Consider the following 72,089-nt stretch of genomic DNA (forward strand, 5'->3'; position numbering starts at 1 on the left):
GTTGTACCAAAATAGTATAATCTCCTTCGCTTATAAAAGATCGATAGCCGAAGACTATCCACAACAATTAAAACAAAGCTAATTATGAAAAGAGATTAATTAAAACATTTATGATCCAAAGAATATTTATTTAAAGATTACTAGAATTTCTTACACGATTTATTGGCTTCCTCCTTAGCCCCAGCGGAGAGAACTAGCTTTCCATTACAAAATTGAGAACAAAAGAAATTATAATGGTGTCTGCTATTGACCCTCTGGACCACTTCTAGGGGTTCCCTTAACACTTTGCTGGGTGCTTTTAGTAGTTTCTCAAGCAGCCATCTCTTACCTCTCATATTCACTTTGTTTCTTTAATTTTATACATCAAGGTTGCCATGCTTTTCAGAAAAACTTGCATCACTAAAGCCGACATGCCTTTCAGATAGAGATGAAGAAATAAAAGTAAATAATGAGAAATAAGTCGCTTCCAACAGCAGTTGCACATGAACTGACACTTTACCCCTTTTAAGCGACGTTTCTTCTTCTTTTTCTCCAAAGTACCTAAAACTCAAAATCAAACATAAAATACATAATTTACAAGAAAACTTAGCAAAAAAGCATAAACAATAGATAAATATCAAGGTGTTTTAGACACCTATCAAAACCCGCTTCAGATTGTAGTTCAATATTTTTTGCAAGTTTTTCACCTGTAGTATTTATATATGTACCTGCTTTATATTCAATGATCATTCACATACACATGTTTTGAAGTTTAAATATAGTTCTTACCTAAATTATTAATTACTTAAAAAAAAACCCATAAACATAAGTCTTAACTGTTAAGCTTAAACAAGTACTAGCGTACTATGTACACTAGTACTTCCAATAAAAACAAGTCTAAAGAGTACTACTACTTCAAATTTAAGATTAAAACTTAAACAATAAAAGTTTGAAGACCGACAGTAAGTGACTCATGTCTCTTCTATCATCTTCAAGTCTCTCCTCCTAGCATCCTCGAGAATCAAAGACTTCTGATCCCGACGTTTTAAATAACTCTGCAACCAAATTGAAATTTATGTTACATTCCTTTAACATCTTTACTAACAAATACAGAAAAGAGAAAACAAAGAATAAGAATATTTTGAAGATTACCTTCCTCAATGCTAGAGGAATCATCTGGTACATACTCAATTAGAAAATCAAGATCGACAGGCTTTTGTAACCAACTTTGCGCACACAACAACGCCTCAACTGTCCTCGCAGACAAAGAGCTTCTCCATTGACTAAGAACACGCTACCCTGTACTAAATGCAGATTCATACACAACTGAAGAAACATGTATAGCTAATATAACCTTCGCCATATGTCAGAGTATTTTATACTTGGTACTATTTTCTTTCCACCAAGCCAATATATCAAATTGGGATCACTTAGAGCACAATCATCCATCAAATACCTATCTAACTCTGAGTTTGCATCAAAAACTAGGTTTTTTTTTATGCCTTTTCCTTCCTTGACTCAAGAATAGCCTCAATCAAATCCTTTACCATAACATCAGGAGTTACATCCACATCAGCAACACTAGATGACCCTTCCTCCACTGTTGAAAACATAGACTTATACTCTCTAAAGAGTCTCACAAGATCTTCTTTTACCTTTTTCATTATACTTTCAACCTTGTATTCATTGTTCTCATACAAACACTAAATCACAAACTCTAACCCACCTTCTTTCTCTCTTGGATCAAGAATTCGGGCAAAAAATAAAGCTGAATTCATATCTTCATACCTATCCCAGTACTTATTATACTTTTCAATAATAAGAGTTGTCATACTTGAAATATAAGAATATGGATTTCTGGTATCTCTAAAAGCAATTAATTGTTCATGGATGATTGCTGGTTTCCATAAGAATGTATATGATGTAACCTGTGTTGAAGCAGAAAACTTAACAGTACGGTCAAAGAATACCTTAAAACACTTCACAAGGCCTCTGGCATAATTCCAATCTTTAGCATAAGGAGCATGTTCCTTAGACTTTATCTTCTTTTTCTTTTTCACTAGTAGCTTCCTGCCTCTTGGATTAGCACTCACACTTTCACTGTCAGATTCAGAACTGGATGAAGAGTCGGAAGATAACTCTCCAAGGTCAGAATTATCAATATCAGAAAGTATGTCTTGAATATTAGGTAAAGAAAATTCATCTTCAGGAAAAATATACCTCTTTTGGAACTCTTTGTCATTCTTTGCTAACCTATTAAAAACTCTTTCATACTTTTCAGCAGCCTCTAACATCAAATATATGCTATTCCATCGGGTTTTAACATCTAATATCAACCTTTTCTTGGAGTCGATACTTTCTCTTGTACAATAATATTTAAATGTAGCCAACCTAGAAGGAGAACCAGTAACATACTTAACAACTGACCTGATCCTCTTAATCGACGAGTTATATTTAAGTATTGCATCTCTTATAACCAGAGCAAGTACATGTGCAGCACATCTGACCTGATAAGAACAAAAACAACAGAAACTTAGAAATTACATTGGTTGAATCAAAAATTAAATCATCATTTGTAATTAAAAAAAAATAAATTTCTTACATGTAAGTACTCAGTTCTTTCAACTGCACATGTCCAACCAATTACACTAGTCTTCAAGTAATTAATGGCCACAGTATTAGCATTAACATTGTCAAGAGTCACAGCAAAAACATCTTCGAGTCCCCAATCTACCAAAAAAATTTCTAGCATGATACCAATGGCTTTACCTGTATGACCTTTCACTAAGCAAAACATGATAATTCTCTTTTGCAACTTCCAATTATGATTTACATAATGAACAGTTACACATATATAATTAAAATTATTAGGTGATGTCCATGTATCTGTTACTAGAGATACTCTTTGTTTGTTCGCCTTGAAATATGCTTTCAATAGTTTCTTCTCATCAATATAGATTTTTAAAAGGTCTCCGCAAAATTTCATACGACTTGGGACCTGAAATCTAGGCTCAAACTCTTGAAGCAAAGACCTTAAACCCTATGATTCAACAATTCTAAATGACAACTCTACCTTAATTATAAACTCCACTAAACGCCCTTCGGCACCTCTAATAACTATAAGAGGAAGCAACTAGTTTAGCACTAACACCTGGTTTTGGGGGTAATAACACAATACTCTGTTGTTCCTTGTTCATATCAGGATTGTTAGGACATCTGACCGCATGATTCTTCAAACTAATTGTCCCATTCCTAACCTTTGCATCAAAAGTACTCTTACAATGATTGCATCTTGCTTGAAGAGGATTTAACCTAGTAAAGTCTTTCACCCATACATCAGAAAACTGTTTTGACTTTTTGTTACCTCCATCTCGGGTTGTAACTTCAGTTTCAGACACAACAGGTATAGATTGAGGTGTCCCACCAGGTTCAGATTGAGGTGCTGCTGAGGATGGTGCTGCACTTGACATTTGGCTGGAAGTAGCCATAGCCAAAGCCAAAGGTGGAGTTGATGAACCGTCCATTAGCCTCCCTGAAAAATATTGAAAAACCATTTATATTTCATACCAGATACTTGACAAATCATTTTCATTATAAGAGATAAAGCAACAATCAACTAAAATTACACCAAAACATCTAACCTAACTACCTAAGGATAAACAATCCGAGATTCGATACCTAGAACTACTTTCATCAAAATAAAAAAAGCAAATAACTTTAATCTCAAACCCATCAATCCAGTTAATAACTCCATAAACAAAATGAGGGGAAAATTATAAAATTCGAAATTTACTACCACAGAATAACAAATGAAATATAAACTGAAACCCATATTGAATCGATACTGCTATTAATCGATACTACCCATCAATCCAGGTAAGTCGACTCTTGATACGTTTATACGATGGTGTTTGCGAAAAAGGAATCGAATAATCTTAAATGATAAAAAAAAATAAAACCCCCAAATTTTCATACCTAGGCAGTTCACAGATTAAGATAATTGTTGTTCGATTGTTGTCGATTGTTAGTGATGAGTCGAAGCAGTTGTTGTTGTTGTCTTAGGTGAAGAGAACTGAGGAACTAGGAAGAAGAAGAACATAGGAGGCGCCGAACATAGAGGAAGAGTCGAAGAGACTAGAAAGTGTAGAGAAAGAGGGTTATCTATCTTATCTACAATCTACTAGTACCACTAGAGTTTTAATAACAGACGGCTAGGATTACTTTTATCAATGGTGTATATTTAACGAGTTTTTTGTTGGCGGGTTCAGGTGAGTTTTAGCTAATACCAACTACCAACCCAACTATAGCGGGTTTTTATTTTCATAACCAACCCCGCACCCATAACGGGCGGGTTCAGATTAAAAACCCACGGGTTTAGCGGGTACGGGTAAGTTGGGCGGGTCTTATGCAGCTCTAGGTTTCGTTGAGACGGACGATGATTCCTCCAATGAAGATTGACACCATGCTTGGTCGACATGTTGTTGAGCTATCAAGCATGACGACTTTTCATGACCTGAATTCTGAATCTCTGAATTCCTTTTGCATTCGAAGAATTAACCAACAAAATCACGTTCAATTCCATTTTCAAAGTGTTTGACTGGAGTAATTCGTTTACATTACAAAACTCTCAAAAACCGATTTCCAAAATTTTATTGTAACAAGATTAATTAATTAAATGCAACAAAATAAATAATCAAAATTTTTACTTAACTAACTCAATCTAACAATATTTACTTTACTAATTCAACTACAGAGCATATTTGCCATTAGATATATGGCTAAGGGCTTTTAGATTTTATATCGTAATGATTCTATTTTGTTTTATTACATAGCCCCAATTAGTTTTAGTATACCCTTAATTGAGTTTGTATTAATAGGCCGAACTTATATCTATTTATTATTGTTGGATAATTTATGCTTTTTGGATCTAGTCTTCGGCATCATAACTTTCTTAGAATTAGGGGTGAGCATGGGCCGTTGTGGACCGCTTTGCACCTCATCCGCGTCGAATCCAATATACTACGGATTTCAAATTTAGCATCCGCATCTAATCCAACATCCAACGGATTTGCATCTAATCGATGAACGGATGAACGGTTGGATGCGGATAATCCAATGAATTTGTGTTAGTTAAAATTTATAATAGAAAAATAATTCCTATATAGATGACTTCTTATATAACCTACACATTTTATATATGTATATAAATACAGAAGTGCCATGGACAACACTCAAAGCAAACACCTAAAAATTCTTAAACTATCCATATATTTTCTAAAAACTATATACATGCCCTTAATCTAACGGTTATGGATATCCAACGGATTTTCAAGGTTGCATCCGGGTCCAATCCGTAATCCGTTGGATTTCAAAAATTCCATTTGCGTCAAACCCACTGACGAGCGATCCGGGCATCCATCCGCACGAATACGGTTGGTCCCGATTAAATCGGCGGATTACTGATAAAATGCTCACCCCTACTAGTTATCCATGGCGGGGAAAAATTTCTTTCAATTAGCCCATTACCATGGAAACTGCCCATCTCGCCTTCTTCACCATAACTTATGTTATTATAAGAACCATTTTTTAGGGACCATAGTTTTTCTGGGGGGGACCATGGTCTTATTAGGACAACCTCCCTATACTTATAAAGGGTGTCCTAAAGTTAGGTAAATACACATTTACCCTTTACTTTAATTTAAATCAAAACTAACCTAATAACTATATAAATCTAATCATATGTATCTAATCTAAATGTCTCTATTAACCAAAATCAAAATTAAAAACAAAAATAGGAGGGAATCTAAATTTTTTAGTTTTGAAAAAAAAATTATTCTCTTCTTCTTCTTCTGCTTCTTCTTCTCTCTTTCCTTGACGTTCCTCGTTCGATTAAAAAATGAGTATTAACCATCAAAATGAGTTGAAAATGGAAGTTGCAGAGAGAAGTTCGGCTAGGAATTATGTGAAAAACCTTGTCGAACTAACCAAACCTAATGGAAATGATAAATATGAAAAACAATTTGGCTATTTCGCAAAAATAATTCCTAACCGAACCTTAGCTCGGTTACGTCGCAAAAAACATTTCCAGGGTTCGGTTAGTTGCAAAAAACATTTCCCAACCGAACCCTAATAGTTCGGTTAGTTGCAAAAAAACATTTCATAACCGAACCCTAATAGTTCGGTTACGTCACAAAAAACTTTTCCCAACTGAACCCTAAGTTCGGTTAGTTGCAAAAAACATTTCCCAACCGAACTAGTTAATTATGTTAAGGGGTAATTTTAGTTAACCTAATGATACAACTATTTTTTTGATTATTTAGTTTAATTTTTTTTTGATTTAATCTTGCACTAATCACTAATTATGTTAATCTAATGATACAAGTAATCATTACACTAACTTAATTAAAATAGGTAATTTTAGTATTAATATAAATATTTAGATAAAAGGTGACCTAGATTTACTTCTAATGTCTTACCCAAAATAAAACAATGATCCCAAAAAAAGGCTGGTCCCAAAAAACTGTTCTATTATAAGGCAATAGCACAAAAATCCGGGCCTTGCACTTTTATATACCCATGTCTTAAAAGCGTCAACAGTGGTGGATGACTGGATGCCTTAACCGGCGAGGATTTATATTGATTCCCAACAGGCTTAAACTTTAGTGTCAGTCCGGCCAAATTTGGCAAAAGCCCTATTCTACCGGCAGATTTGGCTTTTGCCGAACTTGCCTTGTCCCACTGTGCTTGAAATAAAATCCACATTTTAGCTATTATATTCTAATTCTATTCCACACTGTATGTTTGTTGAATGTTCTCAGTCAATATTATCTTGTTAGTTCGCGCATCCAACTGACTTCATCATATTAGACGGTTGTGTATCCAACTCATTGTCCCATTCTTTTCATTTTTCTGATCGATAAAAAAAATCAGCACTTAGCCCTACGGGAACTTAAGGCTGCTACAAATACTTAAAAACTCAAAATAAAATCACAAACTGTGGTGTGGCAATGATCTTTATGGGTCTCAAGACTAGTAGTTGTCATGATCAACTAAGTTTCTTACAAACTTTTACAACATTTTCATGATTGCAGAGAAGATGGTAGTACTACTGCACACCTCTAAAAAGTTCATTTCTGATCAAATTTATATATTAAGCTATATCAGTTTATGCATTTGTTGCTTGCTTTGGCCGTTGGTTGTTCGATTAAAGGAGCTGGGCAGGCTCTAGAACATGATATATTTAACTAGATTGGTTCTGAGATTAGACGCTCAAGAATGTCTACGTTGTGTTTGCTCATATGCCTGCTGCAATGTGCCTCTACATTGTTTTCTTTTTCTTTTTTTTGGTATATGTTTAGGGTTCATCAGTGGATAATGAAGTCATGTGTTGGCTTCAGGTCTTACTTACATATAATGGATTAGTTAGTGACATATTTTTTTTACAGATTTCATTAGGATATGATTTTAGTCTGCACCTAAAAATATCATTGTTACATCACTATATTCCCTTTAAATTTTTCTACACTGCTTTATTGTCTTCTTTTTTTTGGCTGTCTGTCTTTTTTCTTTACTACCTACCTTTCTCCTGAATCAATGCAGCCTTTATGAAATTCTATTTTATTGTATACGATCACTTTAAAATATGACAGAAAGCTACACTCCATCCTTCTTTATATTTGGAAGCATATACACAACATCCATATTCCATACAGTCTCTCTTATGGAAAGCCTTTCTCAATTCTATCCAGTATGTCTATCTTCTTCTTAACTCCACTGTTAATGATTATTCTCATTACTGTTTCCAGTTTCGCTTCCGAAGAAGAAGATGCACTATTGGGTTTGAAATCTGGAATAGTTGACAGATCAAATAGTTTGCGGGATTGGACCAAAGTTAATCAGACTGACAATGGTTCTTCTTCAATTTGCATTTGGTCAGGTATCACTTGCCTTACTGATACTCACAATAATTCTGTTGTTATCGGTTTAGACCTGTCGCAGAGAAACCTGTCCGGTTCGATATCGGGAAAATACATAAATATCTTGAGTAATCTTGTTCTCCTCAATCTCAGCCACAATTCTTTTACTGGTGAGCTTCCAGCTGAAATATTCACTACTCTAGCCAATCTTACAGTCTTGGATATCAGTAGAAACAGCTTCGATGGCCATTTTCCCACGGTGCCGTCAAATGCACAGAAGAAGAACCAGCTGAGTATACTTGATGCATTTAGCAACAGTTTCTCAGGTCCACTGCCTGATCAACAACTGAGCAAGCTTGAATTCTTAAAAGTGTTGAATTTAGCTGGAAGTTATTTCGAAGGTCCGATTCCTGCTTCCTATGGGTCATTCAAGAACCTGGAGTTTCTTCATCTCGCCGGAAATTTACTTGACGGTGAAATACCACCAGAGTTGGGGAGTCTGAAAACTCTAACCCATATTGAGATTGGTTATAATTCTTATATGCAAGGAAGTATACCACCGGAATTCGGAAGTATGACTCAACTTCAGTATCTTGATATTGCTGGTGCAAATATCTCTGGTTCAATTCCAAGCACATTCTGCAATCTCAGGCATCTTGAGTCTTTATTCCTGTTCAGGAACCATCTGACTGGTTCAATTCCATCTTGTTTCGGAAATATCAGCTCTTTGAAAAACTTAGATCTTTCTGACAATTCAATTACAGGTCCTATACCAGATACTTTTGCCAAGTTGATTAATCTTCGGTTACTTAGTCTTATGTATAACCAAATGAACAGTTCAATTCCTCGCGGTATTGAAAATCTTCCTAACCTTGAAGCTCTTCTGATATGGAACAATCTCTTCACTGGGTCACTGCCACTCAATCTGGGTATGAATTCTAAGCTGAAATGGGTTGACGTTTCGAATAACAATCTCCATGGAAATATTCCAGCTGGTATCTGTTATAATCGTGCATTATCGAGGCTGATCCTGTTTTCGAATAGTTTTACGGGCGAGTTATCCACTCTGACAAACTGTTCTTCTCTAGTTCGTCTTAGGATTGAAAACAATTCATTCTCTGGTGATATCTTCGCGTTGAAACTCAGCTTGCGCTACGGTGCTACTTATGTTGATCTATCTCAAAACAATTTTACAGGAGGCATTCCTGAAAATTTGATGGCCGAAGCTCCGAAGATTGAATACTTTAATGTCTCTTACAATCCTGGTCTAGGAGGAATTATCCCAAGTCACATATGGTCTCTACCTTCGCTTGCGAATTTCTCAGCATCCTTTTGTAATATCTCTGGAGATCTGCCGCAACCTACACCAAATTTTCAATGCAGTTCATCAATTTCTACGGTGGAATTGAGCGGGAACAAATTGTCAGGTGACCTGCCAGAGAGTATTGCCAGTTGTGAAGCTCTTAATATACTGGACTTATCGCATAACAAACTTAGCGGATCTATACCTGATCAGTTTGGAAGTTCCTCAAGCTTGGCTCTTCTAAACATATCTTTCAATCAACTATCTGGATCCGTTCCTCGCTCGAATAATTTTATATTTACGGATGCAAGTGCTTTTATAGGAAATCCAGATTTATGTGGAGCTCCTTTGAAGCCTTGCAATGGAGCTTTAGCTGCATTGAGCTTATCAGCAAGAAGAAAGTCAGTGAAGCGAAGGATTTCGCTTATATGTTTCGGTGTGGTTTTGCTCGTTGCCGCGTCAATCTGTTTGTTGCTTTATCTTGTTTGGCATCAAAAAGTTCTGTGGAAAATGATTTCATTTACTGGACTTCCTGAATTTACAGCCAAAGATATTCTGAGGAGCATCAATAGTACTTATGTAAATGTAAATGATTTTTCAACCGCGACAGTTGAACCGCCATTACTATCATCATCGAGTTTAAATATCTGCAAGGTAGTTCTTCCAACTGGAATTACAGTTTCAGTAAAAAAGATCGGATGGGAATCGAGAAGAAGACGAGTCATCTCGGAATTTATAAACTTGTTGGGGAATGTCAGGCATAAGAACTTGGTTAGATTGTTAGGATTTTGCTCTAACAAGAGTTGTGGCTATCTTCTGTTCGATTATTACTTACCTAGCGAGAATCTATCCGCCAACATTGTCAGATTGTCGAAAGCAAGAGACACAGCAACCACAACAAGCACTACTAACAGTAGATGGGCGGTGAAGTATAAGATTATAATGGGAATAGCAAGGGGACTATGCTATCTTCACAATGACTGCCATCCACCAATTCCACACGGAGATCTGAAAGCAACCAACATATTGTTCGACGAGGGGAATATGGAGGAGCCTCATTTAGCTGATTTCGGGGTGAAAGCGATTTTAAGGATGTTGAACAATGGGACGACTAACTCCGTATCAAGCACAGGTATGTAAACTATCTTCTCTTTTCTATAGAAACTTTCAATTTGCTGCATCTGTTCTAATTTGTTTATTATGCAACAGTTGATGATTTAATCGAGAGCGCTTCAATTAAAGAAGAAATGTACAGAGACATATGCAGCTTTGGAGAAATAATTCTGGAGATTTTACGAAATGGAAAGCCTATAAATGCAGGAGGAAGCATTACGCCGAGCAATCCAACTGCTGGAGAGAGCTTTTTAAGAGAAGTTCTGGATGAAAATGATGAGGTAAAGGTAGGTACAAGTGAAGAGAGTGAGATCAAACTAGTTCTTGAAGTCGCTTTGCTCTGCACAAGTAGTAAACCTTCAAATAGGCCAACTATGGATGAAGCGTTAAAACTTCTTCTGTCAGGAGTTTAATTGGCAGGAAACTATCGACATCCCTTTACTTAACAAGTTGTCTTGTCAAAAAAAAAAAAAGAGAAAAAAAGATTGTTTGGTTGTAAATCATGTACTTATGTTTTGTCCAGAATTGAAATGCATGACATGTTGAATTAGTTCCTATTGTTGTGCTATAAAAACCGACACGAATTTGTTAAAAATGGACTCTACACCGCAGAATAGAAACCGAAAGAATATATCCAGCAGAGAGTAATTCTAAAGTTGCAGTCATGGCTGAAAGCTTGGTGGCACCAAGCTAAAGTGAAAGCCTTGATTTCAAGACTGACTAGTCAAGGAGACGTGCATTTTCCCTCCAAAGGTTCTTTTGTTTCTTTCAAACTAAAGGGCCGTGGCAGGAAGAACAAGGTACCAAATTCTTTTGTCAGGACCATCAACAACTTTAACTTGGATCCCTTCTCCACTGTACAATCCGATCGTCTTTACGAATCTGTCGACTTTGGTCTTCCATTCCGCAAAAATATAATCAACAACTTTAAATACACATCAAAAGACAATGAATGGATGAGTCGGTCTATGTTTGTTTAATGTAAGTTTTGAAAACACAAAAAAAGAAAAAGTGCAATCATCTTTAATCTCTTGTTGAACGAATCAAATGCTTTATTGAACTAAACAGTATGTGTTTCATCACAAAATCACATTAAATAAACTAAAGTATGTGTGGCTCATCATGAAGACAATCAAATCAATCAATCAAGGCAAATGAATTATGCACAAATTCAAAGTTCTTTTGTCTTTGCTTTTCAAGAGAGTGTAGGGCGTGCGCATAAATTTTCTTTCGGTCTTGCACAGTAGGTAGTATCGATAGTAATCTTGTCTTCTGCCACAAAAAGTTAGTAGAGTGAGTTTGTGGCGGATTCCTCCTCATCTGCCGCTTGCTTGTCTTAAGAAGTGAAAAAATCAGAAGTTGGCCGGAAAAGCATACAAGTTCAAAATGACTTTTAAAAGAAATATGTCACGTTTCGATACATATTCAGAAATAATTTTTTGATTTTCAGAAGTTAGTTTAAGTGTAAAATTTGAAAACCGACTTTTAAAAACAAGAAATTTAATTTTTTGTGAAACAAAATATTTTTATTTCTAACTCCTGTTTCTGTTATCCAAACGAGACCATAACTATTTATAAGCTAAGATATAATTTTATTAATCGGAAGAGGAAAAATTACAAGAATTAGATGGGAGCCTGGCAACAAGCTGGGCCTCAATTCCCTTTTGAATGACAACCCCAATCATATGGAAAAGAAAAATCCCTCACTATGACATTCGCATCATAACTAGCCATATAATTGCGTAGTCTTTTCAGAAACTCTATATTATCATTCCACAACTCACCTAAAAACCAAAGCCCTGAGCTGTACAGTTCACTAAATATTTAGTTATTTTTCGATCAACAACTTGACCAATTGCCTGGACAGAAGCAAAAGGACGCACTCCAACGCCTGTGAAAGGAGAAACACCCGTGATATCCATACACACATCGTGCCCATTATCCCAATTGTATACTAAGATATCTGCAGGTCTCAAAGCCAGGCCGATATCTGTGAGGAACCCTAAATCCACCTCTTTCCTAGCCGGGACACACGTACAACAGCAAATATCCGCAAAGGTATCCCGAACCAAATCATCTCTATACTTCAGACCCATTCCATGAAAGTGTCCCCTTATTCGAAAAGAGGGACTCCAAGCCCATAACACAAGATAGCTCTAAAATGCCGAGGCCCAAGTTTTTGATTAAGCTCATAAATCGAAGTGGCCAACAAATAATTTTGTGCATGCTTGATCCTATTACTCTGCCACAAGGCTGAATCACGCTCTGTCATAACAAACCGATCAGGTAAAACTTTCTTCACTGCATCGAAGTACTTGATTGCCAAAGAGCTCATAGAATGGGGGAAATATCATCAATACATAATGAAGAAAACTCAATACCACTGTCTGTATGGGATAAGTGCATGCTCAAAATTGGGACTCAAACAAGATGCCAAATAACAATATTAAACCACCTGTGCCTCTTCCAAATGTTCAGGCTTAGTTGTATGCATAACAAAGTATAACATAGACACCAGAACAGTTCCTCAACAAAAAAAAAGCTCACGCCGAGGATCTTTGAGCTTATGGTCCATATTCTTATAAAACTGGGGGTTCAAGTTAATTTTTGTAAAGCAATTTTTTGTTTTTGCTTTTTTCTTATTCTTTTGAGGATGACTTTTGTTTCGGGAGAAACGGAAATATTTGTGCGTTTGGCATCCAAAACGCCATGTTCCAGCTCCAAAGTTGCGCCACATTAGCAGCCTGAGAGCCGGCTAGCAACTATTATTGCGGATTCGGACTCGGCTCAAGTCCTAAATTAGCGGTCCATGGATTAGATACCCAAATAAGCCTTCTGTCTCACTCACTTTCTTTTCTCTCACTGGTCTCCTCCTCTCGGCTACTCTCCCACTCAGCAACATTTTCCCCGTTATTGCACCACCATTGTTGTCGCCACCGTCTACCCACAGCCATAACTAAGGTACATCTTCTTCTCCCTCCCTCTTTCTCCCTCGCTCATTGTTCTTCAGTAGTTCAATCTGTAATCCCCAATTCAAAATTGATTTCCTCTGTTAAAACCATTTCAATGGAGATAAACCCTAAGAAGTTTTATCTGGTGTTTAGTTATTTTTTTTCGAAGTTCTTTTTAATTTGGGAGAAATAACTTGATACGATCTTTGGGTTCCATTATAGCTTCCTTATTAGTTTAGAATTTGGGGAAAATGATGCATCGCTTTGTATGTGTTTGTGAAAATGTTTAGGAGAATTGGAAACAAATTTTACAGTTGTAACTGAGGGCCTGTTTGGTTTAGGGGTTTGCTAAGTTCTAATCGCTAGAGCAATGATTAAGATATAATTTGACTATGCTATGAAAATCTATTCAATTAGGGAGTATTTAGGGTTTGTAAAAGAGTGTTATGGCATTGTTAGTTAGGATTTTTAAAGTTAGTATTTTAATAAGAATTTGAAACAAGCTGGTGATTTCTACAATGTTATGTAACTTTTGCTATATGCATATAGATTATCTAGATTGGAGACTTGTTATGGGATGGCTTCTACACCAAGTGGTAATAATATGGCCATTAAGAAACATGATATCTGAATCTGTAGAGGCAAGTACAATATCGGTCTTGGGCAGTATTTTTGTTGGGCAATGTCTCTTTTCCTCGACAAATGCATCCCAAGACATATTATGTAAATTTAAACTCTAGTGTAGGAATAAGTGAAGTCACTGTTTAAAACATTTCTGCTTGGAGTGTGATTGACACTTCTGCGGGAAATTCCTGTTTAAAACTCTCCGTTATTTAAAGACATGATCTGGTGATCTGCTTTATGGACACCCAAAACCTTGTCACTGTGGTTTCAGTATTAGTCCTGTAAATGTTCAAGATGTTACAGAACCATTTTTATCATTATTGCATAACTGACTACAGTAGTTTATTACATATTCTTCTTTCCCTTGGATGCAAATGTTTTTCATAGGTTTTTATATTAGAACCTCCTCTACATTTTTCCGTGGTTGTATCAATGTGTTGTATATTGTATTTATCGATGTTGAGACAGATTTTGTGGGGGAGATTTGAGCATCAGAGTAGACAGACTAGATTGCAGTTTAAGGTTGAAGGTTGCTTTAGCAGGATGATTAATAGGTGCAGTGCTAGATCCTAAGATGAGGAAAAGGGACTGGTAAACACCCTGCCTGTAGGAAAGTCAATGCTTGGCCCTGGTGTTGCCAGGTAGAAATTACACAGATGGTTGGATCCATGATTGTGGGTTTAGGGTGCTGTAACCCTGCAAATGAATTTCTGGTATTCATTGTATGTTGTAAATTCCATAATCCAACTGATGATGGCAGCGACGGAGGCACATTGAGACAAGTGGGGTCTACGCACCCCACTTGTTTTCAAACATTAGTGTAAATAAGCATAGTTTTTTTTTTTGTGATTTCAGTCATTTGTGGGAGCAAATTAGGCAGGTGGAAATTAAAAATATATGTTTCTTTGATTTGACCCCGCAAGCGGTAAACCTTCGCTCTGTCACTGGATGATGGAGTCTAACAATATTTTTGTTTTTTGCTGACTCGGTGTCTGGATCTGACACGGCCCGAGTCAGATGTCAGACCGTTTGGTTTTTAGGAAGATATGCGTAAATCTTTTCATTTAATTTTCATGAAGTACTTCAAGTTTGTGGTTCCTTTATGTCTAGCATTTATATTTTGGTTGAAGTTATGATATTTTAGGTAATTGGTTACGTATAGACAAGAGTATTGGTAGCTGAAGATTGAGCTCTCTTGAGAGATATGAAATTCACTAGGCACTAGGTCACTTTTATCTTTCAAATTGGATATTACGAAATGTCTATACGCTCTATGTTGTCATGGGCGTAAGCCGCCGCGTGGCGTCGGATGTAAAATCCCAAGCTGCAGCGAGGCGCGGCGAAGCCCGGCGTAGAACAATAATTCCCACATAGGTTTATGTTGTTGACATAACTGATAATTAGCTTAGGATTTTCTATATTAGCTCGTAAATCTTAATGAAAAGATTTGCAAAAAATTTGGAAAGATTTTTTTACCTTCAATATTGTTAAAGTAATTAAACAAAAACAGCTAGTAATGATCTGTTTCTTAACATAATTAGATTAAGTTTTTAAAATATTAATGTATGACTTAATGAAAAAAAATTCAAAAGATTTTGGTAATATTTTTTTCCCTTTTTTGGCATAAAAATGCCACTTTGGCGCCCAACAAACTGGCGCCTTGGGCTGAGCGCCTAGAAAAGCGACGCCTGGGCGCCATTTTTTAAAGTGGCGTCTCCTTACCCACTGCGTGGCACCCAAGTTCAGAATAAGGCCACTTTGGCGCCTAGGCGATGCCTTTGACAACATAGTATACGCTAATGGTGCGGAGTAAGAAACTTCTTTGCTGTATCAGAAGTTAAATTCTAGTTATGGGTTTTTGTTCTGTTAAGTGTGCTTTGCTGTTTTAGTAGATCGTTTTTTGCTTCTCATATTGTAGCGAGTATATTTCACTGTGTATTTCTGACTGCTAATTTGACTATGAGCTGTTGTTTGGCTGCTGTCTTTGTTAATGAGCTTTTGTTAAACCAACTGAAGTATGTGATTTATATCCCACATGCTTCTTAAATAAATCTAGCTAAAACATTTGCTGTTTACACATTAGGTTTTATTTGAAGAAGTTGAAACTTGCAATTTCTGTTTATTTTGAAGAAGCTGAAATTTTCTGTGTCATGTGGGTCTAATTTATGTGCTGCGGGGTTGTTTTCTCCAGAAATTACAAATAGAATGTGACTTTTGGCTTTGAAAATATAATGACCCGTTAGCTGAATTCGAAACCTGAGCATCGTGATAAACGATGATAAGGAAGCATTTGCATAGGTCCAAGAATCTGTCGAGACCTGCAGATATAGTAGTTTTACCATTTGATAAGCTTTTCTCAATTTTTGGATTCTGACAGACTTTATTATACACGAGCAAAAGAGTCACGCCAAATTCAACACAAGCATTTTTGTTTCCCGACTTATTTTGAAAGTTTACGCATATTATGTTGGCATATTTGATTTATAGATTGGTCTACAGTACACTAGTAATTAGGTTCTGCATTCTGGGGATGTTTTTTTGCTCCCGCTGTATATCCCACATGCTTCTGAAATCTCCCTCCATCACTGGATGGTGATGCTTTCTCTTTTATCTCAATGATCACATGATAAAAAACAGCCTTCGGAGATGTGGAAAATAAATTTTATTTGCCATGTTTCTTATTCTAGTAATATATAGCCAAATTTCTTGTCTGCCATGTTTCAACTACCCTCGTCTTGTAATTGTTTTATCTTTATAAGAAATATATCTAGTATTCACAAGATTTAACTTTGGTTACTTTCTCAGATTCTGCCAAACACTACGCTTGAGAAAGAAGAAATAGAAGAACATCTTATATCTCTAATTGCATCATTAACTGGTAAGGCAAGCAAATTTTATAGCTTCCACTGATTTTTTCAAATGTTTTATTGTCTGTTGGTTAGTCTTTGAGTGCTTGGATTCCTGAGATATAGTTGTTTATCTTAAGGATTCTTGTTTTGGTCCATGGTTTCTTCCTTTCTGGATACCTTGTTGCTCATAAATAAAGATCATCTTCCTAATACAATTAGAAGATTAATTTCATGATATATGTGAAGGATTATCATGATACACAGTCGGCCCATCAAACCTGTCTTGGTTGAAGAATAGACAGCTATTCTTCAGCAAAACAAGAAGTTCGCTTCTTGTTCTGTTAATAATGATATTCTGTTGCTTCATGAGTAATTTCACGTATGTGCTAGTGGCTACTAGATTGCGAAGTTATTATGTTTTGTTGGGCGTAAATTCTGGAACTGAAACAATATTTTATATGCTTAATTGGGCATTTGGGGCTCGCGTGACTTACGGAGACGGAAATGTTTCTCTGGACCGATAGTGAATTTGTGGTTATGAATGTTTGCACTTTAAGATGGATTTTTGTGTTCAGCTTGTTGTATTTTCACGGAGACTGTTGTATCCTCTTGGCGTGTAATAATCATTTTGGATATTATACATTTATTCATGTATATACGTTGTAATTCTATCTGTAGCATAGAAACTTATTCTCTTCACTCGTAGGATCATACTTTTCCTCTTGGCGCTATGCCATTAGCCTTTTTGTATTAATGTTTCTGTCATGATCACCGTGCTATATATATGTCAACTTACTCGTGTATTGTTGGTTGAAAGAGTTAAGTGATTAACACGAAGTAAGATGATTAATTGTTATTGATCAAAAAAAAAAGAGGAAAAGATGATTAATTGTTTGTACTTGCTTGTCATTTATAATCAGTAACAAGAGGGAAAGAGGAGGGGTAACAAAGATGCCTCTTTATGATTGCATGCTCTTGCTGAAGCCCAAAGTAGGGAAAGAGCTTCTTATAGACTTGGTTGGTCGAGTAGGTAAACATGTTTATCGACGAAATGGTGTGCTTACTGAAGTTAGGTCTTTTGGGAAGGTTAATCTTGGTTATGGTATCAAAAAGCTTGATGGAAGGCACTATGAGGTATGTGTATACTTTTTATCGTGCTCTTTTTGATTTCCGCTTATGCATTTTAACTTCGCTAGTTTGCTTCTGTTTTGAAGGCTCTGTTTATGTATAATTAGCATCGACACAGTGTTCCCTTGCTTGTCAAATCTGTTATTCTATAATTAGCATCTTTGGACTGTCACGAGGTTGCTCTTGATATTATGAAAGATAGGATGCTAATAACTGCCAGGTCATACTTATATTACATTACTCTCATGTTATCCATCGTGTAGCAATGCTAGAATTTTCGATCAACGTCAGTAATCAGGTCTTTACAGTCATCTTTTTTTGTCTGCGTGGGGCAGTTTCTGGTTTAACATTTCACTTCTGGTGCCTTAGCACTGTCCATGGCAATATAGCCAGTAACTTGGAAATCTATCATGATTCTCTTGTATCTTAGAGTGCATCTAGACTTCTAACCTCTAGGATAACATTTTGAGTGGTTGATCTACTGTAGAAAAGGTTTCATTTTTGCTTAAGCTCATAACTCATATAAGTACTGTGTAAAAAGGCCAAACAATATATCTCTCTTATGAAACTATCTTAACGGCCTCTGAATAGACAAAAAACAGTCACCAAGAATTGTTAGGCCAACACCATGAAGGAGGTTTTATGGACAACCAATGCACATGGTTGGAATTCTTGGGAAGTTATAGACAAAGATCTTACCCTTACATTTCTCAACAAAAAAACAACTCTGCATCTTGTAGTTCAAACATCCTATTATGTAATTTTGATGCGTCGTGCAAGTTCATATCACAAGCAAACGTTGAGAATTCAAATGACTATCTTGAAGTTGAAGGACATGTTTACCTATATTCTAAGAGGTTTCTGAAAGTAGGATCTCAAAGAAAATTCCTTTCCTTTGTCTTGCTTGAAATATTGATTCTCATTCATCTCCTCCTCCCATGTTAGGGTTTTTCGAATTTGGTGGGGTTACTCTGGAGCTGCACTGATATCATGTGAATCTGACTGGAACTGTATTGTGCGGGTTTTAGTCTGGTCCAGTGTACTTTCTCTTTTTGCTGAGTCGATCGTGGAAAGGGACAAAAAAGATAGTGAAAAAGTCACTTGTTCATGAGATATTTGATATTAACACATCTTACTGTCTTCTACTTCTTGAAACAGGGTCAATTGATGCAGATGACAATGATGGTTACGCCCAACTTCAACAAAGAATTACAGTACTTGAACAAGGAAGACCGTCTGCTTCGTTGGCTTTTGGTGAAACACAGGGGAACAGATTATGGTGTTGATACTACATTTGACCACATGAAGGGTGATTACGGAGGGGAGTCTCTGGGAGGAAGAAGTTTGTTTAATGATAGATCCGACGAGGATGATGAAGATGATGAAGACGATGAGGATGAATCTGTGTAGCAAAAGTCGTTAGGAGGTTCCGAGGCTAGGTAGTAAGTACACTGTTAGATCTCTCAGAATCAGGCGTAATGAGAAGATTGCTTGATATGTCCTACGAGAAGTGTGAAAGCCTATAGTTCAGCAATACGAGCTCTTGAGGGAGTCATTATTAATAAGTCACAGAATATCCCTAGTAGGCAACAAGACCTTTGTTTTTTCCTTTACATTTTGAGGGAATTGTCACAGTAAATTTTTGATATTTGGTTATGGAATTGGATGTGTTTTTGCATTGTTATAAATAGAGTTGGCTTTGAATCTTACGTTTATTTTGGCATGTGAAAAAAATATGGAGGTATGAAAATTTTCAAACATCGATTGTTGCCCTCATCGAAATTACGTGCGCCTTTATCAATAAAAGTGCTCCGATCCGATTGAAGCCTCAACCGGGTCCAATAACCCATTCCAGCATTCCTATATCTTACAGAAAAGGAATTCTTTAATGGAGGTTTCTCTCTCAACACAGGAGATCAAATTTTGAAGAAGTAGTAGTGTGTAGAAGAAGATAATATGAGAAGAAGAAAAAACTGAATCAATGGGTAATAAGATAGCAAGAACGACACAAGTATCAGCATCAGAGTATTATCTACATGATTTACCATCTTCATATAATCTAGTACTTAAAGATGTATTAGGTCGTGGTCGTTTTCTCAAATCAATTCAATGTAAACACGATGAAGGTCTTGTTCTTGTTAAAGTTTACTTCAAACGTGGTGATTCTATTGATTTGAAGGAATATGAACGTCGTTTGTTTCAAATTAGAGATGTTTTTAGGTCTCTTCAACATCCTCATGTTTGGCCTTTCCAGGTTAGAATCAAATTTCCCTAATTTTGTTTTTATCTTTTTGGGGTTTTAAAAAGAAACCTAATTTGTGAATTTTTTTGTGTTGTGTAGTATTGGGTTGAAACTGATAAAGCTGCTTATTTGTTGAGGCAATATTTTTTCAATAATCTTCATGATCGATTGAGTACAAGGCCGTTTCTTAGTCTTGTGGAGAAGAAATGGTTAGCTTTTCAGGTTCAGTTTTCATCTCATTTCTCTGTTAATTTTGAGATTGACTTTGAGAGTTTTGTTAATTTTGACAATGATGGACTTATTTGGTTTTCGGTTTTTGTTTGTGTGAGCAGTTACTGTTTGCAGTGAAGCAGAGTCATGAAAATGGTGTTTGCCATGGTGAGGATTGATGGTAATATGTGAATAAAGATGAGATTTTGAACATTTTTGAATTTCGGTTGTTTATTTTGTAACTGAGGAATTGGTGTGGTTTGCTGTTTGTTGTTATAGGTGATATAAAATGTGAGAATGTATTGGTTACGTCTTGGAATTGGCTTTATCTTGCTGATTTTGCATCGTTTAAACCCACCTATATACCACATGATGACCCTTCGGATTTCTCCTTTTTCTTTGACACTGGTGGGCGAAGGAGATGCTATCTTGCTCCAGAGGTTAGTCGTGCTATTCACATTACCATTATTTGTTTTGTTACTCCTGTTGGTTAGTTGTAATATCTGGGGTAACAGTTTTAGACTTCTGTGTTTGGCCCGTCTCTATCTTAGTAACCGGTGTGTAAGCTTTAGAAAACCACATAGGTGTATTATCTTTTTCACATAGTTAGAGAGTTGTAGGATGCCTTGTGTTGTGAAACTTGAATAAAAGTAGAGACAGTTTCTAAGGTTGAAGTTCTGTCTCAATTATAACTCGTGCTTCACTGATCCGATAAATTTACCTACTCCTACGTCTAATATTCACAATGGTTCATGTATAAATGTGGTTTTGCATGTTCTGCTGATTGGAGTATAATTGTCCGCTCTGTTGATTGGATTAGTCTTGCATGTGTATAAGTAGTCTCGTTGTTCTGCTAATTGTATATTATAGGATGAAGTTCCCTATCCACTTCCACTAGAATTGTCTTCAGCAAGATGGTAAAGATCAATTTTAGAATGTAAATTTCATGTTCTAATTAAATGTTTTTGTCATAATCCTTATTCCTTCCCAGATGGAAAATGGCAACATGTGTTTCTGCTTACGTGTTTAACCATTTTGCTAGGTCTAGTCAACGGGTTCTTCTCAAGAATGGTTATAGTTGTATTTATTGAGCTATTTTCTCGACATGGATCTTTATTCAATTTTATATGCTTCCTCTGCATTATCTACTTACACTTATCATTTTGGCTTACCCTATGTTTGAACTGATTATAGGTTTTCTTGAGTGTTCTTAAGTAGTGAGGTGCAGAGTCTTGTTAATTATGAATCTTTGAATGACTATCCGTTTATGTATACTCTAATTCGTAATGCAGTTTAAACTCATGTCCGGTCACTAATTTGCTAAGCGCAAACAGAGAACAATAGTTTATGATCACCTCTGAATGGCTTCCTCCAACCTGATCCCGATCCGTTCCTAATACAAAAAGAAGGCCAGTCAGAAGTAAAGATTTAATATTCGTGGCGATCAATAGATTTTCTCATTCTTCCTTCAATACTATAGATACAAATATCTACTGAAGATGCGTGACATTTTTCTTAGTCCATGCATCTTTTTTCCCGCAGTCACTACATCTACAACATTATAATTTGGAAATAAGATTGTTACTTGAGAGAAATGTTTCACACACTAAATTTAAGTAGTTGTGCGTAAATAAGATGTAGTACAGCATAGGATCTTAAGACTTTCATTGCGTGGAAAATTGTATATCTAACGTGGTTTAGATGAAACTGTTGTCTGGTTATTTTGTAAAATTATAATATTTTTGTTGGAAAATAAATTTTTTCTTATGACATCTTTTCTTTACTCAAGACTCATATGGTATTGCTATATGTTGTTTTACTTAAAACTTTTTGTTGCTATGTTAAACAATGCAAGGATGAACTTTTCATCCTTTATTATTGTTGGATGATAATTTTATCGTTTCACCATCTTTCAGAGATTTTATGAGCATGGTGGTGAGGGGCAAGTCGCACCAGATGCACCTTTGAGTCACTCTATGGACATCTTTTCCGTAGGGTATGTATCATTTACCACTCCTGAAGTATATTGGTTTCTGTGTTCACATTTTTTTTTTTTGTTGTAATAGAGATGCAAATTAGGGTTATTTGGATTGTATGATGGCTGTACTTTATATTAGTTCAAACTTTTCATTGCTACCTTTTCAGATGTGTTATAGCAGAGCTATTCCTTGAGGGACAACCTTTGTTTGAGCTATCCCAGCTACTTGCTTACCGAAGAGGACAATATGATCCTAGCCAATCCCTTGAAAAGGTGGCTCACTTCTTTCCCCCTACATAAGTGTCCTTACCTTTTCCCATAAACTTCTAATTTGTGTTCTCATTCGCTTTCCTCACTTCTTTTAGAGGCCTATGTTATTTATTTTTAACGTTTCACAATATTAGCATTTATCTGCTTGGTAGCGTCATAATCCTATAGATTCAGTGTTTTCTATTTGCAGATCCCAGATTCTGGAATCCGCAAGATGATTCTTCATATGATTCAGTTGGATCCGAAATCACGGCTATCTGCTGACAGCTACCTGGAGAATTACACATCTGTTGTCTTTCCGTGTTACTTCTCTCCATTTCTTCATAATTTCTTTTCCTGCTTGATTCCCCTTGATTCTGATAGGAGGGTAAGGATCATCATGAACTCCTTAATATCTGAGATTGCTTTTGATTTATTTGGATCATGAAGATACATTCTGTATATTGTTTATAGGTTGCAGTGACACAGAGTGCTTTTCATGATATACATAAGCAAATGAAGAACAATAGATTAAATGGAGAGATAAGGGGCGGCGTATCGTGCACATGCTCTCTCTCAGAGAGTGAGGATTCTCCCCAAGTGATGGAGGGTGCAAACCTAATCTTGAATTCACCAAAGGAGTCCTCAAAAAAGAAGGGAGAGCTAGATGAAGGTTTGTTCGGTAATCAGTTTCAACTACTTGGTGATATTTCGACCCTCCTTAAGGATGTAGAACAAAGAAATCATTCTTCCAATGCCATTCCCATGCTTGAAAATGCGAGATCCACATATGCTTCAGTTCTCAAGCGCTCCAGTAAGCATTCTCCAACTAATATTCTCAAGACTACATCGAAGGAGTTTCAAGGTAGTGATCATCCCGTTCTGAAAAAGATCACTAAGGGTGATCTGAAGGAATTATCCTCGAAGTATGACAGCCAGTCGGATACCTTCTTAACGCCTTCTATCCCAGTACTCGAACATAGTTTGAGCTGTGACGATATGGTTCTTATTGCATCACTGCTGTGTTCATGCCTACGCAGTGTCAAGCTGCCTCAGTTGAGGAGAGTAGCTGTACTTCTACTCAAATCTTGTTCGTTGTATATTAATGATGAGGACAGACTGCAGCGAGTACTTCCGTATGTCATTGCGATGTTTTCAGATCCTGCAGCAATAGTGCGCTGTGCAGCATTAGAGACATTATGCTATATTCTTCCGTTAGTTCGGGACTTCCCTCCTAGTGATGCAAAAATCTTCCCTGAGTATATTCTTCCGATGCTCTCTATGCTTCCGGATGATCCAGAAGAAAGTGTGCGGATTTGCTATGCAAGTAACATCTCAAAACTTGCTTTGACAGCTTACAGATTTTCTATGCAGTCGCAAAGTTTGACAGAGGCAGGGGTTCTTGATAAATTAAGTCCACCCTTAAAATCATCTGCTCGGCTGAAGGAGGGCAATGACACCCAACTTGTACAACTAAGGAAGTGCATAGCGGAGGTTGTTCAAGAACTGGTAATGGGTCCAAAGCAGACCCCAAATATCAGGAGAGCACTTCTGCAGGACATTGGGAACCTATGTTGCTTCTTTGGTCAGAGACAGAGTAATGACTTTTTGCTACCCATTCTCCCAGCTTTTCTAAATGACAGAGATGAGCAGCTTCGGGCAGTCTTTTATGGGCAAATTGTGTTTGTATGTTTCTTTGTGGGTCAAAGAAGTGTGGAAGAGTACCTATTACCTTATATTGAACAGGCTTTAAGTGATGCAACCGAGGCTGTGATTGTTAATGCATTGGAGTGCTTGGCCATGCTGTGCCAAAGCAGTTTTTTGCGTAAAAGGATATTGCTTGAAATGATAGAACGTGCTTTCCCGTTGCTATGTTATCCCAGTCAGTGGGTGAGAAGGTTAGCTGTCACTTTCATTGCAGCTAGTAGTAATTGCTTAGGCGCAGTCGACTCTTATGTTTATCTAGCACCAGTTATACGTCCCCTCCTTCGTCGGCAACCAGCGTCTTTAGCTTCTGAAAAGTCTCTCATATCATGTCTCAAGCCACCAGTGTCTAGGCAGGTATTCTACCAAGTCCTGGAAAATGCACGGAGTTCAGATATGTTAGAACGTCAAAGAAAGATATGGTACAATTCGTCTGCGCAATCAAAACAGTGGGAAACTGCAGAACTGAACAAGAGCGGGGCAGGGGAGCTGAATCCAGCGAGAAACCGGCCTGGTATGCAACCTGATTTACAGGCTCACAAACCTTTCAGCAGCTCCATGCAGCAGTTAGCATTACCTGATTCTGAAGATGATGAAGCTAAGACGAGAGCAACGGGAAGTTTTATGCATAACAGTGCAGTTGATATCCGCGATCCTCTGAGCTCAGAGAAGTTACAGTTTTCTGGTATTATTTCTCCACAAATTAATGATAGGAACAATTTCAACTGTGATCGACCGCCGGAAGGCATACCTCTCTACTCTTTTAGCATGGAAAAACGAAGAGGGGGGGCTACCTCTGCAATAGCTGATTCTCCACCACAGGCAGACTCCCTTTTGGTTAATTCATCATCGATGCCTTGGATTGATCCTGTTAACAGATCATTTGGTTTAACTGGTTCAGCCGTAGCGCCTAAGCTTGTTTCAGGATCTTTCTGCCTAACTGGTGGTTCTTCAAAGCAGTTTCAAACATTTGTTCGTGATTCTGAAAGCAAGGAAAATGAAAGTACCTATATTGGCGGCAAGTTTCAAGACATGTGTATTTCTGGAACTCTAAAAGGAAGCTCGTTGATTAGTGTGGAAGATGTATCAGATGATGCGAGTGGATTGTTATCATCCTCTCGAGCATCTGCAATCCCAGATGCAGGATGGAGACCTCGTGGTGTACTTGTGGCACATCTCCAAGAGCATCGTTCGGCCGTCAATGATATTGCTATTTCAGATGATCATTGTTTTTTCGTAACTGCATCCGATGATTCTACTGTCAAGGTATGGGATACAAGAAAATTGGAGAAGGATATTTCATTTAGGTCGAGGCTCACTTACCCCTTGCAAGGGAGCCAAGCATTGTGTGCCACAATGCTCCAGGGCTCTTCTCAAGTAGTAGTCGGCGCACGGGATGGGACAATACATATGTTTTCTGTTGATTACATATCTCGAGGTTTGGGCAATGTTGTTGAGAAGTACTCTGGCGTTGCTGATGTAAAAAAGAGGGAGGTGGGAGAAGGTGCGATTCTCAGCTTGTTGAACTACTCCACTGAAGGAGGCCCTAGTCAGACTGTGATGTATAGTACCCAGAACTGTGGGATTCATCTTTGGGATACAAGAACAAACTCCATGGCTTGGATGTTGAAAGCAACTCCTGAAGAGGGTTATGTGTCCTCTATGGTAACTGGTCCATGCGGGAATTGGTTTGTTTCAGGATCTTCAAGGGGTGTGCTCACCCTTTGGGATCTGAGGTTTCTTGTACCTGTTAACTCGTGGCAATCTTCTAGGGTGTGCCCCATAGAAAATATGTGTCTTCTCATCCCACAACCTAATGCTTCCATGTCCGCAACAGCAAGACCCCTTGTCTATGTTGCTGCTGGTTGCAATGAAGTTTCTTTGTGGAATGCTGAAAATGGAAGTTGCCACCAGGTATATGAATTAAAACTTGTCTTTGTTTTGTAATTTCTTCTCCATCTTAGGTAGTCTGAGTATTTATATATGGTGTAGGTATTAAGACTGGCCAACAGTGATGGTGAAGCTGAAATGTCCGACCTTCCTTGGGCTTTATCGAGGCCTACAGCCAAGTCCAATCCGAAACAAGATATCAGACGAAATGTGAATCCAAAGTATCGAATTGATGAGTTGAACGAGCCCCCACCAAGGCTTCCCGGTATCCGTTCAATGCTTCCTTTACCCGGGGGGGACTTGTTAACAGGAGGAACGGACTTGAAGATACGCCGCTGGGATCATTCCAGGTTTAAGATCTTGATATTTATTTTCTTTGCTTTCTTTTTTATATTAGATAGTAAGTTTACTGTGCTGATCAATTCTGTCAATTGTTGTTTTTGCAGTCCTGATCGTAGTTACTGCGTCTGTGGACCAATGTTGAAAGGAATAAGAAATGAGGACCTCTATGAAACTAGATCAAGTTTTGGGGTGCAGGTTGTGCAGGTATGTTGAACAATTACGGCAGATTTAGCTTACACTTTATATAGTTGCATCATAAACTTTAGGGGGTATTGGCCCAAGATCAAAACTCTGGCTAGAGTCGTTAGACTAGCAATAACTGATATTCATTTGTTGGTATGTAGGAGGTGAACAAGAGGTCTCCAGCGACCAAGTTGACAACAAAAGCGCTACTCTCAGCCGCTGCTACTGATTCTGCGGGTTGCCACCATGACTCCATTCTTTCTCTGGCTTCCGTCAAGTTGAATCAGAGACTTCTTATTTCAAGCAGTAGAGATGGGGCCATCAAGGTGTGGAAATAAAGCGTGTAGAATGATATTTGGGGTGACTAATTGTATATAAATAGTGCAGTTCATTTAAAAAAAAAGAACACAACTGTATAGTGTAACTTCTGGTAATGTTTTTTCTATATTATCTTTAGCAATTGTTCCCTGAATTACCCCATCAGCACAACATGTATAGTATGGTAGTCAGGTGTGTGTAGGGGGGAGTTGGGAGCAAAAACAGCCTAATTATCTGCTATCCTCATTGTTTTAGTTACAAATTCACAGTTTTTAGCAAATATACATTTCATACGTTTTCTCAGTGCAGCTAAAGAGGACATGACAACACACAACTAATTCCTAAGAGACGAGCCAATACCACCAGCTCATGTTCATGCACCATCGTTGTTTCTCTTTTCTACTTGTTTTTGGAAATAATCTCGTGCGGGCCACCTGTGCAAGCGGGCCCGGCCATGCTTTCGCGTATCAAATATTCAGGGAGGAGACTTGGTCTTTCACTAACCCCAGAAGCCTCTTCCTCTGCTCCTTCCTACCCAAGTTAGGGTTTTTGAATCCGTTCCCCTGTTGAAAATCTTGATTTTCTTTCAGCCTGAACTCCAATGGTACGGTACGTTACAGCGGTGTTTGGTTATTAGCTCGAAGGTCCATCACTTCGAAGCTACTTGAAGATTCTCAAAGTAGAGTAAATTGGTGCGAAAAGAGATTAATTCATGCAACTGGTATTCATATTCATATATAGTTTCATTCCTTTATAAATTTTGGATTCTTTTTTTATTTGGGTCTTCTTTTTTCTCTTTTAGGTCCAACGTGTATGTCTAGGACTAGGAGAGACAACTATAATGTACCAAAGAGAGACTGCTATGAAGTATTAGGAGTAAGCAATGATGCAACTGCAGCTGACATCAAGAAAGCTTATCATGCTGTAAAGTTTATTTTCATTCTTATAACTGTCTGTTTACCTGTTGTATATTGTTAAGTATGATTCTACAACGTATAGCAATTTCATGTCATTTTTCACATCTCTGTTGTTATGTGTCTGGATGCTTTTTTTTTAGGCCATAAAGAAATTCCATCCAGATGTAAATAAAGCTAAGTATCGAGAAGCATTGGCACCACTATCAAGCCCGGGAAGCTGCTCAGTATTTTTAGGTTGAGGAATACTAGGCAAAGATGTGGGACAAAAGTGTAAAGTAAAAATGACAATCAAGACTGTTTAAAGGTCTTTCCCTCTCCAAGGTCACCAGTTCGACTCCTGGTTCTACAAAACCTTTTTTTTTTCCCTCTTTTTTTCGCTCTCATCCTTGCATCTACCACGTGAATTTGGGTCGTATCATGATTATGTCCTGTGTCAAAAATAAATAAATAATGGAAATCCGTGTAGAAAATCTGGTACCCATTGGCTCCAAGTTTGCGGAAGCTTCAATGGAAACTGAAAAGATTCAAGCTTTTAGTGAATATGGAAACAATATTACTGGCCCACCCTCTTAGCTTTGATGTTGATGTAATCTTAAGACTATCAAATATACATTCAGTAATCTTGCATCAAATGTTCTTGTTCAGACTTACTTTCAGTGCCGCTAAAGAGGACATCACGACAGACAACAACTGTTTGTACCAAGTCCTCAGAGAGGAGCCAATACCACCAGCTCATGTTCATACAAGAAAGGAAACCCCAACTTTTCGTACTAAACCCCCTCAGCAGTTCCTTTCCTTCCTACCCAAGTTAGAGTTTTCCCGGTTTTCTTTTAGTCAGTTGTCTTCCTCTGAACTCCCATGGTACGTTATGTTTGGGTTAATCATGTTTTTTTTTGTTTTTTTTCTTAATGTTGATGATTCATGGGTTTTGAATATGAATTCAGTAAAACCAAGAGGTGGAGGTTTGGGTGGAGTTATTAATGGAAATTGGTGCGCTAAGAGCAACCGCAGCGTTGTTGCCAAAAGCTATATTTGGCAACAAAACGAAGCGTACTCCTGGTCGTCAAAAGCTATATTCGTAGCCAAATTGTCAATTTTCCAAACAAAGTTTCCATATTTGAGAACTGAATTTGGCAATTTTCAAATATAGCATCAGGGTGTTATAAAAGCTGTGCCAAGTTAAACTCATTTTTAAAGAACGTTCCTCCATCGATGCAATTTATAAACTCGTTTATAAAATAGAAAGTGTTTATAAACGATGTTATAAACTGAGTTGTTTATAAAACGGAAAGTGAAAATATGACGGTTTTATAAATTGCTTTTCACTAAAAGGTTTTATAAAGTCTTCTTCACTCTAAAAGAAGTTTTAAACTACGTTGCTCTTTCGGCCCAGTACGTCACACAACTAAATTCCCAAATAAAAAGCTATATATGGGATAGCAATTTAGGATTATAGAATCGCAACACTAAAGTTGCTCTAAGATCTCAATTCATGCAACTGATACTTGTGGAATGTTAAGTCTAATGGCTTTCAAGTTCGGGTCTTCGACAGTTTTTCCAAGCCATGTTCCATGACTAAGTGGTTTGTGTTCTACAGTTTTTCCAAGCCATGTTACCGAGTGGACTGTCAACTCTAATGGTTTTCCAAGTTGGGATTTTCCACAGTTTTTCCAGCACTGTTCAGAATAACGCTTTTTTTTATCCGTATATTTTAAAAGAGATGAACTCAATGATGCATCGAGGTTTATGCGGTGTACCAAGAAAGTCGGCTAGATCATCCTCATCTAGCGGATGTAGCAGGTCTTTTAAAAATTATGAGCCATAAGTTACATGACGACACTGCATCAAACAATAGAAATATAAAAATATCATTAATCGCAGACATTTTTGTAAAATTTCTGGTAGAAACAATTTTATTCAAAGAAGTAGTATTCTTAAACATCTATTAGAAGAAACAAAAAGACGCAAATAGTGGCACCTTGTCATAAACTAATCTCTTTTCTTCATCTTTTAAAACCTAAAAACATGTTAGGTAATACTTGTTATCATTTTTAGAGTATATGAGTTCATCAATCAAGAAGCTATTGCATGTTCGTCTAATAAAAGGAAACAAAAAATCACGTCTGAGACAAAAATACCTCATAGGCATTATTAATTTCTTGAAATTTTGCTTCGGCAGCGGTATCATGCCTATTTATATATCTGCATGCAATTTCTTTTCTTTGCGGCCTAGAAAAGCACCCAAACACATGACAACAGAGTTGTGAAAAATGACATGAAGTTGCTACACGATAACAATATAAGACACCTAAACAGTCATGAGAACATGGTTAACATTAGACTGCATAGTACGAATAAAAAAAAGCCTAGCGAAGAATGCAAATAAACTTTACAACATAATAAGCTTTTTTGACGTCGGGTGCACTTGAATCCTTGCTTATACTCCCAATACATCATAGTAGTCTCTCGAATACACAACATAATAATCTTTTTTGATGTCGGGTGCACTTGAATCCTTGCTTACTCCCAATACATCATAGTAGTCTCTCGAATACAAACATGTTGAACTAGTTTTTCCACACTCTCGAATACAAACATGTTGAACTAGTTTTTCCACATTTGGAATAGCTTGGATGGATTCCACCATAAGACTTGCTCTAATCCGATACATCATAGTAGTCTCTCGAATACAAACATATTGAACTAGTTTTTCCACACTTGGAATAGCTTGGATGGATTCCACCATAAGACTTGCTCTAATCCGATACGATGGGTTAGGTGTGTCAGCTTTATTTTGGTTTAGCAACAAATTAAGTTTTGGTTTAACTAAATTGGATTAGTGTAATCCTAGTCAGAAACACTACACCATTTTCCCCGAATTGCAACTAAATTTTGTAACGGCCCAGCAGCCGTTACAAACTTTTATGTTACAAATGGTCGTTACAACCTAGACGTAACAGGGAGGAGCCGTTACGAAATTTTTTCCAGATTCGTAGCAGGGGGAAACTGTTACGAATAGTAACATGCTAATTTTTTACGTGTGTCAGTCACACGCTTGGTGACACTAGAGCCGGTAACAGATATTATTGCGCTTGTGTAATTCAGTCGTTGGCCCCCTTTTTCCACCCAAGTTCACTAAGCTAGAGTATTATTCCTCCCCTGAAGAGATAAGCTCGTGAAGAGATAAGGGTTTCATCGAGTACACTCATTACATTTTTTTCACTTTCTCTTTCTCTATTCGTTTCTCATCTCGTTGCCTCCGCAGAAGATACCAGAAATTTATCAAAGACATTTTTCGATCTGTTATTTCAATCGTAAGTTTCAAATCAGTTAGTATTCAAATTTCTCGATCTGTTATTTCAATCGTAAGTTTTTTTTTTCATTCATTCAATCATCGTCTGTTTTTTTCATTGGGGTTTTTAATTTTAGGGTTTTTCCATCTGATAAATCTATTGTGATTTCTATTTCTGATTTCGTTTTAGGTTTATTTTTATCTGATATAAATCTGATACGATTTCTTTCTCTTATTTCAGGGTTTTATCTGTGGAAGAGATGAAGAACTTTGAAGGTATTTGTTTTATCATCTGTTAAATCAAGTTTTAGGATTTGAAGGATATATACTAACTGATATTCTGATTTCATGTTAGGGTTTGAAAGACTGAAGAACTTTGAAAAACTCCAAAGAGCTGAAGTTGAAGGTATAAGAATTGATTTGTTTAATTTCAATTAGTATGAACTGATTTTTTTTACTTTTATTTTTAGGTTTTCAATTAGTATGAATTGATTTGTTTAATTTCAGTTTTATGAATTAATTTTTTCTTTATAGCATGTTAAGATTATGGTGTTTTATGTAAACTAGCATGTGAAGTTATTCGGCCAGGGCTTCGACAACCCTATCACTAGGACTACGTACATTGTTTGAACATAATCGTCTGTTTTTGTCCATCTGTAGAAACATATTCACCTTCAAATATAACATCATTAAAAAAATGTGATGTGAGTCAGTTAATTGAGACAATGTTACAAAACCTGCATACCATATGTATGAACTCTGTTTTCTTTGTAATCTGTTTTCTATGAACTACTTGTAGCTCATCCTCTCCTCGTTGAGAGGATGTTTCTGTCGTTTTCATGAGGGTTTCGACAAACCCACCACTAGGACTAAGTACGTGGTTTGATCCTATAAAGTCTATTTTGAAGGGTAATATGTCATCTGATGAGAACAAGAAATGGATGAAGTGTGACCGTAAGTCTGGTGAATACATACAAGGTGTGAGGTCATTTATACAGTTTGCCAAGAATAATGGTGGTGGGAGGGTTTTATTTTCATGTCCTTGTCGAAATTGTATGAATGGTAAAGGTTCAGTTTCACTTAGTGAGATATCATTGCATTTTCTCAAATATGGTATTTGTTTGACGTATACAACATGGCGTCATCATGGTGAAAGTTCAGTAGAAGCACGGTCAAGACATAGGGATAACACTACAGCAGGTATGGATGGGAATGTTACATCTGCTATGGATATGGATGTGAATGTCACAGAAGGATTTGATGTGGATGAGAATGTTACAGCAGGTGTGGATGTGGATGAGAATGTTACAACAAATGTGTATGTGGATGAGAATGTTGGGACCAAGGGGTGTTGTAAGAAAAAGTTATCAGCGGCCGAGCGAGCAAGAGTACCATTGTATCCTTCGTGTCCTAAAGGAAAGTCGGCGTTGTATGTAGCGATAATGGTGAACAACATAAAGACTCAGTATGCGGTTTCAGATAATGGTATGAGTGCAATGTTAGAATTGATAAAAGAGTTGCTTCCCGAAGAAAACACCCTGCCAAGTAAGTTTCCAGATGTCAAGAAGATAATTCAAGAGTTGGGGATGGATTATGTAACCTACGATACTTGCGTGAATTATTGTATACTCTATTGGAAGGATAAGAGTTCATTGCTGAAGTTCCCTGTATGTCAAGAACCGCGGTATGTAAGAGTTTTCAATGATGAAAGAAAACTTACTCAAGTTGCGCAGAAGACGTTGAGACACTTTCCAATAATTGCAAGGCTGAAAATATTTTATAGTATACCATGGATAGCAGAGGCGATGCTTTGGCATTTTAGAACACAAAAAGATATCAATGTAATGCGTCATCCTGTTGATTCTTCAGCTTGGCGTTGTGCGGATAGTTTTTGTCCAGAGTTTGCTAAGGAAGCACGGAATGTTACTCTTGGTATAGCAACTGACGGCTTCAACCCCAATGGATGCTTTTGTCTCAATTACAGCTGTTGGCCGGTAATTCTCTGTCCGTATAATCTTCCTCCTTCGATGTGTATGAAGAGGGAGTTTTCTATGTTATGTTTGTTGATATCAGACCCGAGAGCACCAGGTAAAGATATCGATGTTTACTTACAACCATTGATTGAAGAGTTGAAAGAGTTATGGAATGATTATGTTATGACTTTCGACAGCTTCACCGGTTCTGAATTTCTGATGAGAGCTAGGTTGTTATGGGCAATTCATGATTTTCCAGCATTAGGGACTCTTTCTGGATGTGTAACTCATGGGTATTTTTCTTGTACAAGTTGTGGAGAAGAAACAGATGCTGAGTGGCTTCCATATAGTACGAAGTTGTGTTATATGGGACATCGAAGATGGCTTCCAACGAAACACAAGTTTAGAGATGATAAAACAAACTTCAGTGGAGGAGTTGAGCATGGTAAAGCTCCATGGACACTAACAGGATTGCAAGTTCAAGAGATGGTAGCTAATTTGAAAAGCAAACAGGGTAAAGGAAAACCACCATCAAAGAAACGTAAAATAGGGACTGAAGGGTATGCTGATGAATAAATTTCCGATCACTCTTTATTTTCTCGAAGGTCTATTTTTTATGATTTGCCGTATTGGGGAGCGAACACAGTTCGTCACTGTACAGATGTGATGCATACCGAGAAGAATATAAGTGAGCACATTGTTAATACTGTATTGGGAAATAGCAAGTCAAAAGATGGTCTTAATGCACGTAAAGATATGGAAGCTATGGGGATTAAAAAGCGGTTATGGTTGAAAGAGGATGACAACACGGGCAAGACAACAATGGAAGATGGGTCTTTTGCCTTAACAAAGGATGAAAAAGTTGCTTTCTGTACAATTTTGAAGAATTTAAGGGTGCCTTCAAATTTCTGTTCCGATCTTCGCAACAACGTTGGTATAAATCCACCGGAGTTGAAGAATTTAAAGTCTCATGATTACCATGTTATGATGCAGTCTTTGTTTCCACTGCTTGTTCATACTGCAACTTCATTTCCTAAAGATCTGCGAGTTGCTCTTCTCCGGATTAGTTTATTTTTCAATATCTTATGTGCGAAGGTTATTAATAGAGAGCATATTTTACAAGCTAAAGCTAGTTTTATGGAGGCGATGTGTGTTCTAGAAAAATACTTTCCTCCATCCTTCTTTGTCATTAGTATCCACCTGATGATTCATCTGGCAGATGAAGCTTTAATCTGCGGTCCGGTCAGATTTAGGTGGATGTACCCCTTTGAGAGGTAAATTTCCCACTTGACTATTTCCCATGTTTAGCAATTTTGTTTATTGTGATGTCATGATTAATTTATTTTATGCTAGAGGATGACTTTATTTCGTGAATATACTATTTGCGAATCCGTAATGTCCTTATTAGAAATTGCTAGTGTTGTAATTATTTAGTGGAAATCAGTTGTTAAATGCATGATTGGACTAACACAGTAGTATAAAATTCCAATGGTAACCATAAAAAGGAGTGGAACTGTTAGTTCTCATTATTGAAAGGTTGTGTCTTTTAACATCTTACTATGTGTGTTATGCTAGTGTTGATATGGAGGGTACAAACCCTTGCTTTATAGATTAAATTGAATTTGAGAATGTTATATGGAATGTCAGGTGCTGAGTGTAAGATACTTTGATTAAGAAAGTTTATATTTGAAGTTTTTTTCTTCTGAAATTTTATGAAGTTGACAACTTAGTATAAGAATCATGCTTGATAAGGCCTTGACAGCTTCTACACTTTACGATTCTTTGTAGGTTAATGAAAGGCTTTAAAGGGTTGGTGCGCAATAAAAGGTACATTGAGGGATGCATTGCGAGAGGGTATTCGTTGCGAGAAGCTAGCTTATTTTTTATGGATGGCATGTCAGATGATGGTGATGGTACTCATAAACATACTCGACGGGCGTTTTTAGATGATGACTATGAGTTTGCATATGAGATGCCTCTAAGTACTAGAAAGAGTATGACTTTAACTCAAGTACAATTTGAACAATGCCGCAGCTGGTAACTATCTAAGTATTTTGAGATAGATGACTGGCGAAGGTAAACATTACTGCTTCAATGTGAATTTTAAATTATTGTGTAGTATGCTAGAGTTATGCTATTTATTTGTTCTTTGAAGTATCAATGTCTATGTATTTGGTTTTATTTGAGATAGCAGTTTCATTGATGCATTAAGATGTTTTCATTATTTGATACTATTTTTATGTGGTTGCAGGAAGTATGATTCCTATGTTAGCGGCGACACGTCTAATGGTCAGCAGACCTCAAAGAGTTTTCATGTATGGTTGCGCGACGAGGTAACATGATATCTTAAATCTTTCATCCCAACTTGTTATGTTTTTGGTTGTGATACTAACTCCAACATGAAATTTTATAGTTGATAGAAGCCAAAGAGACTGATTCAACACTTTGGAGACTCGTGCAAGGACCCCTCTTCAAGGCACAATCCTACAGGAAATACCAAGTCAATGGCTTTACTTTTGGCACACTAAGTTGTGAGGCGAAGAATATATCGCAAAACAGTGGCGTATCAATGAAAGCTTTTACAAGACTGAAAGCGAAGTCGGCCGAGGAAGCAAAAATAACTTATTACGGAGTTATTAAAGAGATTATCGTCTTGAATTACATGGAGTTTGAAGAAACCGTTTTCTGTTGTGATTGGGTTAGTGTTAGAGATAAGAATGCGTGTAAGGTTGATGCAGTTTCAAAGATTATAAAGGTCAACTTATCCAAGATGAAAAACAAAGTTAGAGTGTCCGATGAGCCGTTTATCCTTGCATCTGAAGAGACTCAAGTTTTCTACTCGAAGGATCTTACAGATGAGGGATGGTCCGTGGTGTTGCACTCACATCAGGGGTTAACTTGTTCAGTAGATAAATTTGAAGTTCCTACAGCTTATCAATCAGTTCTTACTGACAATGAGAATTTCAAAAAGTTGCTTTCAATTGGTTCTATTTGAAATGAAACTGATGCCACCTTTGCAATGTGTTGCGCTTCACGAATATCTATAAAAAGAACGACTGCGTTTGTTTTGCTCTTGTTTTGCTTTTGTTTTGTTTTATTTGATCGCTTATTATTTGAGAGGTGTTATTTGTTTTATTCGCTTGTTCTATGATCTGTTTTCTCGTGTGAAATATTTTCTTTCATGATGTTTTTTTTTCCAGGATATGGCAGCAGTAGTCGTCAATGAGTATGGACAACCAGTTTCCAGGAACTGCACGACAGTTGGTCACCGGAAGGGCTCATTGGTTCGTACACATGTGCCTGTTTCATACAAAAACTGGAAGCTTGTGCCTTAGAAGCATAAGGATTATGTTTGGAATACCCTTAAGGTACAAAACTTACCTTAATGAGGGTTCTATCCTCAGTTGTTATAACTTTTTCCTGAATTATGTGAACACAAACCGGCTTATGAATGGATACGCACTTTCAGTTCATCATTTATTTGTATATGTGTGGGTATCTTTTGTTTTTTTATATGTGAATGCACAGGGGACTTCTCGCAAGGTCAGCTGAAGCAGCAGTAGCCAGCCGGGGAAATATCAATCCCTGGTAAGTACTTCACTTGGTTATATTTGTACTATAAAGTTTAAGAGGCGTGGTTTCTGACCTTCAATTTATACTTGCGAGGTATTATGTTGGTGGGAAGTGAACTACAGCTGGATTGACATCAACTTGCGTACCTGCTAGAATACCGGGTAAGTACTTAACTTGTATATTTCTAGATTCCATGTTTCTTACGAGACTTTTGTTTGTTGCGCGTGCGAGAGAGCTTATGGACTTTGGTTTGTTTCAGGACCAATTGCAATGATGGCCTGGATCAGTGGTTGCAGTTTCAGTTGAAGCTCTTGATGACTAAATCATGGGCTTGTTTTTATTACAAAACCACAGTAAGTATTTCTCATTGTTCTTCTCCCCAATTTATATTTTTTTGAAGTTTTGTCTGCTTTTAACATAGGTTGGTATATATGCTTAGGAAGTTTAAACTTAGCAGATACTTTTCATCTATAACTTTATGCATGGATTTCGAACTTGAAGTCTTAAAATTTGCAGCTTCAAGTTGGTTTATCAGCTCTAGCTGTGAATATAGAAAATTTGCAGTAAGTTTCTATGTGCAGTCTAAGTTATATAAATTTGTGAAAATAGGAATTTCTATGAACTGATACTTATGGGAATTTGTATACATTCCCCTACTATTTGATACTTAGAATAATTTAAGTTCTATTTTGTATGAATCCTTTGTATGTGATAAGAATTGATTGAATGGACATGAATTTGATTGAAAAAAAATATTTTTGATTGTGAAGGATAAATGAAAGGTGTATGCAGGTGGTTATTTTGAATTCCGGGGCGTATTCCGGCCGAGAATGAGCTCCCGGTCAACCTTGACCTGGTCAAAATTGGTCATTGCTGACTGATTTTTACCAGTCAAGGTTGACCGGCAGTAATTTTTTTACTGTAACGTCTTCAACTTGTTACAACGTTCTGTTACTAAATAAATTCGTAACGGCTCTCGCATGTTACGACAGTGCCACGTAGTAACGGCTCTTCGCTGTTACAAGCGCCGTTACAAAAAAAAATCATAACGACTATTGGGCCGTTACGAAAAAATTGTAGCACCCCTTTTAGTAACGGTTCGGAACAGTTACAACCCCGATTCGTAACGCTCAATAACCGTTTCAAATCGGAAAAAATGGTGTAGTGAAAGTTTAAGGTATAGATTATGCATCAAAGTTTTCTGTCATGGTCAAGGAATTGATATTTCTTGACTATAACTGGTGGCATAAAAGATTGTATGTGTTGTTGTGGGATGGTTCTTCAACTGATGATGGAAGGTTGAAGGACATCTGTTCCTATGAAGCATGAGGTGGACTCCCTTCTAGCCTCTTATATAACTAAAGTTTATACCATCATTAAGAGTAAGAGGAGATATAATTGGAAGTTTGCCAAGCAAAAGTGTTCCCTGGTTCTACAGTTTTTATTGCTTCTTTGTCAATATCATATGTTTCCTATAATCTTAGGTATGTATCTAAAAATATCATGTTATGAATAATGAAGTATCTAGTTACAGAATAGAAGATCCTAAACATTCAGCAAGTTAGCATAAAGTAGATGTTACTAAACATGTTAAGTGTAGTGTCAAATCATGCTTAAGCTAAGGTAATCATGCTTAGACAAAAAGAGATCATGTTTAGTTGCTGAAATTCTAACATTGGTATCAGAGCTAAGGTATAGGAAATATTCTACAACTAGTATATGTTCCTTCAGTAATTAACATGCTAGGTTCTGACCCTCAAAAGCAAATAGTATCATATGTTATTTTTGCTTCAACAGTTCTTGTATGTTTTTGTTCTAAAGTTGAGTATTGCCAAAGTGATACTCGAAAGGAAAATGAAGTGCATGTTTTGTGTTAAGGAACTGCATGAAGTTGCGTTCTGGAGGTCACTAGTATGACTGTACCCAAAGGTGAATCATACTTATGACATCTTGAATGGAGAAAAATGATCTGCTTGTGTGTGGTAGATGATAATTCTTCGAACCCAAAGGTGAAAAGGGATTATTATATACCAAATATGAGCTGATTATCTTTTCTATTAGTTAAAGGCTTCGATATATCGTAATTTCCCCCCAAAGGTGAAGCTGTGGCATATCGAATCTAAAATAAGTATGTTCTGTTTGTTATACCTGTATGCTATCACATGTGTTAATGATGTATGCATAATAATTTCATAAAGTTTAAATGATTTGTATTGCAACGTTTAATATATCATTCATGTGAAAAAGAATAAAGTTTTAAGTGGTATGACAGTTACAACCATGAATCTTGTTCAAGTTCAAGGGTTTATAGCTGGTATTGAACTGTTGAATGGCACAAATTACACAAGATGGTAGTCGCAAGTTGAAATAGCCTTGGGTTATTTAGATTATGATATCACTTTGGGAGAACCTAAACCAGAAACAATTTCTGATAATTCCAAGAAAAGTGAGAAGCGGGATTATCTCAAATGGGAAAAGGAAAATAGAATGAGTCTTCTTATTATGCGTGGTGATATTCCTGCTGCTATACAAGGTCGTATCCTTGTTACAGATACAACTAAAGAACTTATGGAGGTTATTAAATCACAGTTCACAAGTTCTGCAAATTCTATGGTTGGCAGATACATGGGTCAGTTGTCTTCAATGAGGTATAGCGGGGACGGTAATGTTCGAGATCATGTTCTTCATATGGCATATTTAATCTACAAGTTGAGAGGTCTGGACATGAATCTTACTGATGAATATCTAGTTCAACATGTTGTTAATTCACTCCCGAAACAGTTTGAGGTTTTCAAGATTGCTTACAATATGGCTGAAAGAAAGTGGGATATAAATGAATTGATTGCTTATTCTGTGCAAGAAGAGGAAAGGAAACTTTGCGAAACTACAGAGTATGCATATCTCTCTATTGCTGGTCCTCGTAAGAAGAGCTTCAAAAAGTCAGCTGACAACAGCAAACTTTCTGAGCAGACAAAAGAAGCCCTGAAAAATGAGTTAACTAATTAAGATAACAATCTAACAGCTGATAAGGTGAAAAATAATAATCCAGTAGCCAAGAAGGAAAATAACTCCACTTATAGGAAACAGAGCCATGAGTTTCAACCTCTCCACTGGCATATTTATTGAGACGTTCAATATATTTACATGAAATTTATCCAGACTAGCGCATGTAGCAACCATCCCAGATGCTCTGCAAATTTCGGTGCCTTGCCTATATTACTTATTAATATAAGATTCACTGAGTACTTTTCCTATGCTATGTTCCCCGGCAGAACCCTTAATATCGGTATGGCATGACGGATTTGTGTTCACTCGCAGCAGAGTAGCACGAATTTCCAAGTACCAAAGTTAAGGCCATTGCACAAAACGCTCAGACAGAAAGCACACCGCACTCTGTAAATAGGGAATTTTGTGGCAGCACACAAAATCCAATTAATTTTTGTGATAACTCACAAAAAACTCATGAACCTGACTAATTTGGAAAATTAGGGTTTTGCTCCCTGCGCAGTATATTAGACCCCATTGGTCGAAATTACGCTTAAGAAACTAAGAAATTGATCCACTGTGGATTAATAGGTGCAGAGACCTGCCCAAAATCAAAAAACTCGATTTGTACTTATTTTGGGCCCGACCCCTGAGCGCCTCTTATTATTTTATTATTATTTGTCGTTTTCTCCTGTTTTGCAGAGGATTCCTCATCTGTCCATGTTTTTGGACACTCGTTTGTGCATCCGGGTGCTCAGTCGTGCATCAATGTCGAGTACACTTGCACCATTTCTGTGGGGCTTACTCAGCGATGGTCCAGATGCCCGATTGTTGGGTATTTATTACTAATTCATGAAATTCAGTGGAGAATAATTCATGAAACAGAGTAATAAAAATGAGTAGTGATTTATTATCAATTCATAAGATCAGTTGTGGATTCGGCCATGAAATCGGAATAATAAAACAGGCATTACCATTCCATGGGATCGTGGATTCGACCATAAAATCGGAGTAATAAAATTATCTATTACCATTCCATGAGATCAGTCGTGGATTCGATCATGAAATCGGAGTAACGAGATAATATAGTTGTTTATTGCCATTCTATGAGATCAAGTCGTGGATTTGATCATGTAATCCGAGCAATGTTTATTGCCATTCCATGGGATCAGGTGGTGGATTCGACCAAGGAATCAGAGCAATGTTTATTGCCATTCCATGGGATCAGGTCGTGGATTCGACCATGGAATAGGAGCAATAACAGATTATTCTGGGAATTCAATGGTGAATGTCACGACAGAATTGATCTATTGCAGAAAGAATATTAGCCAGTTAAGGCGTCACATCCATTATGAATGGTGCACAGTCAGGGAGTCACGTTGTTTACGACCTGAAGGCGTTAGTGCTCTCAATCTACGGAGAGCCGCCTGAATCTATACACGGTCTCTCCGCATAGTCAGGGAACAGTGAGTGTCACAGACGTCCTGAAGGCTTTCTTGCTCTCAATCTACGGAGAACCGCCCAAATCGTTCTTCTATGTGGAGGTGGGTCTCTCTCCTGCAGTCATGAAACTGTTAATCTGCATAGAGGTCATGATGAAATGCTTGGAGTCGAATCGCTCAGCCAGTGGGGCTTTTCGACAACATATTCATCAAGGCTTCGTAAAATATGAATCGTTGCATGCCTGAAAGCCGTGTCAAAAACACGCCTCATGATTTTACGGTTTCACCATTTGCTGAAAATCCACCATCAACAGCCGGATAATGTGTTATGCATCCATTTTTTTCGACTGCATGACATGTTATGCACTCATAACAGCATCATCTTCTTCTTCTTCTTCTTCTTCTTCGTTGTTCATCATCCCAGCTCAAATAAACTTTATTATTATTCCCTGTATTTTCTAAATCTCAAATCAACTTTTCTTCATGTTCTACTTGATTGAAACAATTACAAACCCTATCTCCATCTCAGAACACATCTCAGATCCATCTTCTCAATCATAATACCTAATTAAAAAAAAAAACCATTCATACATCTTTCGGAAATAACAAACAGAAAGATCTCGATTCATCTCAGAACATCACCTTAATCCCTAACTTTCGATTTCATTCATCTATTGTTTTCAATTTCCAATCTTCATGTGATTATACTGTCTATCAATATTATTGATCATAAGTCATATTATTGATCGTAAGTCACAGTTGGGAGGAGACGTCATTATGATATTGCTGATCACCTGAGTCTGCAACGCGTTGTATCAATTTCCTCAGCAACTGCAACGCGGTCTAACCCATCAATAACATCGTCCCATGGACTGCGAACTGTGTATCTCTTTGAATTTTCTCCCATGGCTTCCAATGATACAAAGGTATTTACGTGAGCAATTGGTTCGACAGCTTCAAAATGATCCGTTGATGCTTTGTTGGAAATCTTCTTCAATAATGTTGTTTTCGTGTCATAAGAATATAACACAGATCTAGCATATATAAGAATATGATTTCTCCCTTCTTTGTAAGTAATATCGGCCGGAAACTACTTTGACTAGGGCCTTAGAACTCCATAGACCAGGTCTCCTTAGAGTCGCTACTTCTCTTCATGGACCAGATTTCCATACGTAACTTCTTATCCATGTAAACACACAAATGCCTTCCCAGTGTTACAAGTCCACATCTATCTCCAGGCTTACGGTTTAGCATACAAGGAGGGACGGACAGCAACCGAAACTCCTCATCAGCCAAGTCAAAGGCCACAACATTGTTATACGAAAGCCAATAAATAGCATCGTTTGCGTAGGTACCCTTACCCGCGCTTGACAACCCCAAAAGTTGATAAGAAACTTTGCCTACCGCTCTCCACCCATAACCACTGCCAAGTGTATATACCTCAACATTTCCCTCCGTGCTGCCGAGGTAATAGATTCTAACAACCTTGTACTCATTGGTTGACCTAACATACCCAAATCCACATGCTGTATCATTAAACATGTTAACATCTCCTCCCACTATGCGATTAGGATTAACGCCTTCTTTGCTTACGACTAGTGCAGGAAGATGAACATATTCTCTGGTAAGGGGATTACAAATATAGATGGGATCTATAACTAAATGCTGGTGTTGAAATGCACAAACCAAGCCATTGCAGGAGCCAACTAAGTGCTCAGTTAAACGGTCAGTGTGCAAAGGAGGATGATAGATCCTTTTCAGATTTTGATGGTAAATGTATTTCCAATCAACGCTGATCCTATCACTTAATTGTCCTCCATGGAAAAGTAAACTTCTGAATTAATCGGGATCGTCAATGCGACAAGCAAAAAAGAGACACGGCTCCACTTTAGCAGCAACTATATTATCATTGACATCGTCACTGTCATACATATGGTTAAGCTGGCGCCTGAGGTGCATAATGGCAAGGTTGCTTCTGCTGTCACGGATGAGAGTTCCCAACGTTTTACAAACTAATTTGCACTCCAATACAGATTCGGCTGGAACCCGAGAAGTGATATCTAGATTCGGCTGGAACCCGAGAAGTGATATCTAGAAGGATATCAGAGGGAAGAGACTCCATAGATCCTTTTACTAATCACGCAAATCAAAAACCAAAAAGTTAGATGAATAATCGAGACAATTTCCAGTGCTTGGGTGACCAAGAAAATCTAGTTTCAAGAGAATCTGTGGTGGATGTGTTTTTCTACAATGCTAGAACTTGTTATTTATATAGGCTTCAAGAATTCCTAAAGCAACACTGAGACTAAGAAAAGAAAATCATATAAACTAGGAAACAAAGTCGAACTAGAAAAAGGAAACCATCTAGTTTGGAAATCGAACAAGTTTGGCTCCTTTTGGTTGAAAAAAAGAAGGGAATCAGACCGCGAGATGAATTAAATTAATCAATAAATAGAAAACTTATGCCGGTGCAACTGACCGACTGGAGACCTGGGTAGTTCGAAGTGTTACATCACAAAGTCTAACACGTGCGTGGGACATATTATCAATAGGTGTCATCATAGGTTCACATGTCATCTTGCAAGCTTATAAACGTGGAGTCTTCTTATCGATCAACATAATATTCTACGTCAGACGATTTATGAGGAAATTTATAATATAAAAACCATTCTGTGTAAATTATTAGTTAGTCATACCAAGATTATTATTAAGTTTATATATAAAAAAAAACAATAATTCGAATTTCTCTTTCTCAAAGTTACTAAATAATTATCGTTCATCATCTTGGTACATTATGTTAAATCATCAATTGATTTGACTAAGATCATACCTGCCATCTTTTTCTCCTTATTTTGTTGGGCTTGGAAAGATTAATATAGTCAGATGAGAATGTCAACAAAGACGTCAAGCTACAACCTTCTCGGTCCCTTGCTATATATTTTTATATCGATTGATCGATCGAGAGAGATTAAAGCCCTTAAGATGCAGGCAGTGTAAAAGCCTGTAAAAAAAAAAACCAATCAGAACAAAAACCTGTAAAACAAATTTCATGAGGCTTCCAAAAATAAATCCATATTGATTCAGAGCAAGTTTTTCAAGGTTAGATTTTCCTTTGAAATCAGTTTGGCCGTCTAATACAGTTTGGGTATATTCAAATGTATCTCTGGCGGTTGTTTCCATCACTTGGACATCAGTGTCTTAAACAACTCAAAGCTACAAAGTTGGGATAGTTACAGACCTAATCCTCTCTTTACAAATGGGATAGCAAGGTTGATCTTTTATATGGTTCGGCGTGTTAGCTGTTAGAGACAAATCATGAAAAGTTCTGAAGGGAAACGAAACCCAGCTTTCAACTACTATGTTTTAATGCCTGCTAATGAGGTAATCGACTTACGACTTCCCTCAGTTCCTTCTCCCAAAATCCTACGGATATCCTCTTCGAAAAATCTAACCCTGAAACAATTATTCTAGACTAGTAGTAGCAAAACTTATAAAATCTCGACCAAAATTGAACATTTACTAGTTAATATTCGTGTTGTCACCTAAACATTTATCAACGTGGTTGTCATGAGTGCACTAGCAATCAGAGTAAGAGCTTTGCTTCTATTATAAGGAAACAGGTTTAATTTGTACAATGAGGATAGGCTAGATAACAGTCCTACATCTTTCTCTATTTTAGTGTTTCAAAAGTAATGTGTCTCCGCTACTTGGTACTAGGGTGCGATCATGAGCTGCAAATATTCACGTCCATTCTTATGCTGCAAAAAGATGAAGTCTACTTTTAAGCCTAGTCAAAGTCCAAGTGACAAAATAATGAAACACTCGGCATTTGGTTAGAGTACAGCATCATGACCACACTGATCTTTAAGCAAAACACCAATATAATACAGATACAGGCCAAGTGTAAGATTATTACGAAAGCCCATAGACAGAAGTCTCTATTAAATTACACAAGTAAGGAAAAGATTGGCCAAGGGACATACAGAAACAAATCTAAAAGCCCAAGGGTTGCCAAACTATACCTCTAAAAAATGAACTCTAAAAAAATGAAGAACATATAAGAACACTTGCCCAAACCTAACAATGAGTGTGCAGCTGAACATTGGGTAAGGTGGGTCGCTTATAGCCTCATCCACCACCCTACCCGGCGACGCGGATATGGAAAATCACTACAACTATCCATATCCTATACGCCATTACGGCTGATAGATTTCCACCCTACCCGTCATTTTACTAGGACGGGTAGGCCAGATGTAACCACTTCAATATTTGCCTTTATTTTGCCCAAAATTTGGCATAAGTTTTATTTGTTCACTTGAATCTCCTGCTATCCAATAAACAATTTTAACATGTTTAATTTCCAACACACTTTATTATCTAAGTTCTAACTTGGAATTTCAGCTCCATAAACACCACAGTTAAGACCTAAACATTGTACTGACACAACTATTTACCGAAATCAAACTTGAACCAAGTATAACGTGCTCAACAACTCTCGAAAACAACACCATACATAGTCAGAATATTACATATATTTCATATATATGTTGAGTAGAAGGGAATAGAAAACACAACTCACCTTCATGACTTGCTATCAACTTCTATTTCTTCACATTATTTGACGATGGATTAAAGGCAGATTTTTCTTAAAAAAACATGAGGCTAGAAATGAGTCATAGTCATACTTGGCACATGTCACTCCAACTTTTCCATCATGAGATAGAGGACACTTCATGGCTACATTGGACACCTCAAAGGACAAGGGACAGGTCATGCTAGCTTGAGCCTTATTTAGCATTAGGCTCATGTTTAGTCTTTAAAGCATGATTAAAACCATAAACACACCATAACTCAGATTACAACAAAATATCTGCAACTAAACAAGAATAAACTTAAACCAATGGGGATTTGTTGCGCAAACCACAAAAATCTAAATTCTCCTACTTGGTTAAGCAACAAAACTTTTGATGCTAGCTGCACACTCAAGTCAAATAGTAGGCTAGCCTTGGACTATAGAGACCTGCACGCCGCATTTAAGATATGTAAGCCATTTCTACAGTCAGAAAACTACACATTCCATTACTCTTAAGTACAAAAAATTATTTTCAAGATGTTTTATTAGCTTAACAGATTCTTTCAACCATAACCTACCCGTCGATTGGCGGATTTCAAAGACACTTATGACTTAACCATAACCTACCTGTGCATCAGCAAGTACAGATGGATGCAAATTAATAATGGCGGATAAGACCGAAATGGTTGATGTGGATGGATCTATGTATCCCTAACAGCATGTTTGGTTCAAGGAATTGGATTCTTGGTAATCTAATTCCGGGGGAATGTGACAAATTCCTTAAACCAAAAAACCCAAATCAACTCTATGTAATTGAGAATTTTGATTCCTAGGGATCCAATTCCCTCCAAAATACTCCATTGCATTGGTTTAGTAGTGCAATGAAATTGGATTCTGAGATAAAAACAAAAATAATTGAATTATCTCAACCAAACTCTAATTTTTTGGATTTCAATTCAATTCCAGGAATTGGATTACCCCATAATTGGATTCCCAGAAATCCAATTCTTCCAACCAAACGAGGTGTAAGTGTGGTAAACTAAAATCCGTCTCGGAGCAATAGTAGTTTCTATTGGTTTGAAAAAGTGTGCTTTGGATGATCCACATAAAAGAGGTGCAAGGTGTATCAGTCTTACATTTTGTCTTAAATATAGGAAACCTATTTTTCCATAAAATTTCTAACAACAGTCTTACATTTTGTCTTGGAACTACAAGTTTTTATTTTAAATGTAATAACAAGTTACTAGTGACACTCCAAGCCATTTTGCCCGCAACTAATAAGCGGCTTAGCTCTACAGCTTACACAAGTTACTGACATTAAAGATACTCAATGACATCTTACTAAGTTTGAAAAGCATTAGCCATACACAACAATAATCTTCAAGAGCTAGTAGGAGAGTGGTGATAACAAGATTATGTTTATGTTTCATGTTTTAATTCAGATATGAAATATTAGGCCTATGCAAAAGGTTCATAGATAATTTGCTAAGAAAGCTCACATGATATATGCACAAGGATACTGCTCATGTAAGCTAAAGTTCGCACTGCAAACTGATTTTGCGGCAGAATTGCCTAATTTGCCTCATAGGTACAAACTACATTATTATGCATCTTAGCAATTAGTATATTAAAATTAAACTCTAGCATTATTCTATTTAATCAAAGTATGAGGAGTAGCTAACTCTTGCGAACTCATCAAAACTCAAGGCATTTCAAGTGGAGCGAGATCAGAATGAAGAGTTTCCATTAGACTAATAGGTCAAACCACGTTTTCAATTTTTAATGGACTAAAACAATGCAGATGCACCAATTATCTGTTTAAATCAAATGTCCTGTAGAGATTCAGCACTCATTTTGTGGGCAACTTGCTTCTAAAACTTAGCGATCGAAATCTACTTGGGAGGTGTGATTAGATAATCAAACATGCTGCAAAGACCTATACAATCAAATTAATCAAGATACTATATACTCACGTGAAAAGTTATGGCACATATAGGTCTTGCAAAAAGAGTGAAAGCATAACTGAAGGTGAAGAAGCGTTTTTGGTTTGTTCCCTTCACGTTTTTATTTCTAACCAAGCTCCCTCCCAAAATCTCTCATTTATTGAAGAGAACCAAGCCTAAAATATGTTCTAAACCACCTAGAAATCTAAAGGTTTTCCAATTACAGATATTTCAAAGCTATTTCTTAAAGTCCCCAACAACTAACAAGGATTTTTTTAGGGACTTTGAGACACTCTCCCACGACTATCAGGGATTTTAATATGTTTTTCCAAACTCTCACCAGACTAACAGGGGATTCGGGAACTCCCTTGAAATACATTGAAAACATTAAATAACAAAGAAAAAAATAATTTCAGAATAACAAATACAAATTTCAATTTTAGGGAAAAAAAAAAAGATTCAAGCACTAAGAGTGACCCCTACGAATGTGCTGACAATGTAAAACAAGAACTGATTTATGATTCTAATTCCCGTGGTACTTGGGCGTCTCGCACCAAAGGATCAAAAAACAATCACATATTCAGGCTTAATAATCCCAAACCCATCACCATAAAGAGTAATCGGAAAGAAAAGGTTTAATAAGAAAAACATGTCACTGCAAAAAAGTACATCCTGAAAATTACCCAAGTTCATAACAAACAAAACAAAACGTCATCAGAACCTAAATTGAAAATACGGATTTTGAAGTATTACCTGACAAAGAAACCTGAACAGCCCGTCTTCTCTCTTTTTTCCAGATCAGATTCAAGAGGAAACTCAATCTAGGAATGTTAATTTTGATCTTTCGGATTGGAAACCAGCCGTCAGAGAAAGTCAACCTAGGTTCTCTGGGTTGAAGATGAAGGGAAAAAAGAGAGAAAGAGTAACGATATTGGCTACTATGAAATTGTTAAGGGGTAGTTCGTGACTTTCAGGTAAATCTGGAAAAATTGCTGAATAATGTTCCTTCATTTCTTCACATAATACTCGGTCTAAGTATCGTGAAACATATATGAATTTGACTACAACGGAACTAATGATTTTGGCTAGTTGACAATACTGTTGCGCCTATGTTTTGGGTTTGATTTATCCTCTCTATCTTTTTTACTTCTTCCTTTTTACTAATTCTTTTTATTTCCTCTTTGCCTTGTGGATAAACTAATCCCTTCGTTACAACATTCATGTTTATTAGTCACTTGCAAGTATAAGCAGTGATGTTTATTCCAGCGGTGGATTCTCCGCAGCACGCGTTTATATATGCTAGCAGTGGTCCAATACTTGTGCACTCTCTAGTAGTAGGGGTGTCAATCGATGAATATTCATCAGATATTTAGAAATCCGTATCCGATAGGTTAAGCGCTTCGGATATTCGATATCCGATAATATCCTATAGGATATCAAAAATCAGATATTGATTTCAATAGGCTAAGCTATTGGATATCGGATATTTATCCGATAATATCTGGTTCTGACAAAAAATGTTAAAAACCCTTTAAAACATGTTCATAATTGGGGAAAAAAATGTTCATAATTGAAATTTAAGTGCAATTTCTCAAACATTTCATATTTTTATCGGATATCGGATATTAGGGTAAATTACAAATAAATCACAAATATGGTAGGGTAAATCACAAATAAATCCATGTTCTATCGGATATTAAAATTCGGATGATGCCTAATCCTATTCCGATATATTAAAGAAGAAATAGCTGATAGAATATCCGACACGATATCCGATAAAACAGATAAAATCCTATAGGATCTCGAATACTCGGAAACGGATTCCGCATATCAGACATATATTGACAGGCCTACTAGCAGTTGTGCTCTCCATCACATCCACAATGGCTCCGTTTGGGTTGCGTAAAGTTGTTTCTTATCAATTTGGTCATAATCATGAAGAAAGTTTTTCATCGCCGTTGAAGCTCAATCATCAATATTCATTTCCTCCTTCGAAAAACAAGAATTTGAAAAGTTTCATCTTCCAACAGCAGTCAAACGGTTACAGCCGTTTCAGTAATTATTGGCGTTATTTTAGTGTCAGCAATTCTTGTCGTAATTCTAGCCACGAGAAGCTTCCATAAAGGTTGAATGCCTTCCAGAAACAAAATAATCCTAAAACTCAGCAATATCATAAATCCTTTATCTACTTTTGGGTTAAAAAATATTCCCATGCAGTAGCTATAATAAGGATAACGCTCTTATAAATAACCTCTTCATCTTGCATCTTTCACATAAAAAAAAAAAAAAAAACTAAATCAATATTCTTCTATAATACAACATAGAGAAGGTTTTGAGCCACAGATGGTCGGATAAAATTTTGAGAGACAAACGGATGATCTGATCGTCCCAGTCTCATCCCAGCTAAAGACATCTGACTGTCATGTGGTTTGTAACCTCTTCTCATTAAATTCCTTAAATTAAATTGAAAGTTACAAAATTTATTATGTCTACTATTTATGTCTTTGGGGATTACAAACATCAAGTGATTTTTTAAAATTTATTATTAATTATTATCAAAGCATCCTTGCAAAAAACCTTCATAATTTTTGAGACCTGCAAATAAACAATGATAAGGTCATTTCCAACTGTATCAAACAAAAATCAAAACTTTCAGCGTTATTGTCAGTATTGTTAAATGACATGTTGATTGTCAAGCGACAGATTAATAAAAAAGTAAGAAACTACAGTGCACCGTACACACTTCCAGGGGAAAAAAGAAGAAGCAAACATTAACTGTGTAAAATGCTCAAAAATTAGTTACGTTAGAAACAATACCCTGGCATGCCCAAAGGTAGAAACATGAGCGAAGAATGGCAGCTGCATACGGTTTTTCCATAATAGCTCTCTCAAAAAGATTCATCAATAGATACAAGATGATAGAATATCGTAGAATGGAATCATAACCTATTCGGTTTCTTGTATTCTTTGAGAAATTGAGCAGTTTCACTAACTTACATGGGTTTCAACTTTAAAATTTAAAACACAACAGGGATGCAAAAAAAAGGGATATTTTTAATTTTAGGAAACTCACCAATTATAGTTGAAGGAAAATAAATACTCGCACAAATTAGTCGGTTGAAATATCGCTAATTATCCAAAGTTTGATTTGGTTTTCTATTTTTAGGCGCGCGAATCGTGCAATACCTCGAAAAATCGAAAAGGAAATCATAACGCCCATATATGAACACCCAATATATGGCTGATTTAATGCCTTCAGAGTTATATAAGCTGGGGAGATTACCTTGCCACTCACATTATCACGCGCATCGTGCATTATATGAGATGGGGAGATTACCTTCCCACTCAAATAACCACACCCATCCTACTACAATCACACATCACTCTAGGTTCTCTATTGTATTATATGTGGTTACTCATTGCAATAGGTTTCATCGGATATTTAATCTTTCAGGGGGTTAGTCAAATGAGATTTCATATGGTTTTTAGAGAGTTCTCAAATCCATTGTTAGTCCATTGAGACTTTTAGTGAGTCTCTGAATGTCTCTTGTTATTGGTTAGAGACTTTTTTTAAGTCATTTAAATTCTTTGAAAATCCATGTTATTAGAGTAGGATTTCATAAGAGTCACTCCAACATCTCTGTTATTCGAATAAGAACTGAAAGTTATTGATTTATTGTTTTCAGAGATTTGGAGATATTTTTTTTAGGAAAATAAGCATGGTAGAAGTCTCTACTCAAGAGGTGATATTTCTAGAGACTTGGGAACTTGGGGAATATTTGTTTTTGAAAGTAGGACCAATTTTTTTTTTTTTTGTTTGACCTGATGACCAAGTAACGGGCCATTTGCAGAGTAAACCAGTGGCGATATTGCATAGAAAATAAAATGAATGTGGGATGAGTGAAATACAAAAAAAAAAAAAAATGGTCATAAGGCAACAACGATATTTATTTTGACAATGAATACGTATTTTACCAGGTATTCATGGTATTTTTATTTAGATTATAATGTGCATAATAAAGTAACTTGTAGAAGTTTTGAATTTTTGATTAGATATTGTACATTTTTTTGTCTCTACAAATCACAGAGACGTTTTACGAATATCAATTTTTGTCTCCACAAGTCACAAAGACTCTCTAATATATACTCTCAGAGAATCACTAGAAATCTCTATATTTTTAGAGAATCTCCGGGAGTCACTCAAATAAAAAATCTATGAAAGTCTATATAAATCTCAAATGACTACCACCCTGTTTGTATTTGTACCCTAGCCACTCATAGTGACGGACTTCGAAAGGATGAGATATATTTTTAATTCTTTATTCGACTAAACTTCGAAACATGGGGTTTGTTTTGTGAATGAATCATGAGAAATTTTTAATTTGTGGTACGTTTATATATAAAGAATGAATTTGGTACCAGTTTCTAATTTTGTGTTGGTTACAGAACAACACAAAATTAGTTCTCTAGAATCTGTGAATTCCTTCACCGTATTTGATTACCTTCTTTGGTAAAGCGACCATAACTAATTTGTTTTCTTCCACAAAATACAGTAGTAAGCCGTGGTTTGGGAAATAAGTTTAATTATAAAGAATAACTTTTACTATTTAAAATTGATTTTTGTATTTAAATTATATCAAATGTTGGGTGAGTTTTGTAGTTATTTTGCAACTTATCCTGATATTAGAGTGACGGGACAAAAAAAAGAGGCAAACACATCACTTGACAGTTGACACATGAAATAACATTATTTAGACTTTAAGTTTAGACTGATATAGATTGATTATCACATGAAATAACATTATTTAAGCTAATCTTGATTATTAAATAAAATATAATTCCAGAGCGAAATCCAATCTACTACGGTCGAAAATTAAATTAGATAATCCGTTCCAATCTACTATGGGTCGAAAATGAAATTAGGTAAAGGTGAAAGATGATGAAGGGAGGTCTCAGTTACCCAGTTGATAAAAATTTAACTTTAAAACTTGGGTTTTATTTAGTCACTGCCTTCCTAAAATTCATCATCGTCAAATTATCAACATATCGATTGACAGAATACAACACATTTTGCGTGTTAAATGCTTCAAAAACAAAAAACTCTGCGTATTAAGCTCTTGGTTTAAACATGCTGCAAGCATGACACATCCAAACACATTCCTACGCGCATTATCTCTGAGATATCAGTAATTATATTTTTAAAGATATAAGCTAAAAAATATTATCCTCCGTTGAAATTGATATAGTCAGATTAGAAGGATAAATCATGTAAGTTGATCACCTAAGTCTGAAACGCGTCGTACGTATTTTCTCACCAGGAACAACTCGGTCTAACAACTCACCAATAACATCATCCCATGGAGTACGAACCCTGCGTGGACGAACCGTATATCTCTTTGAATTTTCTCCCATGCCTTCCAACGATGCAAATGTATTTACGTGAGCAATTGGTTCGACATCTTCCAAATGATCTGTTGATGCTTCGTCGGAAATCATCTTCAAAAATGTTGTTTTCGTGTCATAAAGATATAACACAGATCTAGCATATAATAATATGATTTCTCCGTTCTTTGTAAGTAATATCGGGTGAAAACTACTTTGACCAAAACCTACCACGGCTCTGTAATCTATGTTAAACTCCATAGACCAGGTCTCCTTAGAGTCGCTACTTCTTTTCATACGTAACTTCTTATCCATGTAAACACACAAATGCCTTCCCAGTGTTACAAGTCCACATCTATCCCAGACTTACGGTTTTGCATACAAGGAGGGGCGGATAGCAACCGAAACTCCTCATCAGCCAAGTCAAAGGCCACAACTTTGTTGTACGAAATCCAACAAATAACATCATTTGCATAGGTACCCTTACCCGTGCTTAACGACCCCAACAGACCATAGGAAACTTTACCTATCGCTCTCCACCCATGACCACTGCCAAGTGCGTATACTTCAACGTTTCCCTCTGTACAGCTGAGGTAATAGATCCTAATAACCTTGTACTCATTGGTTGACCTAACATACCCAAATCCACATGCTATGCTTGTAATTTCAGGATCAAAGTCTTCTTCCTTTATAACAAGTTGAGGAAGATAAACATATTCTCTGGTAAGGGGATTACAAATATAGATGGGATCTGTAACTAAATGGTGATATTGAAATGCACAAACCAAACCATTGCAGGAGCCAACTAGGTGATTATATAAAATTTCATCGAGCATAGGAGGATGATAGTTCCTTTTCAGATTTTGATTGTAAATGTATTTCTCACCTAGGGCGATCCTATCACTTACTTGCCCTCCATGGAAAAGTAAAGTTGTGTAGTCTCCGGAATGGCCGATGAGACAAGCAAAAAAGAGGCACTGCTCCATCTTATCATTGTCATCGTCTCCATCATGGAGATGGTTAAGCTGGTGACTGAGGTGCATATTAGCAAACTTACTCCCGCGGATGAGAGTTTCCCATATTTTGCATACAAATTTACACTCTAAAACAGATTCAGGTGGAACCCGAGAAAGGATTTCTAGTACGATATCCAAGGAAAGAGACTCCATAGGTGATACTTGTATTAGTAACTTGCGCTATCAAGTAATAGGAAAAAAAGAAAAGAAATGGAAAATTCTGTCGGGAATTCGTCGAACAAATATGAGACAGAAATAATGTCGGTTAACAATTTCTACAGAACAGATTATAAAGAAGATTGAGGCGAGTATACCGTTAAGTTGAAATATTCTGAAGTTAGATTCCTTACTTTTTTTTTCCAAGTATACCGATAAGTTGCCGGCCTGGGTTGGTTGAGGAGGCGAGTGTTATGGTAACTGAAAGCCAACTTCCAACAATTCCAAATTTCCAACAAATCTGCTGCTTTATGATACTAAATAAAACTAGTAAAAGGGCACGTGTTGTAATCACGGAGGTATTCTCTGCATAACATCTATCAGCTTATTCGAGATTATACATGAGTAGAACCCATATTCGAAATTAGACGTTTCAGAATTCAAAGCATCTGTGCAAGCTTTTGAATATACAAATTAGTCTCAAACAGCAGTTACGGCACATCAAGAGCTAGTCCACGTTTCTGACCGAAGAAGAAAATTTGAAGAGAGAAAATCCTAGTAAAACTCCTTTATCTATTCCAATTGTGACTTTCGCATTTTGGGATTAACTTTCGTACTTTCATTGCCATTAGATGTGCACGGTTACATCGAATACAATAAAAAAGAACAAAAATTACAACCAAAATAAATACATTTTGTACCGTCACTATCATCTTAAAAAATCCAAAGAATAATCAAACTTACATGATGGACACAGTCCGTACGTTTTATAAGGGGAACCTGCAATACACGACAAAATACAACTTCCAGCTCAATATGGTTTACTTATCGACTTCCAGAAGGCGTAAACTACTCATCCATTGCATGCATTATTCGGGCATTGTTTGCAATAATGACTCTTTGGAGCCTGCCAAAATTTTGGATACTAGTTGTTGCGCCTGTGCGCTGCACATGCCAAAATATACCGTAGACAAAAGTATGTTTCGGTGTTTGTGAATTTTTAGGAATTCAAAATTAGAAGCATGAAACAAAAAAAAAAAGGTGATAACTTTTTATTTTTTTCCCCTTCATGACTTATTGTAAAGTTTATCAATACCACACAAAGAAGATAACATAACTTACCATGCAACGTTAATCTAGCGACTTCAAATGTGCCTTGTTAAGTTGCCCATACCTAGCATTATATCTTCTGCAGACTTAAATCACGAATAATAAGATAATTAAAGATCTGAGTTTTAATCAACGCCAAAGAAAATTTACACCTCTAAACTAATGGTCAGCTATTTAAAAACTACGAAGAAGATGGAAAAATTGTTAACACATACAAAAATTACAAAGCCCAGCTGATCCATAATGAATACGTTTTTTTAGAACTGAATATTATTTATCTATTTCCCATCACACCTTGCATTACAACTCGAGCCCTAACATGCACACACCACCTACACATAGACGGTGAAATGAACACTACAGCTTCTAAACTATTACATAAATGAGTTGTTGTTACATAGGGAATACAAACCCTTGTTGCTTCAGTTAGACTTTATGTAAGTTCAGCAACAAATCAGGCTTAGCTAAGTTTATCTATTATCTCTAATCTATACTGGATTAAGTATATGCCATATTAAGGAAAGATTAGAGAAAAATACAGGAATTAGATTAGCTTAATGTTAGCTGAGGTGTCATGTTAACTACGCATGACTAGCCTAGTGAGGTGTCATCCAACTAATGATGGACAGGTTGGATGACACAGAGCTACTTAATTATTGACTAATCCCTCTTCTAGCCTCTTTCATATATAACCAGAATTTCTGATTTACTATTGATTAAGTAAGAGGAAATAGAAATAGAAGCTAGTCATTGACCTATTTTAATTCTGTGATGCTTTTATTTCCTTCTACTGAATTGTTAAAGGTGTTTGTATCATGTGTTAGCTGTCTGTAATTGATGTTGATTGATCCAGAAGTAACCATGTATTGATTGGTCTTACTAATACAAATATATGAATCTTATAGCTAAGTCAGAACTATCATGGTGTTTCATTCCAATTTAGTATGTGCTAATAGCTCTGCATAAGGTGATTTCTAGTTATTGAGCATGCTAATACTAGGGTTAAGAATGTTCTCAGCATAAGGGTAATTATATGATCATGTTTAGTCTAATGAATGATGATTATGAAGCTGAAATTCCACCATTCTACTCGACTAAGCGTTGCCAAAGTGATGTTTTGAGAGTGATGAAAGAAATTAATGAGAATAAGTGATGATTGTAGTAGTCTTGATGTAACTTTTATCGTTTCCATGTATCGCCAAAGTGATACTTTGAGAGCTGATAGAAGTTACATATTTCGTTATGAAAGGACTATGTAAAATTGCGTTTCAGATGTTGTTCGTATGACGATACCCAAAGGTTAATCATATTTGTAACGTCTGTAATGGAGCAAGGTAATCTATTTATACATAGTAAATGATAGATCTTCTCGACCCAAAGGTTTAAAAGGTCCGTTGAGTACCATGTATAAGCTGATTAGTCTTGTTTTTCCTTGTTTAGACTTCGTATATCACAAGTTTAGCCAAAGGTGAAGTTGTGGTTGTAGTCTGAAATCAGAATTTTACTATCATGAAGTTTCAATGACGATTGTTAGTTCAAATTTATAGTTATATGAAGTTTCATATGCTAGTATTGTTAATATCATTCATATGGAATACATGCTATTTTTTTTCGTATGTATGTAAAGTTGTTTGACTGATAATAAGCATTTAAGTTTTTAATTTGATGGCGATTCAAACATTGTTATTTGTTGTGTGTAAATGTTTTACTTGGCAATTTAAGATTCATGATCATGGGTTTACCCAAAGGTGAGCTTATGATAGTATTGAATTTTGTATGATTTATACTCTGAATGTTGTAATAGAGGTTATGCCATCTATGGAACAGATGATTGCTACTTTAACAATGTAGTTTATAGCATCTGAAGAGAGATAATTGTTGTTGTTGTTGTCAGTTCATACTATCTAAGCAAAGAACAATGAAGTACAAACAACATTGTGTAATTATAAAGAAAAGTGGGAGTTTGATAGCTTTTGTTTTTATTATCATTTACCCTTATTCTTGTTGTTTATATTTTAATGAGAACGATCCAAAATAGTCCCTTATGGAGACATAGCTCATAGTGAGCACAGAAAAGTCTTTTCGGAGATGTATGTCATAATGACAACAAAAGGTACTTCAGAGACAGCTCATGTTGAGTATAGAAAAATCTCTTCGCAGATTAGAAAGCAGTCTCATATCGAGTACAGAAGGTCAATGTAGCTCATATTGAGTACAAGAAGTCGACTTAGCTCATATTGAGCACAGAAAGTCTCTTTGGAGACATATCTCATAAAGAATTTGAGCTTTGTTGTAGTCTCTTAAGTGAGAGATTATCAGATCTCAGTTAAGGTGATAAGGAATTTGCTATAGTCTCTTAAGTGAGACATTAGCAGATCTCAGTTTAGATCATAAGAAATTTCGGTGTAGCTTTTTGAGTGAGACATTAGCAGATCTAAAGTGAAATCATAAAGAGTTCACTGTAGTTTCTTAATTGAGACATAAGTAGATATTTTGAGGCAAACAAAAATTTTGTGTAGTCTCTTAATAGAGATATTGGTGTAGATATTTTCTAAGATCATAAAGAAATTACGTTTGTTGTATAGTCTCTTAATTGAGACACTGGAGGAAATATTAGTTAAGGTCGTTAAGAAATCTTTTAATGGAGATTTAAACAACTATTTCGATGCAAAAGAAGTCTTTTAAGAATACCTAAAGAAATCTCTTGAATAAGATAGAATCTCAGTTGATATTATGAAAGGTCCCATTGGTAAATATCTTTTCATATTATGAGAAAATATCTACAATAAGATATAATGATCTTGTTATTCTTATAAAGAAGTCACTTAATTGAGACAGTCTCTTCAGAGATCATTTATAATCCTCAACATATGAGGTATAAGGATCTTTATTGTAAAGATCAGATGAAAGCACAAAGTTACAGTTAAGATTATTGTACGTATAGTTTTCTGATTATAGAAATGCATATGCGTCTTCTAAATGGTGTGTAGGTTTTTATAGTCGAACGTTAGCGTGCTTTTAACTTGAGCTTGTTGTTTTTAGTAAAGAATTTGTAGCTAACCAAAGTGGGAGATGTTAGACTTTATGTTGGTTTAGCGACAAATCAGGCTTAGCTAATTTAATCTATTATCTCTAATCTAAACTGGATTAAGTATATGTCATATTAAGGAAAGATTAGAGTTTAATGCAGGAATTAGATTAGCTTAATGTTAGCTGAGGTGTCATGTTGACTAAGCATGACTCACCTAGTGAGATGTCATCCAACTAATGATGGACAGGTTGGATGGGACAGAGCTACTTAAGGAATGACTAGGACCTCCTCTAGCCTCTTTCATATATATCCATAATTTCTGATTTACCATCGATTAAGTAAGAGGAAATAGAAGTAGAAGCTAGTCATTGACCTATTCTAATTCTGTGATGCTTTTATTTCCTTCTACTGAATTATTAAAGGTGTTTGTATCATGTGTTAGCTGTCTGTAATTGATGTTGATTGATCCAGTAGTAACCATGTATTGATTGGTCTTATTAATACAGACATATGAATCTTATAGCTAAGTCATAACTATCATGGTGTTCCATTCCAATTTAGTATGTGCTAATAGCTCTGCATAAGGTGATTTCTAGTTGTTGAGCATGTTAATACTACGGTTAAGAATGTTCTCAGCATAAGGGTAATTATATGATCATGTTTAGTCTAATGAGCGATGATTATGAATCTGAAATTCCAACAGCTTATACATTCCATGAAACAAATCAAAAAGATTCACATAACTGATTCTATGAAAGATCTCGTTTCTTTCCCAGGCCTTGAGACCAATAGAATCCATATTTTGCTTCCAATGTGTTTAGAAAAATTCATTTGAGACCTTGCTTCACTTCAGTCAGTTTGTTCCCACCCAGGGCATGAGTGCTTTTACAGACACTACAATAGTATCCCGCTCTTTCCTATTACTTGCTCTTAAAGGATTTGACTGTCTTTGAGGTGTCTCAGTGACCATTACCATACATAAACCTGCACAATTACAAATATAGCTTAAGAGCAATACCTGAAAACAAAACTTCATATGTTTCGTGTTAACTGGGTTGTATTCGAAACCAATTTATTGATCTACAGTCTACTACTCTTGCTTTCACAGCAGTCGAGAAACGCAATAGATTCTAGGCTTTAGTTACTATAAATTCAAATACTTCAATACAATTGTCAAATTTTGAGTATAGATGATTGGTAAATCAAGACTACTACTGAACATAAAGCTGATAAAAATACCAAAACATACAATTTACCAATTATACGCTGATTTTCCCTAAAACGAGCATAGGTGAAGCTTTTACTTATTTAAACTAGGCTAAAATCAATCCCTATAAAGAGTCCGGAAAAGGACGATTCACTAATTGCTCACAGCTAACTCGGCATAATACATAGTCCTAAAAAAACATACATTAAGCCAACATATGCTTGAAATGAAGATTTCACGTAGGAAAAAAATAAGCCTCTAAATTACCGAGAAGCAAAACAAACGCAGTATCATTCCACGAATTCTCGAGAAACAACATATTAACAAAATATATCCACACCAGATGACTAATTAATTGTGTAAAGGTAGAGAAGGAGAACGACAAAATTATATATATTTTTATAGACCCCAAACCATTCTAATAAATCTATAATAAGATACTACCAAGAATAGAAAGAAGGATATAAGTACATAAATGTCTGGGCGCATCAATCATGTAAGTACCTAAGGTTCAACATATTATGTTACGCTGCTATGTACCAACACTAAGATTTCCATACACATTTCGACCCTATAATGCTCAGCTTTTCTGTAAGGTCGTGTTACTCATAATAACTTCACTGTTTGCTGCTACAAATATATCTTATGAGAAAACTATTTTTTTTTGATCGGTCAAAGAGAAAATTCATTGAAAATAGAGGTACTTAAGAGCGGTACCTCAACCCAATGAATACAAGCGCGAACCAATAGTGAAGGGCATTTCGATAAACCCAAAACAACGAAAAAACAAACTTACAAAGGCCGGAACAAAGAGTCCCATAATGCAATTATCATATTCGCCGTTAGACCTAACATCCTTATGTTCGATTCGGCCCAAAGGTATGGTTGTAGTTTAAAATTTCTAATGAGGCTTACCAAATTTTTCTTTTTGTTTTCATAGAATCTTGCATTTCGCTCTCTCCATATGCACCACCATATTGCAACTGGAATGTTATTCCAAATTTGACTAAGTCTTTCATCACCCCAATTAAACTTCCATGACTTCACATTTGTGGTGACATTTGAATTGTAAGTCAAATCAAAACGGCATCCTTCAACAAAGTAATCCAAAATTCTCCGGGTTCTCAAACATTCATAGAACAAATGCGAACTAGTTTCATCATCTTCATCACAAAAACAACATAAGCTAGAGATTTCCATACCTGTTCTTCATAGCTTATCCGCCGTCATTATCCTATCATGAGAAAGAATCCAAAGAAAAAAGTTGATTTTGCAAGGATACCATGACTATTGAAAAAAGTTGATTTTGCAAGGCTCCATACAACGTCGATTGGAAAATTTGACTCACCTTGATCTTCAACGCTCCTACTACCATCCTTAACCGTATAGATACCATGACTATTTCCAACCCAAACTCGACTATCCAAAACACCTTCTTGAATTAAAATAGAAGAAAGAAGATTTGATATAGTTGTTACTTCACGTGAAATGGATTGAGGGTATCTTTGCCTAGACATAAACCCTCACCTTAAAGAACCTTCTCCAACTTCATACATACTAGCCACCAAGAACTCCTTGGTCCTTGAATCTTCATATGCCAATGGAAACATATCATAAAGTCTTCCTTCACCTAGCCAAGAATCTTCCCAAAATCTAGTTTCCTTTCCCGCTCCAATCTTGAATTTAATACCTTTGTTGAAATCTTCAAGATCCTTACAGATATTAAACCACAAGCTACCACCTTTTGGTCCTTTGGGTCGGAGAGTTTCTCAACCTTTTGGTCCTATGAGAAAACTATTGATATTAGTATTCCACTATACTTGTTCCAATAATTTTTCGAGTTTTTGGAAATATGATGCATTTGATACTTTTACAACCTCTTAAACAGTTTAACGTTTTCTTCATCAAAGTTCTTGACGGTGACGCACCAAAATTGTACATATAAAAAGAAATATAAGCATCAATAGCTATACACAAAATAACTGAGAAAGCTAACGCATTAACAAAAGAAAACTTTCAGTTTTTCAAGACGTCAAGGTCCCTCAACCAATATAGGTTGACGCAACCTATCCAAGTATGAGTTCTTGTCACTTCTCCTCTCCCTATTACTGTCAAGATTTTCAGTTTGTTTATGTCAGCAACTGAATGGAAGAAAAACAAACATACTAAACAAAGTTAAATTTTTAGATGAACAATCAAAACAAAAACAAAATTGATTAACAATCCCCTCAAAAAATCAGAAGATATCGAATAATTTTCCAAAAAAAACCTAAGAAAAAAAAGAAAAAAATATAATGGGCTAGGAGATTTATATTTACCAAACGCGATAGGATTTTGTTAGAATATGGGCATCCAACTCAAAATCAATTGGAAATGATTGGAGAGCACCTAATAGATTATAAACCACTGGATCTTAGATATAACCCAAAAATGTGGGACTAATAATCTCAACATGCCCCCTCACATGTAGCCTCATTAGGTCGAATACGTGGACAATAAATTGGGTGACGCGGAGTAAAGTTGCGGTCAAATGACTCGACACAAATCGCCTGCTCTGATACCATGTTATAATACGAGCATCCAAGTCAAAACCAATTGGCAATCTAGTTTTCTTAGAAAATTGACAAACATCACATACACCAGCCTCTAAAGAAATAGAAGGAAAAGGTTTTGTTAAAACACGAGCTGATGGATGCCTAAGGAGTTTATGCATAATATGGTTCTCAACTAAATTTTTTGTATGGAATTCTTTATTAGTAGGATTGAATAAGTAAAGTCCGTTAGAATATATTCCTTTACCAATCGTCTTCTTCGTTTTTCGATCCTGAAATACCACATAAATAGGTGAGAAAATAACATTAAAATTTAAAGATCTTGTAATTTTTCCTACGGATAACAATTGAACCGGAAAAGACGGCACAACTAGAACATTAGAAGCGGAATTTTCTGAAAAGAAATTAATTTTTCCACTCCCTAGCACCGGCACAGTAGCACCGTTAGCTACATAAACATCATGTTTCCCAGTATTAGGAATGAAATCATATACATCTGATGTGTTATTAGCCATGTGATCAGTGGATCCTGAATCAATTATCCAAGAATTAATCACTTTAGATAATGAAGTAAGATACACATGAAAGTTACCTGAAGCGTGGGTCGAAGAAGAATCTGAAGGAGTATACTTACTCAGTTGTTGCAGTAGAAGTTTCGCCAAATCATTTATCGAAAAAGAACCATCGGCTACTGCGACATGATCTTTTCTGTTTTTATTGAATTTTTTTTTGAGATGTGGATGTAGAACCCAAAAACGATCTACGTTATGCCCAGTTTTCTTGAAATTATCACAATGGAAATTCTCCTTTTTGTTTTTTATAAGCTTGCTTACCTTTGTCTGTCCCCAAAAACCGTCGCTTGTATTCTTTCTCCACAAGAAGAGCAATTGTTTCTCCTTTCTCAAATTTTTTTTTGGAATCAATACTCATTGATTTCTTGCGAGTTTCTTCTATTTGAATCATAGAACAAATACTTGACAATGTAGGAGTATCAGCATTCATAAGCACATTACTTTTGATATTCTCATAATATGGTTTCAATCTATTGAGCAACAAATTTTTTTATCTTCTTAAGCCCTTTTTAAGAGAACTTTTGCATCAGTGGTATGTGGACGATACATATGAAGCTCATCCAACATCCTTTTCAGATTCCCAAGGTGTTCGGTAAAATATTTTTCATCTTGATTTGCCATAGCGATTTCACGTTTCAACTCAAATATGCGAGCTGCATTGTTTTGACTACCATATAACCCAGCTACAGCTTCCCACAATTCTTTGGCTGAATCAGAAAATGAGAAAATTTCAGCAATATGTGCTTCCATAGAATTGAGAATCCAAGTTCTAACTGTTTGATCATCTGAAATCCAGTCTTCATATTTTGATTCTTCTTTAGGTGGAGGACAAATTGTTTTTTTTCCATTAATAAAACCCAATTTTTTCTTTCCACCAAGATCCAAAGTCACCATACACGACCAAAGAACATAATTGTTCCCGTTAAGAAATACTGACGACAATCTCTCATTAGTGTTAGATTCACTCTGAGACATTTTCGGTTGAAGTTTTCAACCAAAAAAAATAAAAAATTAACAAAGAAACAAAAAACTCACGCAAAAGGATCGAGACCTGCTTGGAATACCACGAAGAAACAAAGACGAAGAGAAACTAGGAAGAAGAGATAATTGTATTGTTGTGATTATTAGTCCCACATTGTTTGGTTATATCTAAGATCCCGTGGTTTATTATCTATTAGGGCCTCTCCACTTATTTCCAACTGGTTTTGAGTTGGATGCCCGTATTTTAACATGGTATCAGAGCAAGCTATTTGCGACGAGTCATTTGACCGTGCCTTTACTCCGCGTCACCCAATTTATTGTGCACGTGTTAGACCCAATGCGTGAGAGGGCGTGTTGAGATTATTAGTCCTACATTGTATGGGAAATCTAAGATCCTGCGGTTTAAAACTCTATGGGCCTCTTCACATATTGCCAATTGGTTTTGAGTTGGATGCCCATAATCTAACATGATGAAAAGACGAGGGTACCCAAATATACCTCAATCTAAAACTATTCCACCTATAAGTCATTTCTCCGAAAGTGATTGTCTATGGACTGAGTCGAGACAATACAACTAATCGGTTCACACTTCGTGTGATCGTCTATGGATACGAGATCGAGACAATACAACAACGAAGTATGTTTACATGATAAGAGGTTCAGACTTAACCAAACACAATAGGATTACTATCAAGTAAATGGTAATTAATGTTTGTGTATTTTACTTCTAATTATAATAAAAACAATTATAATTGGGGAAACAAAAAAGTAAAAGACACATCAAGATTTTGTTAACGAGGAAACCGCAAATGCAGAAAAACCTCGGGACATTGTCCAAAATTGAATACTCTCAGGATTAAGCCGCTATACAAAATCAAACCAACTTTGTATAGCTGAGACCAAGAAACTAAACCTATAGTTCACCTAGTTCCGTATGTATTCCCACGCCTCCAACTTATGAATAAGTCACGTACTTGGAACAATTCATTTGGTTTGTATTCCAAATAGTAAAGGAACAACAAATCTGTTTGGTACCAACTCTTTTCAACCAAGTGATGTGATTTCGACAAAAGTTTCTTCCGTTTATCTCAATAAACTCCTTTGTTAGGTCCTTAGATATATCTAGTAACAACTACCGAAGTAATATTCTAGATTTTGAAATCAATACCTTGAATCACAAAGAATCGTATTGATGCCGATCTACTCAACTAATCAATCCAATCTACCACAAGGACAAACCAATTATAGTTGGATCCTCTTTAACCGAAACAAGTATTTTCCACACCAAAGATTATGAACCCAAATCAGAAATCTTCAAAGTCTTCTTTATCTTCAAATCTTCTTAGATCTTCAATAAACACCTGCACACAATCAAGTTGAATCTCTTGTGCTCAATCACGCACAGAACGGAGTCTGTCAACAATGGATTATCACAAGACGTCTTTAGATCTACTAACAGTCTAAAGATCCCCGTCGAAACTTCGATCTAGTTTGAGTGAATCTTATATCAGAAGAAAAGATTCTCAAGCATAAACAAACTAGGTACAATCAAAGTTCAACAACCGTTAGTCAATCAAATCAATCGAAAACTAATAATAAACCGCAATTATCTAGTTTCCCACCAATGGTACTAATAGAGCTACTCAATGCCAAAGAAGTCTTTAAACTGAACGACCGTAAGAGATTTCACCTAATTAGGTTACTTTTCTCTCCGAATAGGCGGTCGACCAGTAACAACACAACTAGGTAGTTCTGCTGGATCTGAGGATTAGTTTGCTAGAAATGCAATCTTTGGTATTTATAGACAAAGGAAGTTTCGACACCAAGGAATTTCCAAAAACGAAAATATTTCACAAGATATGCAATATATTCCAGATTCGGTTTCCATAATTCCTAAAAATGCTTTGTCCAAACATTGACCGAAAATCTCTTAGAAAATCTCCAATTAGTATATGCACATTACCAATTTTAATTTTCCAAAAATAAAATTTAAAACCTTAATTAAAATATTCTCAACTTATATTTCTATCCGGGATTTTCCTTTAGCTATTAAGGAATATCTTTGAATAATAAAAGATAAGTGTTCCATCACATGTTCAAAGAATGTCGACATCATTACTTTGTAAGTCCTCTTTCATATTTACAATCTTGAAACCGATTTGCCACACTTCAAAACAAGTTTAGAATTGGTTCATTTGACTTTCAAGAACTACGTGATTGATTAAGAACACTCAATCACAGATCATGGGTTTAATGGTTCTATCAAAACAAGTTTCGGTTATACCTCCATGTGAGTATTGTGCATAGTCACACTAGCTTTCCAAAAATTCGATTGACTAGGTACTAGGATCTGTTCCCCACATACTTATGGTAACTACTTGTATTTGCTTCTCATGTCCATAGGACCGGTTCCCCTTTCACTAAAAATGTGTTGCACATGTTCATAAGATCGGCTCCCCCATCTGATAAAAACTTGTTGCACCTCTTACAAGGATCGATTCCTCTTTGTGATCGGATGCACCTCTTCATAGATTGGTTCCACTTTGCATAGATTTGGTCATACCAATAACACTAAATCAATCATACCATCTCAGGTGATTACTTAAGATCGGTTTCACTAATAAAAGTCATACCAATACAAAAGTCAGGCCTTGTGAATAGTTTTACCAAGAACATAAACAAGTCATGAGTGGTTATACTAATCACACATATTGGTAGTTCAAAAGATATACAATGAATCACAATACCAATAAGCCTAGAGATTTCCCTTTCGGTTCATAAAACAAGTTCATGAATTTACTTCCTTTAAACGAATGTAAAACATTGTTTCCTAGGATGAAATCTTCACCTCATACCCATACATAATCAGAATAGATTCATACGATTATGTTGATGTATTATATACAAAGTTTAACGGTTAAGTAATAAACCTCGTATTGTATTCCTTAATACGTACTACGTCTAACTAGATTATAATAATTCATGCTTCGCATTATGTTTTCAATATGCATGACTTGAAAGATACGTTAGGGAATGAAACAGTTCAAGTCAAATATCACTAACCTCAAGTGGAAGGATGATGTTGTCGTTGTAGCTCCTTACTTCTTCACTTCTTCAAGTATTCGCAGTACTTGTAATGTCTCATATCCTAATACTTTCAAGATAACCTATACGAAGTTGACTCTAGTACATAATCAAGCGACTCTTTAATTGAGTTTTGGTTCACTAAAATATGACAATCAAACATGACATACCAACGCTTGGTAGGTTCAACCGAGCTATGGTCTGACACATGGTATCAGAGCAGGCTATTTGCGACGAGTCATTTGACCGCTCCTTTACTTCACGTCACCCGATTTATTGTGCACGTGTTAGACCCAACGAGGTTACACGTGAGGGGGCGTGTTGATATTATTAATCCCACACTGTCTGGGTTATCTAAGATCCTGCGGTTTATAATCTATAGGGCCACTCCACTCATTGCCAATTGGTTTTGAGTTGGATGCACGTATTCTAACATGGTATCAGAGCAGGATATTTGCGATGAGTCATTTGACCGCGCCTTTATTCCGCGTCACCCGATTTATTTTCTACGTGTTAGACCCAGCGAGGCTACACGTGAGGGGGCGTGTTGAGATTGTTAGTCCCACCTTATCCGGGAAATCTAAGATCCTGCGGTTTATAACTCTATGGTCCACTCCACTCATGACCAATTGGTTTTGAGATGGATGCCCATATTCTAACACATTTGAGTTTTATCTGAGGGTTTATTTTGTTGTGCTTCCTCTATAGAACATAACAAAGATAAACTTTGACCTGCTAAAACCAAAGATGAACAAAGTTCAAACATAATAGGAGCACAAAGAGAAAAAAAATATATGCTAAAAACTATATATGATTTGCGTCTTTGATTCCCTCTGCATGTATAATTTATCTGATAACATAGAATCAGCTCAAATCATCAAAAATATATGTTACCTGCGAAATAAGAAAACAATTGTGAGAGGGAAATAGTGAAAAGGAATAGAGAGAGATACCTGATAACTTAGAGAATCGGCTTAAATCAACAAAAGAGTTACCTGCAAAATAACAATACAATCGTGAGAGAGAAAGAGTGAAAAATAATAGGGAAAGGAAAACAGGCAGAAGAAGTATTTTCTCGGCAGTGTATTGCATAGGGTTTCATCGGAAAGAAAGAAAGTTGAGAATAAAGAAAGGAGATAATTAGGGTTTCGTGTTAGTATTTTCAAGTGGGTCGAAACAGATTTCCGTAAATAGTATTTGTGGTGTTCCCGGATATAATATTGGTGGTGTGAAAAATTTTGAGGTTTTTATGGGTCAAAATATTTTTTGGTGGGGCCAGAAGTTTTAAAGAATAGAACTTTTTCCAGCTTTTAACCACAACAAAGAAAAATCATCTGAAATCATATTATTAACAATAAGGTTAGGGACAGCCAAATGTTTGAAACTTTGAATTTATATACATGTTATGTTAAAGTTGGCATCCCTGAAGTTTAAATTGTACCTGAGATTCTCAAGAGTGATTTCACATATGCGGTAGGCCTGGTCACTGAGATGCTGGACCTCGGTGATGGCTTCCAAGCAACTTCTAACGGAAGGACTTACCTGTAGGGAATAGGACTAACAATATTACAATGTAGTTTCTGGCAAATTATGCCATAGATGTAAATGCAATCAGTAGCATAAACGAATATGGTTTTCCCCTTGTGGATCTTGTATAGATCTATACAAAAGAGGGAAAAAAAATAGGGAACACCCCAAAAAAAAAAAAAAAAATTGGAACAAGATAGAGAAAATTGCAGCACATGCTTTATCGTTACCAATCAATAGAGCTTGAGCTACCTAGACACCAAAAGGTTAGTATTGACTGCCCATAGTGTCACATACAGAATCAGACAAATGATGAGAGTTGTCAGAACCAGCAAACTCTCTGTCCACCTTACCAGCGGCGGTACCAGGATTCAAATGTTGGAGGGACCATAAACACTAGATTGTAAAACTGAAACCACAAGTAACACGTGGCTCCGCCACTGCACCTTACCGCCTATTTCACCCAAATTGGAACCTGGAAACTCATCTAGAAACCATGTAAGCTGTCAACAGATGGCAAAGACCGTAATACCAGTATGAGGAAAAAAACACTTTCTGATGGCAATCATTTTATGGCGACCGTTTTAGTTGTCATGATAGCAATTTCATTTACTAAGACGATCTCTGTCCCATCAAATAAGGCAAAATGGTGTTTGATTTTCCAGCTTTGCTACATACACTTCAAAGTGTACACCGTGAGGGAATCCGACGGCCTTGATGTCACCTCTCTGCATTGGGATAGAGGTGGTAGAAGCGGGCCCATCCCTCCACTCACACGGTACCCAGCTCCGTACCTTTTGCTCTGTGTATCTGGATTTTTTGTTGATTTTCTACTTTCTTCATAAAATTTTCTGTATATTCATTTAGCTTGCAAAATAGTGCAGCATGTCCGCGTTTGGTCCACATATTGTTATTATACCTCCTAAACATGCAAGGGAGCCTTGCAGATCATTTTGTTCTCTTCATCGTCCTTTGCAATTGCATCTTTCTAATATAATCCACTTTTTTAAGAACTTTTAGTGCTCTATTAAAGTTCGTAGCTCCGACTCCAATAGAAACGAGCAGTTTAAGCGTTCATGATGAAGTTTAAAGTATCGGGAAATTGCACATAAGGATTTAAGTTCTTGAGCAAAATATCAAGAAAAAGGGTGGCAGGCAGGGACGAATCGAAGATTTTTTTTTAGAAATTGACGTTTAGTCCCACATTTATTGGGCTTTGGACGTTTTAATCCTGTCCTCCCAGGCCTGGTACAGATTAGTCCAAAATTCCCCGCATAGACAGTTTCATCCAAAATTTTGACGAGTTAATCAAAACTTCTCCAGATCCGGAGAATCATATTTTTATATGTTACCGTAAATACCCTGTTTATGTTTTCGTATGTAAATTAAAAGAGAGAGAGTTTTTACACCTGAAAATTTTGTCGAGAGACAAAGGGGATTTGAGTTTTTGTTCTTTATGATTTCTCATTCCAGGTAAGTTTTTGATCTCTGACTATGTTTATTTCATTGATTTTTTCTTTCTTTACTAATTAATTTTAATTTTGGTAGATTTGGTCCGTTTTCAATCTTTCAATTTGATTGCTTTTTTAATATTTAAAATGCAATCTTCAACATATTATGATTCTCCTACTCTTTTGATTTAGATTCAGTCCAAACTATTATTGTTCTTTGGAAATATAGATGATGTCGAGTGGTTACACTAGTATAGATCACCTGACTGTTTCCAGTGGTGGATATGTTCCTGTAAATCCCTTTCTCTCTAATTTTCATAGACACATAGTTTCTTGCTTTTGTTTTTACATTTTGTAGGCAGTTACAGATCCGACGCATTCAACTGTCAAATTTGCAAATATGGATTTACTTTATTGGTTTTTGAATTTAATTGTGATTTTATGAAATTGAGTAATTTTTTTTTGTTTTTTGTAGAATCGAATCTTCAGACATTTCCGGCATCTGAAACAAGGAAAAATTTCTGGTGGTTACCATCCTCCTCGTGATGTTGATGGTGCTATTTTTTTTTTCTGCCATGTTGAATTTGACATTAGTTTTTAGTCGTTGAAATAGATATTTTTTTCTTTTTCTGGTTTACATTTCTGTTGATATTTCTAACATGATTTTAACCAATGTAGATTCATTTTCGAAACAAAATCAGCTTCTGGTAGTAGTACTCCTGAAAAACAACAACTAAGTGGTTGGCTACGAACAATCATAGTTGAATACAAGCCATAATTTGATATGGACACGTCGGATGTGAGTTGTTTCTTACTTCTATCTTGTCCGACTTCCACATTATATTTACGAATTATAGCATAGTGGTATACAGTATTGTAAGGATAACTCTATAACTAGGATCCTATTGCATATAAAAGAAATGTAGCGGTTGTAAATGCTCATGAATCATAAAACTTCCTTTAAAACTCTACATCATTTTTATGTCATCTAAAGACAATGAAAATTACACACCTTTGCTGACCATGTTAGTTAGTTTGGATCTTGTTGGCCCAATTGTCACATGAGTTAGGAAGACTCCTTTATGCTAATTATGGAGACTTAGACAATGAAATGGTAGGCTTTGACTTAAATTTCTTCCAATTAATTGATTGGATCTGTTGTCCCATATAGATGATGGGCGAACACTAAACGTAGGTGTAATTGCACGTTAACGTTCAATTGGCTAATGTGGTCTATGTAGTACAACTCTTTTATTCTTAAGTAAAAGAGTTATTGAGCTTATGTGTAGCTTATCCTAATAGGACCATGTTTTTAAACTCGGACATTTGAATGAATTTAAGTTTATTATAAACACTGGTAATATACAACTGGAAGGTCACCAAAAGTAAACTATTACCCCTTTTTTATAATAGTATAACCTTTTAGAATCTATAACCATTTTTTTATAAGCTTCCTTTTGAATTCCATTTTATTTATCTCACTAGCTGGACCTTGTCCACATCTTCAAAGCAAAATGAGTGAATATTGCTTTTACCATAAATGATATGAACTTAGAAACCTAATTTACATTCAAAATTGTTTTTAAAAGTGGTGACCCTTGGATACTATGTGAAAATTTAGACACTTGCCTTACTAGTTAGGGCACCTTTTGTTATTGGATTCTTAATATGCACATAAATATACACATGTTAATTCTTACTATGTACATAATACACATACTGACTTTTGAGGTGCACATAGTTGTACACCTTTTGATCGTTAATGTGTACATATTTGTACACCTGTTGATATATTGATTCTTGTTGTGCACATTATTGTACACTTATCGTTTTTTAATGGGTACATAGTTATACACCTACTGGTTCTTAATGTGTACTTAATTGTGCACATGTTGATTTCATAGACGATGGGTCCGGGTTTATACGAGAACGAGTTAGTAAGTAGTCTCATGGCTCTCATTTTGAAACTGGTACCAGTGGGTGGTTATTTATTTATTTTTTTTTTATTTTTTTTGTATTTTAGTCATTTAGTTGTACACTTGTTGGTTGTTGATTATTGATGTGTACATAGTTGTACACATGTTGATCATTGATGTGCACATAATTGTACACATACTGATTGTTAGCATTATCTCTTTCATTTTGATTTATTTCTAACAACTCAAAATAATTGATCATTTCCTTTACCATGAGGTTACGATCTACCTGGTTAGTGTTCTATATTTCAGAGAGAACTGCGTGCTAACCTTTTCTTCCTTGCAGGTGTTCATAGTAGATCCAAAGCAACATATTCCTAGCTTAGATTCTGATCCTTCCAAACATGCTCCTAAGTTTGGAGGTAAT

General features: G+C 36.2%; 4 protein-coding genes and 1 long non-coding RNA gene across 8 annotated transcripts; 4 read left to right on the forward strand and 1 right to left on the reverse strand.

Annotated features, from left to right (window-relative positions):
- The first annotated feature begins 7,668 nt into the window (after positions 1–7,668).
- Positions 7,669–10,861, forward strand: LOC113348101 (leucine-rich repeat receptor-like protein kinase TDR). The gene is made up of 2 exons (XM_026591802.1): positions 7,669–10,330; positions 10,408–10,861. The coding sequence occupies exons 1-2, from the start codon at positions 7,729–7,731 to the stop codon at positions 10,722–10,724; spliced, it is 2,919 nt and encodes a 972-aa protein (XP_026447587.1). The 5' UTR covers positions 7,669–7,728; the 3' UTR covers positions 10,725–10,861.
- A 2,274-nt stretch (positions 10,862–13,135) lies between these two features.
- On the forward strand, positions 13,136–19,572 carry LOC113348102. Of its 3 annotated transcripts, none has more exons than XM_026591804.1 (4): positions 13,136–13,272; positions 16,692–16,769; positions 17,656–17,869; positions 19,022–19,572. In XM_026591804.1, the coding sequence occupies exons 3-4, from the start codon at positions 17,687–17,689 to the stop codon at positions 19,271–19,273; spliced, it is 435 nt and encodes a 144-aa protein (XP_026447589.1). In that variant the 5' UTR covers positions 13,136–13,272; positions 16,692–16,769; positions 17,656–17,686; the 3' UTR covers positions 19,274–19,572. The 3 variants fall into 3 exon arrangements, with proteins under 3 accessions (XP_026447589.1, XP_026447588.1, XP_026447590.1); XM_026591803.1 differs by having other exon boundaries at positions 13,137–13,272; positions 16,692–16,764; XM_026591805.1 differs by lacking the exon at positions 16,692–16,769 and having other exon boundaries at positions 13,151–13,272.
- A 148-nt stretch (positions 19,573–19,720) lies between these two features.
- On the forward strand, positions 19,721–27,272 carry LOC113348104 (serine/threonine-protein kinase VPS15-like). 2 transcript variants are annotated; one of them, XM_026591806.1, is made up of 11 exons: positions 19,721–20,117; positions 20,205–20,327; positions 20,438–20,483; positions 20,595–20,755; positions 22,232–22,311; positions 22,461–22,566; positions 22,754–22,930; positions 23,017–26,160; positions 26,239–26,486; positions 26,583–26,682; positions 26,823–27,272. In XM_026591806.1, the coding sequence occupies exons 1-11, from the start codon at positions 19,845–19,847 to the stop codon at positions 26,997–26,999; spliced, it is 4,635 nt and encodes a 1,544-aa protein (XP_026447591.1). In that variant the 5' UTR covers positions 19,721–19,844; the 3' UTR covers positions 27,000–27,272. The 2 variants fall into 2 exon arrangements, with proteins under 2 accessions (XP_026447591.1, XP_026447592.1); XM_026591807.1 differs by lacking the exon at positions 19,721–20,117 and having other exon boundaries at positions 20,252–20,327; positions 20,438–20,496.
- A 4,830-nt stretch (positions 27,273–32,102) lies between these two features.
- Positions 32,103–33,737, forward strand: LOC113351425. The gene has a single exon (XM_026595412.1). It carries the CDS (start codon positions 32,103–32,105, stop codon positions 33,735–33,737), a length of 1,635 nt encoding a protein of 544 aa, XP_026451197.1.
- A 7,989-nt stretch (positions 33,738–41,726) lies between these two features.
- LOC113348105 lies at positions 41,727–48,747 on the reverse strand. The gene is made up of 3 exons (XR_003359497.1): positions 48,431–48,747; positions 43,992–44,162; positions 41,727–43,294 (listed from the first exon to the last, which is right to left on the reverse strand). It is a non-coding gene; the product is annotated as an uncharacterized LOC113348105 (long non-coding RNA).
- Positions 48,748–72,089: the final 23,342 nt, after the last annotated feature.

This window comes from Papaver somniferum, chromosome 2 (assembly GCF_003573695.1).
Source record: "Papaver somniferum cultivar HN1 chromosome 2, ASM357369v1, whole genome shotgun sequence".
Lineage (NCBI taxonomy): Eukaryota > Viridiplantae > Streptophyta > Magnoliopsida > Ranunculales > Papaveraceae > Papaver > Papaver somniferum.

Coding starts and splice junctions, on each gene's coding strand:
- LOC113348101 (XM_026591802.1), top strand. CDS start 7,729: ATGTCTATCTTCTTCTTAACTCCACTGTTAATGATTATTCTCATTACT. Junction 10,331..10,407: donor TAACTCCGTATCAAGCACAG/GTATGTAAACTA, acceptor ATTATGCAACAG/TTGATGATTTAATCGAGAGC.
- LOC113348102 (XM_026591804.1), top strand. CDS start 17,687: ATGCCTCTTTATGATTGCATGCTCTTGCTGAAGCCCAAAGTAGGGAAA. Junction 17,870..19,021: donor TTGATGGAAGGCACTATGAG/GTATGTGTATAC, acceptor TTCTTGAAACAG/GGTCAATTGATGCAGATGAC.
- LOC113348104 (XM_026591806.1), top strand. CDS start 19,845: ATGGGTAATAAGATAGCAAGAACGACACAAGTATCAGCATCAGAGTAT. Junction 22,312..22,460: donor ATGGACATCTTTTCCGTAGG/GTATGTATCATT, acceptor CTACCTTTTCAG/ATGTGTTATAGCAGAGCTAT. Junction 26,487..26,582: donor CGCCGCTGGGATCATTCCAG/GTTTAAGATCTT, acceptor TTGTTTTTGCAG/TCCTGATCGTAGTTACTGCG.
- LOC113351425 (XM_026595412.1), top strand. CDS start 32,103: ATGTCATCTGATGAGAACAAGAAATGGATGAAGTGTGACCGTAAGTCT.